The 72,089-nt window shown below is 37.9% G+C and overlaps 1 pseudogene; it reads right to left on the bottom strand.

Annotated features, from left to right (window-relative positions):
• Positions 1 to 30,609: 30,609 nt before the first annotated feature.
• Positions 30,610 to 31,595, bottom strand: LOC101611449 (annotated as a pseudogene).
• Between the last annotated feature and the right edge of the window lie 40,494 nt (positions 31,596 to 72,089).

The following is a 72,089-nucleotide window of genomic DNA, read 5'->3' as shown; positions in this document are numbered from 1 at the left end:
AAACTCCAGACACATGGGCCCCCTTGTGAGCATAGGCAACCTTGCACATATTCCTTACTTTTCATCTGGCTTATGTGGGATCTGGAGATTCAAACATGACTCCTTAGGTTTGTTAGGCAAGCACTTGAACCATCTCTATAGCCCTCTTTTTAATTTTAAATAGTAATAAGGTTTCTATTTGAAATCTGTTGATTGAATTTTTGATTTTGTGAAGCATAAAACTATACAGCATGTAAGTAATTATTTTATTTCTTTATTAGTCATGTACATACTCAGTGTGTAAACAGCCATGTTGGTAACAACGGTAGCCTCTTCCTTGTAGTCTCTCCTCCAAAGGGACTTTACCCACTTGGGATTGCTGGTCATGCATTGTAGGGGTGTCCATCTGTTATGGGGAAGAGGCAATGTCTTTGTGCATTATGTCCCAACTTGTGGCTCTAATAATTTTTATGCCCCCTTTTCCATGAATTTTCCTGAGCCATGTTGGGTTCATTTTAGGTCTACTTCACTATGAGGTCTTGGGAGCCTCTGTGTCTCTAGATATCTGGTTCTATAGGAATTGAGTGTTCTTGTTGACTATTTCTTTCACTTTTGTTCTGGTACCAGATTCACCAAGAAAGCAGCACTCTTGCTCATTTCTCCAATTACTCTGTGGGTTCAGCTGGGGCCTTGGTGAGGTGTGATGGGCTGAATCTCTCCTTAGGTTCTCAAATAATTAAATAAAAATTAAAACAAAAAAAATTTAAAGTATCAAATGAAAACAAATGATGGTGAGGATGTGGAGAAATAGGAACCCTCATCACTGGTGGTGGGAATGTAAGATGGTACAACCACTATGGAAAGCAATATAGAGAATGCAATATAGAGAAAAAGAGAAGCAAATTCTGCAATGGAGAGAGAAGTCAGCACCAGATAAATGGGATAACCATTATTATTATTTTAGAGGGAATTTAATAGGTTTAAGTCCTCTTGTGGACCAAGATTGGTGGGAGCTTGATATTGGAGAGTCAGCTCAAGTTTTTGATACAGTTCTGACTTGTTTCCCAGTTTCATCTGTGGGTTCTGTTTCACTCAGCAGATCCATTACCCAGTTCAATAGCAGTTGGTTACCCACCATGGCTTTTTTCCATTACTGCATTTGGGTGAGCATAATATCAAGTTGTTTGCTGCTGAGTAGCTTAGACCACAAGTTGCTTGGACAGATAGTGGTCATTTTCCCCAGTTGCTCATGTAGCACCTTCTGGCACTAGACAAGCTAACTGTCTGGGGACTGACTCTCTTCCCGATTGCAGCCAGGTCTCTCCATGTTCTGTACCAAGAGTATATTGTGTATTTGGCAACAGGGTCTTACCCTTAACCTTTTGTGGGTCATCAAGTGCTCTGACAGAAATCTGTATTCTTTTGAGAAAATTTGTATATCTCTCTGATCAACAGCTCATTGTGGAAATTAACTGCATCCAGTACTGGGAGTTATAGGCCAGTGCCAAGGGAAAAGAAGGAAGAAAATATAGGTAATATAAAATAGAAAGAAAGAAGAGAGAGAGAGAGAGAGAAATATGAAAAGATTAAGGTTAGTCTTCATCATACACTCTCCAGGGCCCTTTGACTTTGATTCAGGTGATCTCTCTGAGGACCTGCTGAAGATTTAACCATTTAGTCTGTCTTTTACGATATAGGAATTTATGGTACCACTTTCATCTTGGTCCAGTTTTGTGCCCCCCTCACCCTCTCCTCCCACCTCACCCACCCTAGTGTCTTATCCTCAAGATGCTTAATAGGTATGTCAGCATCTAAGGCAGATTCAGGTTACGAACCACAGATGAGTCACACCATGCAATGATTGTCTTTCTGATTGGGTGAGTTCACTAAGAATGATCTGTCCCAAGTTTAACCATTTTTTCTTCAAATTTCATTGTGTCATTTTTCCTTACTGCTATTTAGAATTTCATCTTGTAGATATATGACATCTTGGTTTTCCATTCATCTAATGATGGAAATATGGGTTGATTCCTGTTCTTAGCGATTATGAATTGGGCAGCTATTGACATGGTTCAGCAAATCTCTGAACTGAGGCATGGAGCTTTCAGGGTAGATTCCCAGTAAGGTAATAAATGGGTCAGTTGGTAACTTTATAGTCAACCTTTTTAGGAGTCTCTATATTGCTTTCCATAGTGGTTATACCATCTTACATTACCACCAACAGTAAATGAGAGTTCCTATTTCTCTGTATCCTCACCAGCATTTATTTTCATTTGATTTAAAAAAAAAAATTTTTTTTAAAAAGATATGTATTTATTTGAAAGTGACAGAGAAAGATATATATATATATATATATATATATATATATATATATATATATATATATATATATATATATATATAGAGAGAGAGAGAGAGAGAGAGAGAGAGAGAGAGAATGGATGTGCCAGGGCCTCCAGATGAGTGCATACCCTTGTGCATCTGGCTAAATGTGGATACTGGGGAATCCAGCCTCTGTCCAGGGTTCTTAGGCTTCACAGGCAAGCACTTAACTGCTAAGCCATCTCTCTCCAGCCCTTCATTTGATTTTTTGATGTTTGCTATCCTTATTGGGGTACGGTGTAATCTCATAGTTGTTTTTATTTGTATTTCCCTGATGACTCCTAATGTTGAACATTTTCTAAAGTGCATGTTTGCCATTTACATTTCTTCCTCTTGAGAATTCCCTGTTCAGTTATCTTCCCCATTTGGTGAGTGAGTTGTTTGATTTTTTTATTTTTTAGGGTTTTGAGTTCTTTGCATATTCTAGAAATTAGGCCTCTGTCAGTTGTATAGCCAGCAAAAATTTTCTCCCATTTTGTGGGAAATCTATTGCCTCTGCTTATCATATTTTTGTCTTTGAAAAAAACTTTTCAGTTTGATGAGATCACAATGGTTGAGTGATTGTTTAATTTCCTGAGCTACTGGGGTTTTGTTCAGGAAGTCTTTTCCCACTCCTGTATCATGAAAAGTTCCTCCTATTTTTTCTTCCAGTGGTAGCAAATTTTCTGGTCTTATATTGAGGTCTTTGTTCTATTTGGCCTTGATTTTTGCACATGGTAATATGTATGGATCATTTCATTTTCCTGCATATTGTTATCCAATTTTCCAGCACCATTTGTTGAAGATGCTGTCTTTTTTCCAGTTTACATTATTATTGACTTTCTCAAATATCAAGTAGCTATAGTTACTTGACCCAAAGTGCAGGTCCTCTATTTTGTTCCATTGGTCCTGATTTTATGCCAGTACCACGTTGTTTTTGTTAGTATGGCTTTGTAATACAGCTCTAGGTCAGGTATTATGATGCCTCCAGAAGTGTTTCTTTTGCTGAAGAAGTGCTTGGGTATCCTTGGCTTTCCACCATTCCATATGAATTTTGAGATCATTTTTTCTAACTTTGCCAAGAAAAATGTTGGGATTTTTATTGGTATTGCATTAAAACTGCACATTGCTTTTGTTAAGATTGCCATTTTCACAATGTTAATTCTGTCTATCCAGGATCATGGGAGGTCTTTCCATTTTCTCAAGAACTCCTTAATTTCTTGCTTGAGTGTTTTTATGTTTTTACTGTATAGGTCTTTCACATCCTTGGTTAATGTTATTCCAAGACATTTTATTTATTGATTTGTTGTTAATATTGAAAATGGGACAAAACCACTAATTTCTTTCTCTATATCTTTGTCTTTTTGCAAATAGAAAGGCAAGTAATTTTTGTGTATTGATTTTGTATCCTGCTTCATTGTTGAAGGAGTTAAATACCTTTAAGAGTTTTGAGATGGAGGTTCTCAGGTCACTTCTGTATAGAATCATGTAATCTGCAAACAGGGCTAACTTAACTTATTCTTTCCAATTTGTATCCTTTTTATTTCTTTCTCCTTTCTTATTGTTTGAGCTAGGTATGTAACCAAGTCTTATTCCAGTTTTCTGAATATAATTAGAGCAACAAAAATTAGGTTTTAATAAAGCCTGGATATGTCTTAATGGTTAAGATGTTTGCCTACAAAGCCAAAGGACCATGTTCAGTTCTCCAGGACCCACATAAGCCAGTTGTGCAATGTGGCACATGCATCTGGAATTTGTTTGCAGCATCTGGAGGCCCTGGAATGCCCATTCTCTCTCTCTTTCTCGCTCCCTCTTTCTCTATATATCAAATAAATCAATAAAACTAATAAAAATATAGATATTATAAGTTTATTGGTAATTTCTTAGTTGCTCAAAAACAGAAATTGATCCTGTTTCTCACCTGTTTCTCAGCCATTGATTCATTCAATAAACCTCATGTGTTGGAAAGTGTATCTAGCTGCTAAAGAAAAACAAGCAAATATGAAAAGATCAAATGACTCCTCAAACCTCTTTTGATAGCTCATGGTAAGTAACTGGTCTAGTATCCTAACTGTTGAGAACACTCGCTATCAAATATACACTGTGTCAAGTTTGTATCCCCACTTAGGGCTTCATTATTTCAGTTTAGCTGCTGTATTAACTGCTATTGACAACACGTATGCTCTTTTCCCAATACAGTAAATCACCCTGCAGATGAAGCTTGTGTGTGTTCATTTAACAAACATTCCCAAAGGCAGCAACTCAAGGTGATAGGAAAAGGAATACCTTCAAGGCCAAGTGATGTCCCACTAAGGTATTCCATCATTTAAATGGCTGGCTTGGCACCATTAAATTCAGTCAAGATGATACTTTTCAATTAGAAAGTGTGTTTACATGTTGGTGAAAGAAAAACTTAGAATTTAATTAGAATTAATGATAGCATGATAATTGGTAAATTTAATGATGCCAATTGGTCATTTAGGTGACTATGCCATTAGTTATATAGGCTGATAAAAATCTTTATTTAAAAGGAGCATATTGCATCATTAATTATGGAATGGAGCTTATCATATCATGTAAATTGTTGCAATGTATATTGAAGAAACACAGAGATCCATTATTCCAAAGTCAGCAATGAAAGAAATGGAGATTAAACTGTGCTATCACATATGTAAATGATATTAAAATTAAAACAAATATGATGCACAGCTAGAATAACTGCATCAACACTTTGTGTGTGTCTGGTCATGTGTTTGCATGTATATGTGTGTGTGTGTGTGTGTGCACATGTTTGTGCAATTGTGTATGCACATGTGTATATGAATAGGGTACAGGACAATCTGACATGCTGTCCTTCTAGAAGCTGTCCATCTTGTTTTGAGACAGGGACTCTCAGCCCAAAAGTTCTCCCACTAGGTTAGACTGAATAGCAAGCACTATTTTTGATGTAGCCATCTCCCCAGGCCTAATTTCTTTACTGTTAATTAATGTTAATAAGCTCAACCACAGTTATTTATAGAATAGCCTAAATCATCATATGCATATAATATTATAAATTTTAGGGTACACTTTCACTCCATTGTGTTATTTATTCGCTGTAAAACTTTGGAAATTATGCTCAAAAGATTTTTCTCAAATTACTTATGCATCATGTGTCATACTCAAACTTAATATGGTGCCAACTAAAGATTAAAACTACATACATTAAGATTTTCTAACTTTACCTATGATTTAATTTCAATAACAATACTGCCCCATAATATTATGTAAGTGCTTCCAGCAGTGAAAGTAGAAACAGAATTTGTATGAATAGATGTAGTAACCATTAGTAATAATATTTCAACCATGGCACTACCTTTAACAGGTATTACAAAGTTATACATACAATTAAACTGTAATGAAAATTCTTTATTTTTCTTTTTTTTTTTTTAATTAACATTTTCCACGATTATAAAATATATCCCATGGTAATTCCCTCCCTCCCCACACCCACACTTTCCCCTTTGAAATTCCGTTCTCCATCATATTACCTCCCCATTACAATCATTGTAATTACATATATACAATGTCAACCTATTAAGTATCCTCCTCCCTTCCTTTCTCCACCCTTTATGTCTCCTTTTCAACTTACTGGCCTCTGCTACTAAGTATTTTCATTCTCACGCAAAAGCCCAGTCATCTGTAGCTAAGATCCACATATGAGAGAGAACATGTGGCGCTTGGCTTTCTGGGCCTGGGTTACCTGACTTAGTATAATACTTTCCAGGTCCATCCATTTTTCTGCAAATTTCATAACTTCATTTTTCTTTACCGCTGAGTAGAACTCCATTGTATAAATGTACCACATCTTCATTATCCACTTATCTGTTGAGGGACATCTAGGCTGGTTCCATTTCCCAGCTATTATAAATTGAGCAGCAATAAACATGGTTGAGCATGTACTTCTAAGGAAATGAGATGAGTCCTTTGGATATATGCCTAGGAGCGCTATAGCTGGGTCATATGGTAGATCAATTTCTAGCTGCTTTAGGAACCTCCACACTGTTTTCCACAATGGCTGGACCAGATTGCATTCCCACCAGCAGTGCAGAAGGGTTCCTTTTTTTCCACATCCCTGCCAACATTTATAATCATTTGTTTTCATGATGGTGGCCAATCTGACAGGAGTGAGATGGAATCTCAATGTAGTTTTAATCTGCATTTCCCTGATGACTAGTGTCGTAGAACATTTTTTTTAGATGCTTATATGCCATTCGTATTTCTTCCTTTGAGAACTCTCTATTTAGCTCCTTAGCCCATTTTTTGATTGGCTTGTTTGATTCCTTATTATTTAACTTTTTGAGTTCTTTGTATATCCTAGATATTAATCCTCTATCAGATATATAGCTGGCGAAGATTTTTTCCCATTCTGTAGGTTGCCTCTTTGCTTTTTTCACTGTGTCCTTTGCGGTGCAAAATCTTTGTAATTTCATTAGGTCCCAGTGGTTAATCTGTGGTTTTATTGCCTGAGCAATTGGGGTTGTATTCAGAAAGTCTTTGCCAAGACCAATATGTTGAAGGGTTTCCCCTACTTTTTCCTCTAGCAGTTTCAAAGTTTCCAGTCTGATGTTAAGGTCTTTAATCCATTTGGACTTAATTCTTGTGCATGGCGAGAGAGAAGAATCTATTTTCATCCTTCTGCAGATATTTATCCAGTTTTCAAAACACCATTTGCTGAAGAGGCTGTCTCTTCTCCACTGAGTATTTTTGGCATTTTTATCGAATATCAGGTGGCTATAGCTACTTGGGCTTACATCTGGGTCCTCTATTCTGTTCCACTGATCTACATGTCTGTTTTTGTGCCAGTACCATGCTGTTTTTGTTACTATGGCTCTGTAGTATAGGTTAAAATCAGGTATGGTGATACCACCAGCCTCTTTTTTGTTGCTCAGTATTATTTTAGATATTCGAGGTTTTTTGTGATTCCAAATGAATTTTTGGATTGTTTTTTCTATTTCCATGAAGAAAGCCTTTGGAATTTTGATAGGGATTGCATTAAATGTGTAGATTGCTTTAGGTAAGATTGACATTTTCACGACATTGATTCTTCCAAGCCAGGAACAAGGGATGTTTCTCCACTTTCTAGTGTCTTCTGCAATTTCTCGCTTGAGTGTTTTAAAGTTCTCATTGTATAAGTTCTTTACTTCCTTGGTTAGGTTTATTCCAAGGTATTTTATTTTTTTTTTTGATGCAATTGTGAATGGGAGTGATTCTCTGATTTCATCCTCTGTGTGTTTGTTGTTAGCATATATGAAGGCTACTGATTTCTGTGTATTTATTTTGTATCCTGCTACATTGCTGTAGGTTTTGATTAGCTCTAACAGCTTGCTAGTAGAGTCTTTAGGGTCCTTTATGTATAGAATCATGTCATCTGCAAATAATGATAACTTGATTTCTTCCTTTCCAATTTGTATCCCTTTTATGTGTGTCTCTTGCCTTATTGCTATGGCTAAGACTTCCAAAACTATATTAAATAGTAGTGGGGACAGTGGACACCCTTGTCTTGTTCCTGATTTTAGTGGAAAAGCTTCCAGTTTTTCCCCATTTAGTAATAAGTTGGCTGTAGGCTTGTCATAAATAGCCTTTATTATATTGAGATATGTTCCTTCTATTCCAAGTCTCTGTAGGACTTTTATCATGAAGGGATGTTGGATTTTGTCAAATTCTTTCTCTGCATCTAATGAGATGATCATGTGATTTTTGTCCTTCAACCCGTTTATGTAATGTATTACATTTATAGATTCGCGTATGTTGAACCATCCCTGCATCTCTGGGATAAAGCCTACTTGGTCAGGGTGAATGATCTTTTTGATATACTCTTATATTCTGTTTGCCAATATTTTGTTGAGAATTTTTGCATCTATGTTCATGAGGGAGATTGGTCTGTAATTTTCTTTTTTTGTACTATCTTTGCCTGGTTTTGGTATCAGGGTGATGCTGGCCTCATAGAAAGAGTTTGGTAGAATTCCTTCTTTTTCTATTTCCTGGAAAAGCTTAAGAAGCAATGGTGTTAGCTCTTCCCTAAAAGTCTGGTAAAATTCAGCAGTGAATCCATCCGGGCCTGGGCTTTTTTTAGTTGGGAGATTATTGATAACTGTTCGGATCTGCATGTTTGTTATAGGTGTATTTGAGTGATTAATCTCATTTTGATTTAATTTAGGTAGGTCATATAGATCAAGGAAATCATCCATTTCTTTCAGATTTTCATACTTTGTGGAGTATATGCTTTTATAGTATGTCCCTATAATTTTTTGAATTTCTCTGGAATCTGTTGTGATGTTACCTTGTTCATCTCTGATTTTATTAATTTGTGTCTCTTCTCTCTTTCTTTTGGTCAGATTTGCTAAGGGTTTATCAATCTTGTTTATCCTTTCAAAGAACCAACTCTTTGTCTCATTAATTGTTTGGAATGTTCTTTTTGTTTCTATTTCATTAATTTCTGCCCTAATCTTTATTATTTCTTCCCGTCTACTAATTTTTGGTTTGCCTTGTTCTTCTTTTTCCAAGGCTTTAAGGTGAAGCATTAGGTCGTTTACTTGCGACCTTTCTAATTTCTTAATATAGGCACTTAAGGCTATAAATTTACCTCTTAGAACTGCCTTCATTGTGTCCCAGAGATTTTGGTATGTTGTGTTCTCATTATCATTTGACTCTATAAATTTTTTGATTTCCTTTTTGATTTCTTCATTGACCCACTCATCATTTAGTAGTGTATTGTTTAGTTTCCATGATTTTGTGTATGCTCTATAGCCTTTCTTGCTACTGATTTGTAGTTTAATTCCATTGTGGTCAGATAGAATGCAAGGAATTATTTCAATTTTCCTGAATTTGTTAAGATTTGCTTTGTGTCCTAATATATGGTCTATTTTAGAGAATGTTCCATGTGCTGCTGAAAAGAATGTATATTCTGCAGCCTTTGGATGAAATGTCCTGTATATATCTGTTAGGTCCATTCCTTCTATGACCTCATTTAGTCCAGATGCCTCTCTGTTTATTCTTTCCCTGGATGACCTGTCAATTGATGAGAGTGGGGTGTTAAAGTCACCCACCACCACTGTGTTTGGTGTTATCTGTGACCTTAGTTCTAATAGTGTTTGTTTGACGAATTTGGGAGCCCCCATGTTAGGTGCATATATGTTTAGGATTGTAGTGTCCTCCTGTTGGAGTGTGCCCTTAATCAATATAAAGTGACCTTCCTTATCTTTCTTGACTTACGTCGGACTAAAGTCTACCCTGTCTGATATTAGGATAGCAACCCCTGCTTGTTTTCTAGGCCCATTTGCTTGAAACACCATCTTCCAACCTTTCACCCTAAGATAATGTCTATCCTTTGTAGAAAGGTGAGTTTCTTGGAGACAACAAATTGTAGGATCCTGCTTTTTAACCCAGTCTGCAAATCTATGTCTTTTCGTTGGGGCATTGAGACCGTTGATATTAAGAGATATTATTGAAAAGTGTGTATTTATGTTTGCCATTTGTGTGTGTGTGTGTGTGTGTGTTACTGGTTCTACCTGTGCTCTCTTCTGTTAACTGGTATTTGAGTATAGCTGGTTTTTTCTAGGTTCCTTATATGTGTGCTTTTCCTTTTGTTCAGCATGGAGGATTCTATCAAGTATTTTCTGTAAAGCTGGTTTTGTCTTCAAATACTCCTTTAACCTGCTTTTGTCATGGAATGTCTTTATTTCTCCATCTATTTGAATGGATAACTTTGCAGGATAAAGTAACCTTGGTTGACAGTTGTTATCTTTCAGAACTTGGAATATATCACTCCAAGCCCTTCTGGCTTTAAAAGTTTGTGTTGAATAATCTGCTGTAATCCTGATGGGCTTGCTTTTGTAGGTAACTTGATTTTTCTCTCTAACTGCTTTCAATATTTTTTCTCTGGTTTGTGTGTTTGGAAGTTTGCTTATAATGTGGCGAGGAGAGGTTCTTTCTGGGTTTTGTCTGGCTGGGGTTCTAAAGGCTTCCTGTATCTGTATTGGCACCTCTTTCCCAATTTGGGGGAAATTTTCCTCTATGATTTTGTTGAAGATGCCTACTATGCCTCTGGAGTGGAGTTCTTCTCCTTCTACTATGCCCTGAATTCTTATATTGGATCTTTTCATAGTGCCCCGAATATCTTGAAATTCCCACTCATACTTTTCTATAAGTTTGTCTTTCTCTTTGTTGGACTGCATTAGGTCTGCCACCTGGTCTTCTAGCTTAGATATTCTGTCCTCTCCCTCATCCATCCTACTGGTGAGATTTTCTACAGAGTTTTTTATTTCATTCACTGTGTTCTTCATTGCTAGTAATTCTGACTGGTTTTTCTTTATTATTTCTATTTCCCTATTTATGTCTTGTATTGCCTTCTTTATTTCATTAAATTGGTGTCCTGCCTCTTCTTTGATTCCTTTGATTTCCTCTTTGATTTCCTCTTTGATTTCTTCTTTGATTATTTTCATGTGTTCTTTGACCTCTTTGAACATATTTATAATTATTCTTTTGAACTCTTTCTCAGGTATTTCCTCTAACTCTTTCTCACTGGAGGACATTTCTGATGCATTAATACTTTTAGGTGGATTTATATCGTCTTGCTTTTTAGTGTTTCTTGTGTTATAATGTATATATTTTTGCATCTTGGATTAAGTTAATGCTTGGATTTTCTAGCTAGCTGTGTATTCTTAGCTGTATCAATTGATTTGATGTAATATATTTTCAGGGTAGGACCTTAAGGTATTAGGTGTGGCTCTTAAGACTCTCAGAGTATCTACAAAGATGTTCTTAGGGGTTGAGTTTCCCTGCTATAGGAGTATTCAAGCAGGCTGAGTGGAATAAAATACAGGTAGATTCTAAAATTTAACTAAACACTGTACACATTCAATCAAAACCAGCCCCGAGTATGTATGCAAGAGTAGTTATTATAATGGCCAGATCCTCTATCAACAAAGAGGTTTAGATTTCTGGTCTGTTGAGGTATCCAAGTCAGCTTGTGACCAAGTGAGACCCTTCCCTGGTGCAATCCCAGTTACCTTGGGTGATTTTGGTCTCAGTCAAGTTGCTGCCTGGGTCGTCGGGCTGCTGTTCTGATTTCTGGAGCTGGGCACTTGCTTTTCCTACGGGGCAAACCGAGCCGCTGCTGCTGCCTCTGCTGATGTCGTCGCTGCCACCACCGGAGCCACCACCACTGCTGAAACTGCTGCTGCCGTGTCCACTGCCGCTGCTCCCCCCGAAGCCGCTGCTGCGGGATCTGCCACCGCTGCCGCTCCTGGGTCCGCTGCTGCTGGGGCCGCTGGTACCGGTGCTGGAGCCGCTGAAGTTGCTGCCGAACTCTGCTCCTGCTTGGGTCCCGCCGTCAGCCCAAGTTGGTGTGGCCGGTCCCGGGCCGCTGCTGTGTTCGCTGGAGCTGGGTTCAGGCATTGGGGTAGGAGAGGGGAGGGAGCCGCGGCTGCTCTGGTTGTCTCGCTGCTCCACGTGTGCTTCTACCTCGCGGTCTTCTCCTCCGCTGGTCGCTGCCGCTCTCCCCTCACGTTTCCCGAGTTGCGTGGTGCGAGGGGGAAATCCCACACCTGGCTTCTCCTGCGGCTCGAGCCGAGAGTCTGGTGGTTTTCTTCTGCGCCGTGGTTGCGGCGAATGGCCGAGCTGCCGGAGCCACCCTTCCCGCCTGTGCAGGCTCTGGATGCTCTATACCTCTTCCACTTCTCCGCTGCCGCCTCAATTTTCTATACACCTCACTTTTTAGTAAAAGTGTGTATTCTGCTGAGTTTTGGTTTTTTCCCCCCTAGGCTGCTTTGGCGTGGTACCTACGCCGCCATCTTAACCGGAAGTCTCATGAAAATTCTTTTATTGCATTAAATTCTTTAATTCAAATGTGTGTTTTATGGTAATGGCCAATTCAATTCCCTTGAAATATGTTTTTCCTTAATTTTTATTTATTTACAAGGGTGTGTACAAGTGTATGAGTGTTCCAGAGCCTCTTGCCTCTGAAGATGCATACCAGAGACTTGCACCACTGTTTGTGGATGGCCGGGGATGTGAACAAGGGCTAGTGGCTTTGAAATTAGCTTTAATTGCTGAGATATCTCCTCACTCCCCCAAATACATATTTCTTTATATCTATTTTAATCAGCAATTTCCAGTTGATATTTTTGTTCAGTTTTATAAAAATACCTCTGTTTTGCAAGATACTGAATGACTTACATAAATGATCATGTTGAACCAAAGGCAGTATATTAAAATTATATTATAAGAAAACAAACAAACTTGATACATCATGTTTGCCTCACTATATGAATTTCCCTCTGTAGTAAAATTATCAAAAAACCTAGGCCAACAAAAGGAGGAATGAGTGAGCATGGTAAGTATATTAATTCCTTTTGAAATTATCAGTAGTTAGATAGAAAGGTATCAGAGTACTAAACTATAAAGTTTGGTTTATATACTAGCAAGCTACTAGCACTTAGGTGTAGATGTGTTTTGAAGTGTACAGCTGTTTGCTTCTATATTCGAAGAATGAGGAAAGTACATAAGGAGTCAAATGCAACTTACATTTACCAAAAGAAACTAAATTCCTCTTAAATGTGCATCATCTATCCTTTGCTTTAAGTGCATGTTTCATTCATTTTGGTTTTTCTCTTAAATTCTTCTTGCACATGAAATATCCTCCAGAGGATAATGGACTTATTTCTTTATTATGTCTTACTTAGCTATTCTAGGCAAATGAATTGGAGTTTCTATTTGCCAGTGTCAAATACCAAAGGGGATATCAATAGCCTCAATCTGACGTCTATTTCTACTCAACAAATGGTGGCTTAGGAAGGACTTAAATGATGTGTTATTTGTAATCCTAGCAAGTCTATCTCTTATCTCCAATGGGTGATAAGTTTATGTGGAGAAGATGCCTACCGCATGAGAGAGCAAACATCTGTGAATCTCACCTTCTTCTCTAAGCTGATCACAATGCCTTAGTTAATGAAATACTTCAAGAAACTGTCAACATAGGCAAAAATGTTTGCCTCACAGAGGATGTGGTATGAGATCAGTGCTCCATAACTGGTAGCTACTGTTGGAGCTACTGAGAAAAGATCATAGGGTGCTCTACTTTTTATCCCTTCACAGGATTTATCAGGATATGTACATACTTTGGTATTTATAATATATTGCTAAGTTGATTAAGTTACATGTTCTAATATTTATAGTTCATATTGTTTATATGATTTACAAGTTTAACATGCAATTAGAGATTCAAAATATTAATAGCCTTCTTAATGTTGTTAGACCATGGAGAAATTTGTGAACCAGGAAAGTTCGTCCTGTAATTTTGAAAGGTTAAAGATTGTGAAAAAGGGTGGCTACCATTGTAAGGGTTATAATTGGGTTACACATTCCTCCTCAGCAGAATGTAAATAGGTCACACGTCAGAAAACACTAGTTTACTTTTAAAATAGGTATTAGAAACAAAGAAAAAATGAATACCCAAATATATGCATTCTCTGCAGATACAATTATTCTTGCAAGCATAAGTTTATCAATTTCTTGTTTGTCCTAATATTGTTTCAAAATAACTTTTCTAATATTCTTATTTTGTTTTGTTTTGTTGTTTTGTTTTGCTTTGTTTTCTGAAGTAAGGTTTCACCCTAGCTCAGGTTCTCCTGGAATTAACTATGTAGTCTCAGAGCGGCCTTGAACTCACGGTGATTCTCCTACCTCTGCCTCCTGAGTGCTGGGATTAAAGGCATATGGCTTTCCTACCATGCCCGGCTTTCAAATATTCTTATAGAGCATTCTTTCATACTTGCCATGTGTTTAAATTTTTCAGTCATTTACATATACAGTCATTTAGATACTATTTATTTTTCTTTATTTGGGGGTGGGGTTCTGATGTAGGGTCTCACTCTAGCCCAGGCTGACCTGGAATTCACTATGTAGTCTCAGGGTGGCCTTGAACTCTTGGCAATCATCCTAACTCTGTCTCCTGAGTGCTGTGATTAAAGGCGTGTTTCAACAGGCCCAGCTTTAGATACCATTTCTTATAAAATTAGGAAGGGTTCCTTTTCTGAATTTTTTTCTCTTATTTAAAAGACAGCTGGTAGAAAACGATGAAGGAAGTGTCTATCAGCGTTTGTATATAATGCATACTCATATGTAAATAAGCATGTGCTGCAAATTTAATTTTTTTTAAATTTCTATGAATTTTGTACCTACAAATAAATTTATGAATGAAATTGCACATATTTATTCATTCAGTTATTTTTTACTGAGCCTCTACTTACCAGTAGGCAATGTTTTAGTCCTAGGAAAGTAGTAATGAGCAAGCAGATAAGCTTTTTCTTAGAATTGTATTGCTAAAGAAAATCCCAAAAATAAATATGATGCATAAGTGAAAGATATAATATTTTAGCTGATATAAGAAAGATCAATATAATATAAAATATAACATAATGTAAGGTAGAATATGAAATTAAGAGAAAAATACCTAAAATTGTTGTATTAAGGAGTGATAATTTTATTTATTCTTAACATATGTACAGAGCTATCCTTCTTTTATTTACTTGTAGATTTTCCTTATTCCCAGTAATATTCAAAAGCCCATGAACATGTGATATGAAAGCCTTCTCTGGAGTGTGCATAGACATGTGCTTATCATCTTCTTTCTGTGTTCCTTGCTTAGTGACTTATTCTTTTATTTTTCTTCATCTATGTTCCTTACATAGATTCTCCACAATTTTTTGACTAATGGCATGATTTTAATAAAATTGTAGTGGGCTTTGCAGAGGGGGTTGAAGATGTGAAGTTACTTATATAAAACTAGGAAAACAGTAAGAGCCCACATGCACATCTTCAGGAATCATACTGACTTCTTGACAGATATTTTCAATAAGAAATAATTAGACTTTTCTACATGAATTAACACATTATAATGTTATAATGAGCTCTGATCATTTGCTGGAATCAAATAATTTGGACCTCAGTGAAGTCACTAATGTTGGCATTTGTGCTTTGTTTTAGTTATCACTAAAATTGTTCTTTGGCAACAACTCAGGCATATTAATGTTTCCCAATTAGGAGTGAGGTAAGCAAGAGAGGTATATTCCCTTACAGCCACCAAAAGTTGTTCTTATAACCCACAAAGTATGGCTAGGGTTGTGATCATCACTTTTTCTTTTCTTCTCTCCTGCTGTTAAATTTGTTCTGTTCCATTTTCTATGCAATTGGCTTGGAAATTCTAGGTGACATCTTCTTATAATTGGGGTCTTTAGGTACATGAATCACATCCTTAGTACAACCCTGTCCTGCAGATAAGTGCTTACCTAAGAATAGCTGAAGATGTGTAGTACAACTTGAGAATCATTTATAGTTATTAAAAATGTAGCATGTTTTGAAAGTCTTTCATAACTGTAAAGTTATTTTGACTTATCAGAATACAATGACCCAGTGGAAAATATTATTTTTGACAATTTTTAGAAAAGGTTAGAACTTCCTTTTCTTAGATGAATCTATTTTTATTCTCTAGTTAATAGCTTGTAATTTTGAAACAAACTATTTTAATTTGAATCTTATGAAATACAAAAAATATTTATAGAATGATGATTAATTTGCAAAAATGTTAATAAAAAGCAGCAAGGATAGGAGAAAATCACCCAGAGTTGTAAAATTATAAAAGAATACAAGTTTCTTTGATTTTATAACTGTAAAGTGTGGAACATTTTAATATATATACATATATATATATATATATATATATATATATATAGAGAGAGAGAGAGAGAGAGAGAGAGAGAGAGAGAGAGATCTATATATCTATATCTATATCTATCTATATAATTTGTGTGTTGCAGATTTTTTGTATAAGTGGAGATATTGATTATGAGGTTCATACCCACAACTTCTTCCCCTGTAACTTCTCCATGTTCAAGTGTTGCCAGGCACTGTAAGATAATTTGTGAACATAAGACAATTGTCTTTTAAGCTTAACCATAGGGGTTTGGTGCCATGGCATTTTATAAGAAAATGGTGGGGCCGGAGAGATAGCTTACTGGTTAAGGCATTTCCCTATGAAATGTAAAGACCCAGGTTCAATTTCCCAGTTCTCTTGTAAGCCAGATGAACAAGGTGGTGCATGCATATGGAGTTCATTTGCAGTTGCTTGAGGCCCTGGCATGCCCATTCTTGCTCTTTCTATCTCTTTCTTCCCCTCTCTCACCCTCTATATCAAATAAATAAATGAATAAATAAATAAAATATTAAAAAGAAAATAGTGTTGAATATAGTAGATGTTAAAAGGAGGGAAACATTCTTGGAGATCCAGAGATAATCTTCTGAGTGAAAAGTTATTTAATTTCATCACAAAGGATGTCCTGGGTGCAGGAAAATGTGCAAGTATGAAATAGCTTATATAAGCTGCAAAATAATACTCCTGGCTTTACATTATTACATTGCAAAAGGACAGAGAAAAGAATATCTCAAGCTGCATAAGAAAGTAGGACTTCATATAAGGTCTTAAATTCAAGTGGTACCAAATTCTGAAAAGTTATATAGTTGAAAATATATCCTGAAAAATAATTATGTGATTCTATTTTTTCATATAGATGACTATTCTGTAGAATAGCACTTGCACATTCCATGACACATGTGGGATGAGATGAGCGAAAAAGACACAAGAACTACCGTCAGGGATATAATTTTATCGGTTGATTGTCTTGATGAGATGATGAACAGAGAGTTAGTTGAAGTAGTGGGAAGATGAGAGTGAAGCACATGGAACATGAAAAGCCAAATCATGTAGTTGAGCTTGAGATGCCTGTGGGATTTACCAAACCTATATATGCCATGGGAAAGAAATTTCAAACTCTGGCGATATTTGGAAGTAACAGTATTGATACTCATCAGTAAACATATATTACTGTAAACTTTGAAGGAGTGGCATCAAACATCACATATATAAAGACAGAAAATTACTGAAACAAGCAGGGACAATAAAGGGAAATATCTATTGTTTGAATTGCAAGCTGATATGAAAAAGCCTATTAATAAGGCTAAGAAGAAATTGATCATTAATCCTGAAATCTGCATAACTTTATTCATTATCTATTATTTTGAGTAGAAATTCAGGAACTGGCTGATCATTAGTTAGATTTTTGTTTTTATGACTTCCCAACTGTATCTACTCCAGTAAGTATATTGTGGAGACATCCTGTTAAAGTACAAAAATCTGAAGAGAAAGATTGTGGATCTTAGTTCTAAATATCTTCTGTGACTTGTGTATGCATATATCTTTCAAAAACACTTGACTTGGGTCTAGAGAAATGGTTCAGTGGGTAAGAGTGTTTTCTGTGTGAGTGCAATTTTTAAGAGTTTTAATTTAAATACATGTTTCCTAACTTTTTGTATTCTTTTTAATTTTTTAAATTATGTTTTTGCAAGGAAAGGAGAGAGGAACGGAGGAGAAGAGAGGAAAAAAGTGGGAAAGGGGGAGAATATGGGAGTACTAGAGTCTCCTACCTTGCAAACAAAGTCCAGCCACATGTGCCACTTTGTGCATCTGGCTTTACATAGGTACTGAGGAATTGAACATGGGCGATCAGGCTTTGTAAGCAGGTACCTTTACCCACTAAGCCATCTCCCCAGCCTGACTTCTGTATTTGTTAAATAGAAAAGATGATGTGCTAACCACTGTGATGTTTTTTCAGGTAACATGATAAAAAAATTAAAACTACATTCCTCCCAAAATATACTATCTAGAAAAGGCAAAAGGGCTCTAATTCTATCATAGACACTGAAAGAATGTAAGGTGTCTTTGTTATGGATGAAGGGTTAATCAGGAAAGAAGTAAAATCTTAAAACAAGCTCAAGAAAGCCTTGGCAAAATCACTGAAGGAATTTAGAAGTACAGAGTACAGAAACATCTTGCATGGTGAGAAAATAACCTCTGTCTATATATTCTGGCTTGAGTCAAACTGCAAATCCTGCACACAGGTCATCATTTAACCTTGAACACTGGAGATATCTGTAGTTGAGGGATTCACTAAGGTCTTATGGCTAGAAACTATTCCTGACAATACTCTGGGGAAGTACACAGAAGTCTTTAGTTACTTGGCATATCCTTTTATCTATGCCACTCAACTAATTGTGCCAGTGTTGATACTTTACTCCATAAACTGTAATCTGGCCACTGTTCATACAGAAAAAGGCTAAAGGGAAGAAGTAATGCCGTAATTGATCTAAAATAAGCATTTACTATTTATGGCTCCCTTCATCATTTATCTATTCTAGATTTAATACTTTTATCTACTCTCCACTTGTATTAGTGACTTATTTTATGCAATTACCCAGTAAGTACCAAAAGCACTTTGGGCCATGACATAGTACACCATTCTCAGTGAAAATTGGGCAAAGAAAGTATAAACAGTACCTGAATAATTACACTAAATGCCATGAATCTTCTTCCTTACTTCTTGCTATATTTTCAGCTTCTACTGATAATAATCATGGTGAATTACCCCTATAAATATTAGGGTTTATTCCTATTCCTATTGGAATTCTATTACATTACAGTACAGTGGGATTCTTGCTGTGTGGCCTTGAAAATGTATTTTGCTTTCCATGTATCAGGTATCTGACCTAACTTAATGCCATCCTGGGAATAAATGCAAGTGAATCTAAGGAGGCCTGTCTTCTTTACATTCATGGGTCATGTAGACATATTTTTTCCTATTATAAACCTAAAACAAAATAGGTTCTTAAGTTCAATCCACATACTGAATTCTGATGGCACACGACATTCTGTTGTTGAAGCACATTACCACCAGCTGGGCTCCAGCGGACTCTTCAGTCAGTGCTTCAATGCTACGTTAGTCTGACAGGTTGAGCATCATGGTATATGAGGATCCCAGACTTAGACTTGCTTCGCATATGTCATCACCTCTTAAGAGGAGACATTATGTAAACTCTAGTGTCATGCACTCAGTCTATAATTCTCAAATAGTAGTATTAGTTAAAATATTAAAGACAGGAAAGACAAGACCATTCCTAGGATTGTATCTGTGAGGAGTCACTGGTAGATACTGGATATAAGGAAAGAACTGTAGGCAACTTGACAACACACTTCTACCACAATGTGAAAATATGCAAGTTATTATCAAATACAGCAGAGAAGCAGGAGAGACAAAGATACCCTAGAATGGAGGAAACTGGCCAGAAACCTACCAAGGGACCAGAGGCCCTGGTCCACATGCCTGCTCACCTGGCTGGTGCAATGCTGCAGGAGAAGAAACCAGGTGGAGGTATTTTCCATTCATATCAGCCTACTTGCTAAGTCAAGAAACCTGAAGAAGACAGCAGGGACCAGCTGAGCAGCTGCTGAAAGAGAACACAAAGGTGTCCAGCTGAGCAACTCTGGCACAATTCCAGGCCACTTGCACAGCCTCCCATCCCCAGCAGTCAGTGCAGTGAACCCCTGGGAAATTCATTCACTCCAGGCCACATGGCATCCAGCACAGATGGTCAGAACACTAGACACACAGCACAACAGAGAATGATAGAGGTGGGCACTCAGCATTGGTGAGAATGGAAGCCATCCGAAAAGGTAACAAGGCCTACTTACACAAAGGCAGGTAGACAGGCCTGCAATGAAAGTGCTAATCTCTGTTTCCATGTCAGGGAAGGTTATATGTTAGATATTCTTGATTGGCTTTACCATTCTCAAATAAGCTGTATTTTGGTGTTGACTCTTGTTCCCTTTGATGTTCCCTGATTCACTGGGTCTTTGTCTCTCTCTTCTGTCATAACTGGAGGAATGTCTGACTTAGCCCCACACTGACCTGGAACACATTGCAGACTAGAAATTTTAACCTCCCAGCTGATAGGATTAAAGGTGTGGTGGAGCAACACACACACTTAGAGTCTTTGGAATTATTAGATTATCTGATTATTTTAATCCCCACAATTGCAAAAGTATTTTGTGCATAAGCATTCAGTTTGGATTGAATGCATATAGCTCAGTTTAATTTTAGAATATGCCAGTAAATTGCTCCACCCAGTATACTAGAATACTAGAAAAGCAGGTAAACTCAACACCTACGATCACTTCTGCTGTTTTATTGGAGTATAAGAGCTACACTTGGCAACAAAACTTCTATTCTGAAGATATATAAAGTTGGATTCACATGGTCAAGAAAAGTGCACATCATCTGAAAACTCAAACATCAAATTAACTTAAGATGCAAAAATCTCTACATTACAATACAGGAAACACAAAATCAAGAAAATACAATCTCACCAAAAACTAAAAATATATCATAAGTGACTCCCAGTGAGTCTCTTAGATGAAATACCTGACAATGATTTTAAAATAAAACAAACAAAAAATTATTTCTCTACTCAAAGAAATCAAAGGAGTTTAAGAAGAAAACAAACTCCTGAAGGAAAACACAGAAGACCAACTTAATTAAATAAGGAGGTCAGTATAAGACATGAGTAAGGAAATAGAAATAATGATGAAAGACCAGTCAGTGAAAATACAAACGAAAAACAGAATAAGTCAAGTAGAAAACTGTAGAAAGTCTCAGCAGCACAATGAATCAAGGAGAGGACAGAATATCTAAACTAGAAGACCAGGTGGCAGCTCTAATACAGTCCAATGAGGAGAACAATAAACTAATAGGAAATCATGAATGTAAATGTGGGAAACTATGAAGAAATCAAACATAAGAATTCAGGGCATAGTAGAAGGAGAAGAATTTTCACACCAAGTCCATAGCAGGTATTTTCAACAAAATTATAGAAGAAAACTTTCCCCACATATGGAAAGAGATACCGATAGAGAAACAGGAAGCCTTCAGAACACCAAACAGAGAAAATCAGGAAATAAGTTCTCACTGTCATGTTAAGATTAAACTACAAAACACACAAACCAAAGAAAATATACTCAAAACACTTAGGGAGAAGAATCAAGTTACATATAAATGCAAGTACATTAGGATAACAACAGATTACTCAACACAACTTTAAAAGTCAGAAGGGCTTGGAATAATTTATTCCAAGTTCTGAAGGATAACAGCTGTCAACCAAGATTACTTTATCCTGTAAATCTAGCCATCCAAAAAGATAGAGAAATAGGGACTTTCCACAACACAAACAGGCTAAAGAAATATATGAACACTAAACTAGCTCTACAGAAAATACTGGACAGAATCCTCCATGCAGAAGAGAAAGAAAAGCACACATAAGGAATTAGGAAAAAATAAACCATATACAAATAGTAGTTAATACAAGAGAGTAAAGCAGAAACTTGGAAACTACAAAGAAGAATGGCAAGAATAAATACATGTTTTCAATAATAATCTTACTATCTATGGCCTTGATGTCCCAATCAAAAGACACAGGTTTTCATACTGGGTTAAAATGCAGGGCCCTTCTTATTTGTTGCCTCCTAAAATCCCAATTTTCTGTAAAATATGGACAATATCTTGAGGTGAAAGGTTGGAAATCAGTGTTTCAAGCAAATGGGACTAGAAAATAAGAAAGTGCCACTATCCTAATATCTGATAGGGTAGACTACAAACCAACATTATTAGGAAATGTAAAGGAAGTCACTTTATATTGATTAAAGGAACACTCCAACAGGAGGACATTACAATCCTAAACATATATGCACCTAACATGGGGGCTCCCAATTTCATCAAAAGAAAAAAAAAAGCTATTAAAATTAAATTCATAGATAACACCAAATACAGTTGTACTGGGTGACTACAACAACCCAGTCTCATCAATTGAACTGTCATCCTGGCAAAAAAAAAATAGAGAAACAAGTGGATTAAGTGAGATCATACAACAAATGGATTTAACAAATATCTATAGAACATTGCACCCCAATGCTGCAGAATACACATTCTTTTTAGCAGCACGTGGAACATTCTCTAAAATAGACCATATATTAGGATGCAAAGCAAGCTTAACAAATACAGGAAAATTGAAATAATTTCTTGCCTTCTATCTGAGCATAATAGGATTGAACTATAAATCAACAGTAAGAAAATCTATAGAACATGCACAAAATCATGGAAACTAATAAGTATATTACTGAATGTTGAATGAGTCAATGAACAAATCAAGAAGGAAATCAAAAAATCATATAATCAAATAATAATGAGAACACAACATACCAACACATTTGGGTCACATTGAAGGCAGTCCACAGAAGGAAATTTATAGCTTTAAGCACCTATATTAAGAAATTTTAAAGGTTAAAAGTAAACAACTTAATGCTTCACATTAAGGCCTTGGAAAAAGAAGAATAAGGCAAACCAAAATCAGTAGGCAGGAAGAAATAATAAAGACTAGGGCAGAAATTCATGAAATAGAAACCAAGGAAATTCAAAGAAACAATGAAACAAAGAGTTGATTCTCTGAAAGGATAAGCAAGATTGATAAATTCTTAGTAAATCTGACTAAAAGGAGAGGAGACACAAATTAATAAAATTAGAAATGAAAAAGGCACCATTACAACAGATACCAAATAAATTCAGAAAATCGTAAGGACATACTTTAAGAACATACTCCACTAAGTTTTAAAATCTGAAAGAAATAGATGACTTCCTTGATGTATATGACCTAGAAAAAAAAAATAAAGATGAGATTAACCATTTAAATAGACATATAAGTACAGAGACCCAAGTAGTTATGAAAAAAAATCTCCCAACTACAAAAGATACAGGCCCAGACGGATTCATTGGTGAATTTTTCCAGACATTCATGGAAGAACTAAAACCAATGCTTCTCAAACTTTTCCAAAGGAAAGAAAAGGAAGGAATTCTACCAAACTCCTTCTATGAAGCCAACATCACTGTGATTCCAAAAACAGACAGACAGGACAAAAAAACTATAGATGAATCTTCATCATGAACATAGATGCAAAAATTCTCAATGAGATATTGGCAAACAGAATATAAGAATGTATCAAAAAGGTCCTTCACCCTAACCAAGGAGACTTTATACCAGAGATGCAGAAAAGGTTCAACATATACAAATTGAAACATGTGATACATTATATAAATAAACTGAATGGCAAAAGTCACATGATTATCTGAATAGACACAGAAAAGGCATTTGACAAAATCCAACATCCTTTCATGGAGAAAAACTAGAATGTTTTCCACTAAAATTGTGAACAACACAAAGGTGTTCACTGCTCCATATTTACTTAATATAGTAGTACTGGAAGTCTTAGCTATAGCAATAAGGCAAGAGACACATAAAAGCGATATAATTCTGAGAAAGGAATATATCAACCTATCATTATTTGCAGATGGTATGAGTCTGTATATAAAGAACCCTAAGGACTCTACCATCAAACTCTTATAGCTAACAAATGCTTTTAGCAAGGTAAAAGTATACAAAATAAGCACACAAAAATCAATAACCTTCATATATAATATCAACAATCATACTGAGGATGAAATCAGTGCATCACTCCCATTCATAATTGCCTAAAAATAAATAACTAAATATAAATGAAAAAAATAAAGTACCTTGGAATACATCTAACCAAGGAAGTGAAGACCTCTACAATGAAAACTTTAAAATACTCAAACAAGAGATTGCAGAAGACACTAGGAAATGGAAAGACATCTCATGTTCTTGGATTGGAAGAATCAATATTGTTAAAATGTCAATCTTTCCAAAAGCAATCTACACATTTAATGTACTCCCTATCAAAATTCTAAGGGCATTCTTCACAGAAATAGAGAAAACAATCCTCTCATTTGGAATCACAACAAACCTCAAATAGCCAAAGCAATTTTGAGCAACAAGAATAAGGCTGGCAGTATCACTGTACCTGATTTTAACCCATATTACAGAACTATAGTAACAAAATCTGCATAGTACTGGCACAAAAAAGACATATTGGAACAAAATATAAGACCTAGATGTAAATCTGGGCAGTGATAGCCACCTGACCTTCGACAAAAATGCCCAAAATACTCATTGAAGAAAAGACAGCCTATTCAACAAATGGTGCTAGGAAAATTGGATCTCTATATGGAGAAGGATGAAAATAGATCCTTATCTCTCTCCATGCAAAATAATTAAGTCCAAGTGGATCAAAGTCCTTAATATCTGACTTGAAACTCTGAAACTGCTTCAGGAAAAAGTAGGGAAAATCCTTCAAAATATTGGCATTGGCAACAGCTTTCTGAATATAACACCAGTTCCTCAGGAAATAAAACCACTAATCAACCACTGGGACCTCATGAAATTACAAAGCTTTTGTACAGCAAAGGACACTGTGAACAGAACAAAGAGACAACATACAGAATGGGAGAAAACCTTTGTCATCTATACATATGACAGAGGATTAATATCCAGGATATGCAAAGAACTCAAAAAACTAATTAGAAATCAAACAACCCAATTTAAAAATAGACTATGGAACTAAGTAGAGAGTTCTTAAAAGAAGAAATACAGATGGCATATAAACATGTAAAAAATGTTCTACATCCTTAGCCATCAAGGAAATGCAAAGTAAATCTACTGTGAAATTCCATCTCACTCTTGTCACAATGGCAACTATCAAAAAACCAAATGAAGGCCAGGCATGGTGGTGCACACCTTTAATCCCCACACTCGGGAGGCAGAGGCAGGAGAATCGCTGTGAGTTCGAGGCCACCCTGAGACTACAGAGTGAACTCCAGGCCAGCCTGGACTAGAGTGAAACCCTACCTTGGAAAATAGAAAAAACAAACAAACAAAAAATCTAATGACAATAAACACTGGCAAGGATGCAGAAAAAAGAGGAACACTACTACATTGTTGGTCATAATATAATCTATTTCAGCCATTGTGGAAATTTCTGTGGGGGATCCGGAGATAGCTAAAAAAGATTTATCATATACCCAGCTGTACCACTCATAGGCATATATCCTAAGGACTCATCACACTATGTTAGTGATACTTGCACACACATGTTCATTGTTGCTCTACTCACAATATGTAGGAAATGGAACCAGCCTAGATGTCCCTCAATTGATGAGTAAATAATGAAGATGTGGCACATTAACATAATGGAGTTCTATTCAGCAGTAAAGAAAAAATGAAATTATGAAATTTGCAGGGAAATGGATGTACCTGGAAAGGATTATACCTAATGAAGTAACCAAAGCCCAGAAAGCCATGACACATGTTTTCTGTCAGATGGGGTTCCTAGGTACTAATGTTGGAAATTGTATGTAAGTTGGTAAAAACTTGGTAGCAGAGTCCAGTAAGCTAGAAAGGAGCTGTAAGTGAAGGAGGCAGGAGAGTCTTAAGGGGATAGCATCCTAGTTATGTAAGGAGAACAGATTACTGGGGGGTGGAAAGGCCTAAGTGAGGTCAAAGGATTGAGTAAAGGAAATATGAAGGAGGGTTAATAAAAATCTAAGAGGGTAAGAATAAGTCATATGGAAACCTACTTTTTTGGACAATGGCACATCCAGAAGCCATAGATTGTTTCTAAAAATTGTCAGTGCTAGGGACTGGATACCTTCCAGTGAGCTGTTGGCCAGAGAGGTTTCTGATGCCCTCAAAACATTACAGGCCATTGCCAAGGCTCTTGGTTTCCCACTAGAAATAGCTGGTAAGACCCTATTGCTGAAGACTCCATATGAATGGGCTGCAAGGTCATTGAGAAATGTTGCTGGAGCTGAGCTGAAAACCTCTTTCCTATAGGCCAGCTGATGGAAAGCTGGGAAAAGATATGCTGCATGTAGCTCCATTGGAAAGAGAGAGATAACCAGTGAAGGTAAACACTAGTGGACACTGAAAGCCTTAAGTTGAGAGAGGTAGGCCAAATGAGTTAATGGATACAATAGTTTTCATATCTATTTTTTGGGAAACCAACTTCTTGCTAATTGGATTGGAAGCTCACTCCATGAAAGAGAATACATGTCTAATACTAATAATCTGTAACAGGGAAAGTCATGAGTATAATACCTGCTGGTGCCTGGCTAACTGCACATATTATGCTCGCCATACTGGCTGGTAAGTACTTTCCTTAATGTTCATAAACATATATTAATGCTACTCTCACTTTTGGCTATAGAAACTTCTCTTTAGATGGTGGTGACCTCTGGGATGACTCAGAACTCACCATAGTGTTGAGCAGTGACAGAGGACCCTTCAGCACTGAAACATCTCTATCATACCTTCTAAAGCTCAAAGTCCATTACAGAAGAGGTAGCAGGAAGAATGTAAGACCCAAAGGAAGGGTAGAATTCCTTACAATGCACTCTTCCAGACACAAAATGGCCTGGATATCCATGACCTCAGAGTGCCTGACACTACCTACACAAGACCATCATAACAGGAGGAAAAGATGATGGCATCAAAATAAAAGACTAATTTAGAAGATGAAGAGTGGAGTTGTGAAGGGGAGGAGATTATAATGATTTATTGTCTATAAGTATGAAAGTTGTCAATAATAAAAACAAATTAGTAGGATTTCATATGGAAACCTACTTCATTTTTAACTAATTAAAAAATAAGAAATGATAACCACAAACTTACAACTGCCTTGCAAATTTCATTCCTAATAGTTTTCTTGCCTAGTTAAAAATTTCCAAAACTCTTCCTTCAATATCAAAGCTCAGATACTTGGACCATTGTATGCAGATTAAGTAGGTTAGAGGTCTGTCACCTACAGTTATAGAAGAGATTCCAGTTCAAGTTAACAGAGCATAAACTAGATTTAAAGTGCTGTATTAAGAAAAAATTACACTTCATTGGGACTGTTACAATAAATATTCTATTTAGAATATATGACATTCATCAGAATGAAAAAACATATTTAGGATAATCATTGTGCAATTGTTCAATTTTGCTTTTTTCATTCTAAGACTATTGTCTTGTTTAGACAACAGCAGCTAGCTGGTACCACCTAACTTATGTGTCCGCACTTGACCAGAGGCTTCGCTCATTTAAGATTGAACATTTTCCCAGTTCTACTTGTAAGTCATCTCATTTATCTTAGGGCTTAAGAACTGCATAGGCTCATTTTAAACTTTTCTTTCTTTCTCTTTGTTTTTGTTTATCAAGATATAGTTTCACTCTAGCCCAGGATCACCTGTAACTTTCTCTGTAGCTCTAGACTGGCCTTAAATTCATGCTGATATTATTATTACCTCACCCTCTTAAGCTCTGGAATTAAAGGTATGTGATATTATGCCTGGCTTGTTTTAAACATTTAAGTACCTAAAATAAATTATAGAGTTTCCTAAGAGTAGAGGTATTTTAGTTAAGGATCAAAACAATGTGGACAGGTGAAAAGCAAAATTAATAATACAAATGCAATCCACAACAAGAAAAATAATTTTCTCAATGAAGAGTCTAGTCACTCTGCAGGCACATATTGTTTCCAAGTCCCAGTGAAAGGAACAGAGTAATTTACCATTTTTGTTTTCTACTATGCCTTTATGTTATCTTACTCCAAAACAGAAGAATATTTTCAGAATGTAATATTGAGTAACAGTACTGAAGTTGATTGTTGCAGTTTATTAAACTGTGTATTAGTTGGTTGCACCTTAATAATTTATACAGATTGTTGGTCCAATAACATAAAAATAGAGGACGGTATCTGAAAATTTATCTCATCTAATGTTCACAGATAAATGGCTTAACCATTCTTCCCACTGTTTCTGCAGGTAAGTCCTTGTTTATAGTGAAATTTGATGGATGTTAAAGTGTCACTTTAGGGGACACTGAAGGCCACTTACTACACAGTATGCTGTGACATAAGGACTCTTTTGTTCACCAATTATGGCACACTTCCAAAATATTCCCAACAATCTGGTTTTATTTCTGTCCAGGAGGCTGGGTGCCAATGATTGGTATAAGCAAATGCACATATAAACCACAAGATTATGGTCAACAGACTCTGAAAATAGCAGACATAGTAAGGCAGGCCAGCAGTGCCCCAGCAACATCACCCTTCCCGCCGCCAGGAGCAGCACTGCCCCTATTTTTACTTTCTCTCTGTCTGAAGATTTCCTCATTCTCTTTCTCTTTTACCATTATAGAATCACAAGAGAGAGATTCTAGTTACCTGGTTATATGAGGGGGAAATAATAACAAATTTTCAAAAACTGAATTTAAAAATGTGAGTTTCTTTGGAAATCACTGAGAAAAACAGAACCTAGGTAACTGACTGTGGAAGGAGAAGGAACATGATGGGGGATGAGATATAGAACAGGAAATGCAAACCTGCCAATGACTAAGAATGGCAGTGTTAAACTGGGTGTCGTGTTGCATGCCTTTAATCCCAGCACTCAGGAGGCAGAGGTAGGAGGATCACCATGAGTTTGAGGCCACCCTGAGACCACATAGTGAATTCCAGGTTAGCCTGGGCCAGAGTGAGACCCTACCTCAAAAATAAATAAATAAATAAATAAATAAATAAATAAATAAATAAACAAATAAGAAGAATGGCAGTGCTAGGATTTGGAACACTAAATGATACCTTTTATGGATTATTGATACTTAATGACGACTGTATGAGAAGTAGAGTATAGTGGGAGATGAGGTTGGAAAAATAATTAGTCAACATCTTTTAAACTTATGAATAATGGTAAGGGACCAGGCATGGTGACATATGACTTTAATTTGAGCACTCAGGAGGCTGAGGTATTAGGACCGCTTTGAATTTGAATTTGAGGCCAAAGTTAGTTCCAGTTCAGTGTAGGCTATGATTAAGACCCTACCTCAAAAACAAACTACCACTACTACTGCTGATAACAACAACAACAACAACAATAATATATGCTATGCAACATAGAATTTTTGTTAAGGATGTTATGGCTTATAAGGATTTTATTTTATGTATGATTTTTAAAATTTATTTTAATTTTCTTTTTTTATTTAAAAAATTATTTATTTATTTTTTGGCTTTTCAGGGTAGGTCTTGCTCTAGACCAGGCTGACCTGGAATTAGTCTCAGGTGGCCTCAAACTCACAGCAATCCTCTACTTCTGCCTCCTAAGTGCTGGGACTAAAGATGAGTGCCACCATACCAGGCTTAAAAAAACTATGTGTGTGTGTGTGTGTGTGTGTGTGTGTGTGTGTGTGTGTGTGTGTGTGTCTGGGATTAGCTGGGCATGGTGGCACATACCTTTAATCCCAGCACTCGGGAGGCAGAGGTAAGAGGCTCTCTGTGAGTTTGAGGCCTGAGACTATACAGTGAATTCCAGGTCAGCCTGGGCTAGAGTGAGACCCTACCTTACAAAAACAAACAAAAAAGGCTGGATATTTCCCAGTGTGGTGGTACACACCTTGAATCCCAGAACTCAGGAGGCAGAGGCAGGGGATCAATGTGAGCTCAAGGTCATCTTGGAACTACAGAATTCCCAGTCAGCCTGGGGAGATGGTTCAGTGGTTAAAAAGCATTTCCTTATAAATCCTGACAGCCAGGGTTCAGTTCCCAAGCCACTATACAAAGACACATGGAAAAGCTGGGCATGGTCACACACGCCTGTAGCCTCAGCCCTGAGTTGGGCAGACAGTATCATTGAGGTTCACTGGTCAGCCAGGCTAACCAAAAGACAGCAAGGACACCTCATGTTCTCTGCATTACTCACACGTGTGTGTCTGTGCACATGTATATGCACATACACATGCATACACCGCATACACAATTCACATACACATACTACCTATACTACATAACACAAAGCCAGGCATGGTGGCGCGCGCCTTTAATCTCAGCAGTCGGGAGGCAAAAGTAGGGGGATTGCCATGAGTTCAAGGCCACCCTGAGACTCCATAGTGAATTCCAGGTCAGCCTGGGCTATAGTGAGACCCTACCTTGAAAAACAAAACACAAAAAAAATAAAAAAATAAAAAATAAAAAATAAGACTCCTCCAGTTTAGTTCTCTACTTCTCCCCTCGTCCTTCCCTCCCTTAACAGTCCTTTCATCACCCTCATCAGGCTGTGTGCCAATCAGTCTTGAAGTTCAGCAATCAAAGGCCAGTATGAAAAAAGTGAGGGTCTCTGCTCCCTTGCCCTCCAGTGACAGCGACAATAAAGGGAACACAGACTGCCCAGGTCAGTTGTAGGTAGGCAGATGAGAGGAGGCACGTGATACACACCCAGGTCTTTCCTGAGAAACAGCAGCATGGGCACGTGGGCATGCACATCTTATCCTCGGGACTGCAAAGTCAACATAAGCGATGGTACATTTGAGCCAAGCAGACAGTTCAGAAAGTGGACCATTGCATTCCTCTCTCTACCTGAGGAGAAACAAGAAGACAGTGCTGGGGGAAGTCAAGACCCCACACCTCTCCAAAGATTCCCTCTGGTCCAAGGTCCCTTGACCTTCCCAGTCAGCTCTGTTTTCTGTTGGTAGGGGAGGGGCCAGAAGGTAAGAGGAGCCAGAATTGGCATGAACACAGGCTGTACCCCAACTTCTTGGAGAGAGCCCAGTCACTGCCTGGAGGATGGGGTTCTGTATTCTTCGGAAGACGGCTGGGAAGTTTTTTCCTCTATTGGGTAGAATTTTCTTTCCTTCCTCAGTTGAGGTGCCTAGATGTCCCACAATTGGGTCTTCACTCAGCTCCTCCAGAGGCACATGCTCAAACAGTGGATGCCCTTCAAAGTGGATGCACATCCATTGAGGTAGCTCCAGCAATCAGTTACAGTATATACCAGGCCCCCAACTCTCAACACGTAGGCATATTATGCCAGCAGTGTGGACTGATGATTCTCCATTTGTGTTTTGTTCGCTTGAAATGTGGGTCAGGGAAGAGGAAGAACATCTTTGTCAGCTGGCCCTTGCGGAAGAAGTTAGGAAGGGGTTTCATGGCATTACCATGGAGACAGGCAATACTCTGAAAGACACCTCCAGGAGCTGCACGTAGAGCCCGAATCCAGTCTTGTACATAGTCGGACACCTTCAACCCGGATCTCCAGACCCAGAATCAGAGTGTTAGGGAAGACAGTTCCACTAACAAGCCACCTCTGCAAACTCCACTTGAGCCTCAGCTTGCTGCTTCTTCTTGTCCTTCGGGTCATCATGGCTCTGATTTTGAGCGAGTGGAGCAAAGTACTCTGGGTGTAGCTCAGACCAGTCCATCTCCTCTGGCTTCACAGGGACAGCGTGTGGTCCGCCATGGGGTTGGAGCGGGCGCGCTGGCGGCAGTAGCGTTTCTGAGGCTGCGGGGTCTCTGCTCCCGCCTTGATGCTGGCTTGATGGCTTCCTATTTTAATTTTCATTAGCATATACATAACAATAGGTTTTATTTTATCATTTTCATATATGTATACACTATACTTAAAAAGTATATGATTTATTTAAGAGAGACAGAGCAAAAGAGACAGAGACAGAGAGAGGGAAGGGAGGGAGGAAAGAATAGGTGTACCAGGGCTTCCCACCACTGCAAATAAAGTCCAGATTGCATGGACCCTTTTGTGCACCTGGCTTTACATGGGAACTGGGGAATCAAACCCAGGCCATCAGGCTTTGCAAGCTAGTGTGTTTAACCACTGAGCAATCTCTCTCCAGCTCTGTATAATGTGGTTCTATCATCTCACCCTGTCACCATCTCTTTTTCACTCTTTCCCTTTTATGGATCCCTTTCCTCTTTCTACCAAGTCATTCTTTTACTTTAAGGTATGCTTTGTTTTGTGTTTTCATATACATTGAGTTTCATTAGAGTTGTTTATAGGATGATGAGTGAGCGCTACTTATAGAATCACGGGTTTCTCACGATTGAAGAAAATGTCTCTCCCACCTTCAGCCACCCCTGCAGCATTATCTGCTAATTTGTGCTCAGAAAGGGAGGGGTGGGGCTTCATGTGCCCTTCTCACCCTCATGACAGGATGTTGTCAGGATCAATCTTGCGTTGGTCTTTAGCTGGTGATCACAGCTGCTGTAAAATACCAACTGTGATGGGAATGTCATGCTCCAAAGATAGCCTTCAACCTCCTTTTACTCCTTTCACTGGCTTTTTCTACCCCATTTTCTGTGGTGTTTCTTGAACTTTGGTGGTAGTGACATTAAAATCCCATTTATGTCTGAATATCCAACAGTCAATTGTTCTTAGCATGTTGGGGAATTCTGAGTTTCTACAATTAATGCCAACCACGATAAAAAGGAGCTTCTTTGGCCAGAGGTATTAGCATGAATAGACAGGTATAAAGATGATTCTTTAGATGACAATTTGCAGAAAACAACAGGTCTATTTAGCAGAGCAATAGCTATAGATTCCCCACCAGGGGCTATTGATATGGATTAGGAGCACGGAATTTTTTTTTTTTTTTCTTGTATAGGTAGTCATCTAGGGGCTGGCCCAAAGAAACATAGATGCCATTGTGCCCTGGCAGGATAGAACTCTCTTCTGATTCAGTCTCATCCAAGAGGGCTGTCAGCAGCAGGGGAAGCTTCCTGATTCTTCATTTTTTGTACTAGCTTAGTGCCAGTTTCCTGGTATATCAACCAACCAGGGTCCTTCCTACACATCTGAGTCTGATAATAAGGCTCATTCTATTTGGATACTTACTTCATGTAAATGGACCTGAGCCAGGGTGTGAGATTCCCTCCCCCCAGAGAATTTTCCCTATGTGAGAGACAAGTTCTTTCCAGGTTTGTCCCTGTCCCTTCCCAGACATGCTGTCTGGCAGAGAGGAATTCCTTTGGCTTAGGAGCTTTCCTGCTTTTTCTTTTTTCCTGTATCTTAGTCTTTTTATTGTCCATAATTTTTAATTCTTTGCTTCAGAATCAGAAGGCTGGGGAGTTATAATCCTTCCCAAAGCACCAGTCCCACAACACTATGATTTCCCCAGCCATGGGCTTTTCGCCAGGTTTCCAGTGACAGGTATGTGAAATGAGCCTCAAATCTGATCCAAGATCTACTGGTTTCTCCTGCTCCTGAGCTGCCACTACTGCACAACTGGGTACATCTTGCTAGGGCAGTTGATATTACAGCATGTGGTATCCACAGATGAATAAGACATTTTTGGTGACAATTATTCTGAAGAGCACCCTGTGCCATTCTGGCAGCTAGCCAAAAAGGAAGAGGCTTCTGTTGCAGTCAGGTTTGCATTTCTGGCAGAAATCATCTGACCAAGAGCAGCTTTTGGGAAAGAAAAAGGGGTTTATTTTGGCTTATAGAACTAATGGGGAAGCTCCATCATGGCAGGGGAAAATGATGGCATGAACAGAGGGTGGACAACACCCCCTGGCCAGCATGAGGTGGACCACAGCAACAGGAGACTGTGCCAAACACTGGTAAGGGGAAACTGGCTCTAACACACATAACCCTCCCCCCCCACCACCACCACACACGCACACACAGTACACTTCCTCCAGGAGGCTTTAATTCCCAAATTTCCATTATCCGGGAACATAGCATTCAAGACACCTAAGTTTATGGGGGACACCTGAATCAAACCACCACATTCTGCCCCTGGCCCCCATAAACTGATATCCATATGTGATTTAAAATTTAATGCATTCAGTATGACTTTCAGAGTCCCCATAGTTTTTCTCAATCCTAACGCTGTTCAAACATCTCCATAGTCCAAGGCCTTCTAACAGAGCCATAATACCAAAAAAAAAAAAAAAAAAACCACGAGATGGCACAGAATAAATATTCACTCTGCAAAAGAAGGCACTGGGCACAGCAGAGAAATACTCAACCAATACAAGGTTTGAAACAACAAGGGAAAACATCAATCTCTGTAGCTAAAAGACCAACAACTCTAGCCAGGGACAAATCTCCAAGTCCGATAATTCTAACCAGCAACAATTTTCGGAGTTCTAATTCTGCCCTCCAGCTAGGCTACTCACAGTCCTGGAAAACTTCATCTGGGGCCAGCAGCTCTCCTTGGCAGCCATCTTGTGGTCCTGGCATTTCCACTGGGTCTCCACCACAATCCACAGTTCATCCTCATGGCTCCATGGGGGTCTCCATACAGGCATCCAGCGAACCTTCTTCACGTTGCTCATGGCCCTTTCCAAAACACAAGACCATGTTTCAAACTCAATGACCCTCTCTTTCCTGAATTTCTTATACTCCACAATACCAGGTAAGGTGCTAATTTGTTAATCAAAGGGGAATAATGCAGACTTTGAAGAACAGGACACTCCTTGATGCCCTTTCAAAAGAGTCTACATTCTTCCTGCTGCCCCAGTGCAGGTCAACTGCATCAATCTCAAAGGCTAAAATCTCTCATACAATTGCAGCTGAACAGGCAGCAGTTTCTGCCTAAGGACTTCTTTTTCTGCCAGATCCCTCTGCTCATACTAGTCCATTTCTACACAAAGTAACCCTGCGCAAGTCTTAGGACACAGGCATAACAGCAAGCCTCTCACACAAACTGCTAGCCCAGTCTAGGCAAAGTTCTTTCTCACCCTCACAAGCCAAACCTCATAGTCTTTAGTTCTTACTACATTCACATCTTTCAACTCTGACAAGAATAGTCCTCTAAGCTATACTTACTGCATTGCAAGGTGCCTCTTAGGCCAAGGTTTCAAATCCTTCCACAGTCATCTTGAAAATCAACTCCAAAAGGACAAAGCCACACATTCGGGTGTCTAGCAGCCAATGACCCCACTCTCAGTACCAACCTAACTGTTGCAGTCAGATTCACACTGCTGGCAGAAATTGCCCAACCAATAGCAGCTTTGGAGGAAAAAGGTGTTTTTTTTTGGCTTATAGACTAAAGGGGAAACTCCATCATGGCAGGGGCAAATGATGGCATGAGCAGAAGGTGGACATTATGCCCTGGCCAGCATGAGGTGTACCACAGCAACAGGAGAGTGTGCCAAACATTGGCAAGGGGAAACTGGCTATAATACCTATAAGTCCGTCCCTAACAATAAACTGCCTCTGGGAGACATTATTTCCCAAATCTCCATCATATGGTAACCTAGCATTCAGAACACCTGAGTTTATGGCGGACACCTGAATCAAATAAGCACATCTTCCATGTCACTTCCAGCATGATTCTCTTATGTCCTACAACAATAACAACAACAGCAACAAAAATTTGGTATCTTCAGCAAGAGGGTCTTGCCATTTAGTTCTGGGAGGACACCAACAACTGTAGCAAATGTCTGTCTTGTTCTGGGAGCCCCAGTAGCCTTCTTTTCCAACCAGTCACATGGAGGTATTACAATGTTGGCATTTCATTCTATAACATATGGCTTCTGGGAGCAGTTTTATTCACCCATGTGAGGCAACTGTGTTTAAACTCTTCCTTTTAATTGTACTTTTAGTGACTTTACCAAGTATCATATTTATAATGTGGCTTATTGATATAGCCTTGGTTTTGGTTGAGTCAGTTCCTCCATCTTCTCCATGACCCCTCCCCTATTACCAAAACCAAGATCACCCCTCCCACAGTCATATTACCTATGCATCGGTTACTTTCTCATTGTTTGCACAAAATACATGACCAGAAACAACTTAGGGAAAGAAAGGGTTTACTTAGGTTTATGATTCCAGTAGCATGCAACAGGGGAAGGTAAGGTGGCAGGAGCAGGAAGTCAACTCATCACATTGCAGCCACAAATCAAAAAACACTGGAAGTGGGACCAGGCTATAAAACTTCAATTACTGCCAGAAATATTCCAAGTGCTAAATGTTCCACAACCTTACAAAACAGTGCCACCAGCTGGGGACCAAGTGTTTAAATATATGAGTTTATGGGAGGTATTTTTCATTCAAACCATAGCATTGACTTCCTTCTCAATCTCCCTGATCACCCACCAGTTAATCTCCCCCTCACCAGGATTTCCTTTCTATTTACATATTACCTGTGCTCTAGTACCCTTCTCCCTTAAGTCATGTAAGTTTTTAAGCTCACATAGTACTTTTGTTTCATAAATATAATTGAAGCCACAATTTCAAAATAATATTAAAATATTGACTTCGTAGCCTCCTCCTATAGTAATAAGCCTATCTGCATTTCTGAAAAGAATGATTTAGCATCCCAATGTTGAATTACCTTACTTTTACAGTTTCTATAATAGAAAAACACCTTAACAAGTTTTATGAGATCAGAGTACAAGTGAAAAACCTCTATTATAACCAAAAATATAATGGAACCAGTCCATCCCTTTTCAAAATCAGATTTGATGATATAGACCAACTAAAATTCATTATGAAATACATAGGATGAGTAATTTTAAAAAATATATATTGTTTATTTCAGAGAGATGGAAGAGGGAAGAGAGGAGAGAGAGAGAGAGAGAGAGAGAGAGAATGGGCACACCAAGGTCTCCTGTCACTGCAAATGTACTCCAGATGCATGCACCACTTTGTGCAACTGGCTTTATGTGAATACTGTGGAATTGAACCTGGGTCATTAGGCTTTGCAAGCAAGTGCTGAGCCATCTTTCCAGTATACATTTAAATTCTGATTTTATCCTGACAACAAATAACCAGTATGTAAGATAGAAGACATTCTAGAATTCTGGACCTACCAGTCGATTATATCATAGAAGTAATGATGCAAATTGACCAAAGGTAAAGATTGAGTTATTGATCATATTAATAATTTAAAATTGTAAGGCCGGGGTGGTGGTGCACGCTTTTAATCCCAGCATTTGGGAGGCAGAGGAAGGAGGATTGCTGTGAGTTCAAGAACACCCTGTGAGTACATAGTGAATTCCAGGTCAGCCTGGGCTAGAGTGAGAACCTGCCTTGAAAAAAAAAAAAAATTAACAGACAGAAAGCAGCTCTTTTCATGATTTTATTAGCATCTATCATTTATACCCATGTAGTTTTATTATGACATGTCTAAACATACATATAATGTATCTAGATCCCATTCACCCTCATGCCTTCCATTGCCCCCAACTCCCATGGAGCATCTTCCTCATCCCAACTAAATCCCTTTCTCTATTCATGTACTCTTTTGTTTGTTTCATTAGGGTTGTTTACAAAAGCATGGGTGAGGGCTGGAGAGATGGCTTAGCGGTTAAGCGCTTGCCTGTGAAGCCTAAGGACCCCGGTTCGAGGCTCGGTTCCCCAGGTCCCACGTTAGCCAGATGCACAAGGGGGCGCACGCGTCTGGAGTTCGTTTCCAGTGGCTGGAGGCCCTGGCGCGCCCATTCTCTCTCTCTCCCTCTATCTATCTTTCTCTCTGTCTGTCTCTCAAATAAATAAATAAAAAATGAACAACAAAAAAAATTAAAAAATAAAAGCATGGGTGAAGAGTTGTTTAAGGGTAATGAGTACTTTACTGAAGAAAATCTTTCTCCCAACTATAATAACTGCATGTAATTCATCAAGAATGGACAGGCCCTCATGAGTTCTTTGCCATATAACAGAATGTTGAAAAGGTCCAATTTGATACAGTTCTGAACAGATAATCACATCTATTGTGAGCACAAGGGTGTAATGGTCATGGCATGCCCAGAAGTCAGCATTCCACCTTTCATTTAACTTTTCTCTAGGTCTTACAATTTGTTACCCCTTTTCCTTGATGTTCCCTGAGGCTTTGAAAGAGTGATATAGCCACCTTATTTATGGCTGTCACTTATTCACAACACATTGGCCAGTTTTAATGTGTAATGACAGAAGTAAAAATACTAGAGGAAAAATTCTTATTTCACATCACATAATCTGTATGGTATTTCCTAAAAGTAAGGGATATGTTTTAAGATAGACTAAGCTGCAATGTGTGTTTGCATTAAACATATTTAACATCTCTATTGTAGCATTCAAATATGTACATGAGATCATTTTTGAAATGCATAAAAACTTTAATATGGTTAAAGAATACTTTGTAGCTCAGAAGGGAGGGCCACAGTTCATAGGGAAGAAAAATGTATAAACAGGCAGACTATGAAATATGAAATTAAATGCTTTAAGGTTAAGGCTATACCAATAGAAATAAACAATTGAACATATAATTTCACACCAAGTGGAACAAAAAGTAAAAAGTCTGCTTGGCATCTATGTCAACTTTAGGTGTTTTGCATGAATTTAACTAGAAGTATGCACTGATCTCACAAAACAATAGCAAAAATGAAAAACAGAATATATAAAGACAGTCAGAAGCCTAAGTAAAAATTTTCTCAACCATGTATTGACCATCTATAATAGGAAAAAATATCATTATAGGTGCTTATGTGTCTGAGACCATTCTGAGGTGTGATATCTTTTCCTATTCCATGAGAATTAAGTTTTCACATCCAATTAAAAACGTTTTGCTGTAGTCAATGTTTTTCTCTAATTTTTTCAGAGCTTAGGAGATTCTTCTCCCTTCTTCATTTAGTATTTAAGGTCTATTGTTCTTTTCAGGCTGAATAAGCAACTGTGTAAATCTATATTCTCTGATCTGCAAGCAAGAACCAAAATTCCCTGAAGACTATTGAGCATGATCCTCCAGCTGTTTTATCATTGCCATCTTATTTGTGGTGGTCAGTGAGAACACAGCTTGTTCAGAAATGTGTGTGATTTTCAAAATTGCTAAAAATAAATCCATTAGAAGACTATTTCTCATTAATTGGTCAATAAGGATAATTAAGTAGTGTAAGAGCCTATATCAGTAACTATACAAATATCCTGTAGAGTGCCTAGAACTTAGTTATATGTACTCACTGATAATTTCTGTGAAAGATAGTGTCTTTATTTGTATGTCCAATTTTGATTTATGTTTCATAAATTAACATATATTTAATAGAAATATTTTACAATGTTATGTTGCATACCAATGCTATGCATGTATTTGTGTAGATTTATGTATAAATATACATATTTACATTCATGTATACATATATGTTTAAACAACATATGTTTAAGAACTAAAGATCTTGACCAGCACGAAGGACTTTTGTGATAAGTGCCATATTTTATATCTATGCACCTAAGATGGATTTCACTAGTCTTACATGACTACTGTGCACCAGATAGGTAGATGGTATAATAAGCAAACTAAATTTTAATTCAATGTAAAATTAACTACTTTATCTTTAAATTTGACTAGTAAACACATATAAATAATATCTATCATATTGAACAGATATATCACTTAGAAATATTATTATACACTTTGACCATATGGAGATAAAGCAATGAGGTATAATATTAAAGGACATCATGAAAGATATAACATTAGACCCAGAAAGATCAAGTAAGTTGAGATGCTGCTGTGTCTCAGCTTATAATGTGAAACATCGAGTAGGTGTTTCACAAAGAAAGAAAAACAATTATTTTGAAGGGGAGCAGGAGTTCAGAGTCAAGTCAATCTTGTGTGTGTGTGTGTGTGTGTGTGTGTGTGTATGTGTGTGTGTGTGTGTTGGTGTGTGTGTGTGTCTTCAAGGGAGAAACAAGTTTAGTCACCTTGGTCATCCCCAATTACAAAGACAGATTGCACCGTTCACTGTGATTTGTGCTTATGTTCCTTCCTTCAACATCTATGTGCAAGAAAACAATCATCAGAGAGAGGTGCCAGCAGCACACTTTAATGTGCATCCTACAAAATAACAAAGTTGTTCCTCAATAGATCCCAGAAAGTTCTTGTGAATATTTTGAAGTATGATCATCCACCCTTTCTATATGCTGCTTGAAGGAATTATCCCTCTAAGTTGAATGTGGTTATCTATTGTTACTATGAGATAAAGAAAATCATTAATTCTGATTTCTGCTCTCACTACACAGCTACCCAGACAGTTATCAGTTTTAATACAATGGCACTGCCTTACTTAATGAAAATGTACTGAAGTTCCTCCATTTTTACTCTTTCTTTGTTTTCATGTGCTCTTGTGGCCTAGTTGAACCTCTGAGTCCTGTTCATCACCCTCTTTCCAATGGGCTTGTAAGTTGGACCCTTCTCATTTCACCTCTGGAATAAGTTGTAACCCCTGACTACTTTGTGTCAAATGTACTTCCCATTCTGTTTTATTTCACCACAGCACTAAGATTTCTGTGACAACTGGATGTATGACACACGAAACTGAATAATCTTAGCTTTAAAATAATTTTATCACTCCTTTAAATACATAATTTGTACTCAATGTTACCTTTTACATTTCTATATACATGCCCAAAGTGTTTTTTTTCTTCAAATAATTGGAATTTAAACTAGAAATACACAAAGGATGCAATGAGATACCTCTTACCTATTAAGGTTTGGCCCTTTGAAAATATTAGATGTGAAAACTAAAGCAAAACCAACATTCACTTACACTTCTCCTTTCAAGTGGGAGTGCTCTGTGCCTGACTTACTAATGGAATACATTAAAGTTTCAGTGTCTGGTTCTGGGTTCAACCCTTCAACGCCTGGCGGCTTCCAATTCATGTCTCTTGGACCGTAGCCACCATCTTGAGAGTTGGCCAGCCCTGCTCCTTGGAGAGCAGAAGGCTGGCAGGCTTCCCAGCCAGCAGCCAGCAGCCAGCACCACCTTGTTTCTTAGGGAATCCTCCCAGTACTCAAACCTGATTACAGCATGAGGCATGTATCCTGCCTTGAGATGGATGCAGAACAGGGATTAAACTTCTGAGTTTGGGGGAGGGTGAATATATTTCATATTGGGAATGATGTAAACGATTTTAGGCCAGAAAGTAACTAACAAAGTTTGCATCTTAAATGCCCTCCACACGTCTTTGTGTTAAAGGTTCTGTCTTTGTTTTGGCCGCGTAGAAGAGATCGTGAAAACGTTTTTCAGATATTTTTGGAAAATGGGGTGTGTTCTCGCGGAAATTGTGAAACGCTAGTGCTTGCACTCTCTCTTGTTTCCAGACATGAGAAAAACAAGCTTTCTTCACCAACCTTTCCTCTACATCAGAGGTAGCGCACCAGACTTGATGCTTTCTGCAAGCTACTCTGGCAAGATGTGGGCTACCCTCTGTTTTCTCCATCTTAAAGACACTTCCCCTCAAGACTGGAAACTGAAGTAAACTCTTTCCCCATAAAAGCTGCTTTGGGTTAGGCATTTTGTCAGAGCAATGAGGAATAAGTAGAACAACTATCATACAGTTTTATTCGTTCATTGCGAGTGAATAATCATATCAGCTCTCTTCACTTTGTGGAATCTGTGCTATTTTGCAGATGTGACACATTAAGAAAATGGAAGCTAAAAAATAAATAGATAAAAAGAAACTGGAAGCTTCTATTTCCTGTCCCTTCAAACTGTGTGTGCGTGTGTGCGTGTGTGTGTGTGTGTGTAAGGTGTGCGTGTGTCATAGCATGCATGTGCAAGTTAGAAGAAAACCTCAGGGTGCTAGCCCTCATCATCCACCTTGCTTGAGGCAGGGTATCTTGTTTTTGCTGCTGTGAACACCAGATTAGCAGGCCCCCAAACTTTGGGACCCTGCTGACCCTGTTTCCCATTGGTGTCATGCATTGGAATGCCTTTTGATCTCATAAATATTTTTTAGTGATAGATATTTTTTTCATAAACACACATACACACACATATACTTGATCAGGAGCATCTGTGAAATTGTGTGCCATCATTTTGTAATACATAACTATGGTCATTAGAAAATAATATATAATACTGTATTTATTTAGCCATTTTGTTATGTAGTTTTACTTATTTATGTGGGACACAGATGGGGGGGGCAGACAGAAAAAGGGTGAGCATGGGTGCTCTAGAACCTGCTGCCACTGAAAATGCACTTCAGACACATGAGCCACTCGGTGCACTGGGCTTTTCGTGGGCACTGGAGAATTGAACTCAGGCCCTCATATTTTGTATGCAAGTGACTTTAACCACTTAGCCACCTCTCCAGCCCAGGATAGCCATTTCTTTGAGGAGTGAATCTTGCATTTTGAGTCCAGAAGACACAATCTTTTTATTCTTTCCAGCGTGTCATGTTTTTACGAAGTGGTTAAGTAGCATCAGGAAGTTTAGATTTTCCCCTCCATTTCATCTCCTTACCTTCCTCTTCTATGATAAAATTCCCTACAATAGTTAATGACTAGGAATTTTCAAGGTTCTCAAGACAATAATCAAGATGATATTATTATTGTTGTTGTTTCTTAAAATGGTTTTTCTTATGAGATACAAAGCACTATCTGACTATCCAAGATAGGTATCATTAATAGAGTAAACCAAGTCCACTCAAGTGTAGTTTGGTTGGGGACACAGTGAGTTCATTGGAGATTCTGACAGGAAAATGAGTGACCCAGAGATGGCTGCAGCATCACAAAAGCCAACCCCAGCATGGGTGAAGACTCATGAAACCTTGTCTCTGGAGGTCTTGGTCTAACTTTTAGGCAGCTGTGGCCAAGATTCTTGTCTCCAGAAATATTTTCTTGCTTATATAACCTCGAAGAGCAGGACTCATAAATTTAATTTTCTCACCTTCCTGAGTCTTATGTTTCGTTAGTTTATGAGCTGCCTCCTTCTCTTGAGGAGATATTGTTTCATTTAAAGGGAATAGTTACAAAGTAACTGGTATCTTACAATGTAGCCTAGGCAGGCCTAGTGACCTTCCTGTCTCAGTTTCTCAAATTGCCAATATTGCAGATATGCATCAGTGTCCAGCTTCTGAACATTTTAAGTAATATTTATGAGCAGCCCAACAGGGGAGCTGAATTGGTATTTTAACAGTAAACTGAATAGACAATGGAGTTTTTATTTCTTTTACTCTTTTTTTTTTCCTTTCTCATTCATTATTCCTTCTTTCCTTTCTTTCTTCCTCCTTCCTTTTCTCCCTTCTTCCCTCCCTCCCTCCTTTCCTTCCTTCTTCCTCGCTTCCCCATCATCCCTCTTGCCTGTCTCTTTAATGCAGGGGAAATGAGCCTAGGGCCTCACATTTCTGTGCAAGTATTCTGCCACTACGTGACAATGCCATCCTTACAACGGAATATTTCTTTTGTATGTGTAGGGGGTGTGTGTAAGTGAGAAGACAGAGGACAATCTGAGTTTTCATTCTCAGACATGCTATCCACCTCGTTTTTTGAGTCAGGCTCTCTCTTTTGCCTGAAACACACTGATTAGGGTAGCTTGGCTGGCCTAATATCATGAGGGATCAGCCCTTCTGGAATTAAAGGCACATGCTACCATCCTGCACAATTACATGTGTACAAGGGATAAATCAGATCCTCGTGCTTACAAGGCAAATGAACTATCTGTTAGCACAAAATATTTTGTTTTTTAAAAAAACTGCTTAATAAAATGGCTAGATTTATTTAATTATTCACAAATTTTCTATAATCTGATTGAAGGAATAAGAAATTTGTCATAAGAATACATTTTTGGTAGCAGTTCTTCAAGAAAAAAGTTGTCTAATGCTTCATTACAAAAATACAATTGGGTCAGCTCATATAATCTTGATTATGGATATACAGAGGTAAGATTTCTGTGATCAAAATAGAACACTTAGTACAAATCCATAAAATCATAATGAAACATAATCCTGGTAACAAAATTTTAAAAGGCACGATGACCCACCTCTATGTGGCTCGTCATGCAATTTGAAGTTTTCTGACACTACTTTCCAAAGGTATTAATTTTCTAGTACCTGTGAATACACTTATTAAAAACTATAATTTTCTTATTTGAAATTTTCTGTCACCTATGAGTCCTTCCCCTGCCCCCAACATAAAATTCCTCATCTCAATGGGAAACACCTCATTATCTCGCAGGCCCTTGACAGAACCACAGCAGCCATACGCGTGTTCTTCCAGCTTCCACCCTCCACAGTGTGTGGATATGTTCCCAAGCACTGTGGTCTCAGAAGAATATGGTGCTGCTGTGTGTTTATAGAACACATTTCATGTAGACAGGCACAAAAAGAACAGTTTGCATAATCATCTGCCAAAAAGAATCCATCTGTTAGGAGAGTGGGAGCTTATTTCAAACGAGTTCACATTAAAAACAAAATCTCAATTCCCATTCCATGCACTTCATTTCCTTGAGCCTAATTACCAGTGTGCATATAAATGGAAGAAAATACTTCTTCCTACTACCACTTGAAAATTCTGGTTCCAGCAAAAAACAAAAGTATCTGCTCTTCCTTGTCACTCCTGTGGGATTTACCATACAGCCGAAAGCGCCAGGACTGGGGATTCCAGGCAAAACCTGACTGTTGCCAATAGGAAGTTCTCATTCACGGCTGGTGACGAAGGTGGAGTATGTTGTGAATACCTGAAATACTGCCTCAGTTTCTCAGTGTTATTTAATCCTGGCTGGATTCCAAAGATGAAACACTTCTCAAGTTTCCCAAATAAGTTATTATTCATTTTCATAACTTTTCTGATAACATTCATACATTTATGCTCAGTTAACCATGAAGTAAACATCAGTTCAGAGAGATAAAGAAACAATAGTAAGACCCATTTCGGAGAGCACAATAAAATTCAAATATTCAACTAAAATGCAAGAAGAGGATCCAATTATTTGTATGAAATTTTTCTTCACTGAAAACTTTATTATCATACAATATTGTACAGGATTTTAAAGATTTCCCTTGCTCAATTTTAATGTGAACTAATTATAGTTAGCTTTTAAAAATTAAGTATTGAGCCAGGTGTGGTGGCACACACCTTTAATCCCAGCACTTGGGAGGCAGAGGTAGGAGGATCGCTGTGAGTTCAAAACCACCCTGAGACTACAGAGGGAATTCCAGGTCAGCTTAAGCTACAGTGAAACCCTACCTTGAAACACCACCAAAAAAAAGTAAGTATTGATTTAAAAAAAAAAGTACGTCTACACATCTGGAAATTAATATTTTCCTGAAATAAAATATTTTTAAAACGTTTAAGTCCTGGAGAATAAATGTATCTTCACTAATAAATTAAAATCACAAAAATCTGGAGGCTGGAGAGATTGCTCAGTGGTTAAGGCACTTGCCTGCAAAACCTAAGACCCAAGTGAGATTAAAGCCAGATGCACAAAGTAGTGCATGCATATGGAGTTCATTTGCAGTGGCTATAGGTCCTGGCATGCCCATCATTCATTCTCTCTCTCTCTTCTCTCCTTCTCTCTCTCTCTGTCCTTGCAAATAAATAACAGACATAAAAAAATCATTATTCACAGGGATTATAAAATGTCCAACCTATTCATTGGTTTATAGATGTTCATTGAATATCTATATGTATATTTGAGACTGCTTTATGCCTGGCAGTCTCTAAAATGCCAGTTACTATAATAAATTCAGTGGAGGATATATTTTTTCATGGGCTAATATTGAAGAAAATAGATATTTTTATAATACTACATGGAAAGTGTTAGAACATAGTCACTTTAAGAGACCATGCTGCCTCAGGTTCAAGAGCTAGGCAGGCATGACCAGGTGCCACTGATGCTCTGGGTCTAAAGCTGAGTGGGAAAGCAAGACTAGCATCCTGTTGCCAGGGAAACTGCAGGTCACCTGGGTCATGGCCTTGAGTACTATCTAGTTCTCCTGAATCCTAACATATAGGCTGACTCTTATGACATGAAACTTCCCCTGTCCCTAAAAAATAATAAATAAATAAATAAAAACCAACAGTTCTCTTTGTTTCATGAAGACTGAAGCCTTAGTTCTAGAATCCTGTTATATTCTTCCATGATATACTAACTTCTAATAAATCATTTCCCCATAAAGGAGGTCTCAGTGTTTCTTGCTGTCAAACCAGACCTTTCAATTCAAGTTTTCTTTTATTATTATTGCATGAAGTATTAGTTTATTGTATTGAAAACCTTAGCAGTTTTCAGGGATTTCATATACTTACTATAAAACATTGCATGTTCTTCAATGTATACAATTCTACATCCATATAATTAACTTCATTATCAAAACTATATATTCAGCAATGTCTTAAACATCTTTCTAGATTTGCAGATTTAGAATGGTAATTAAAGAGTAGGATTAGGAAGATTTAAATTTCTAATACTGTCTCCCATATCTGGTTCTGAATTTTTAAGTTTCCATTTATTTTTATTTATTTATTTGAGATAGAAAGAAAAAGGGAGGGAGGGGAGGAGGGAGGGAGGGAGGGAGAGAGAAATGGAGAGAGAATGGGTATGCCAGGGTCTGGAGTCACTGCAAATGAAATCCAGACACATGTACCATCTTGTGCATCTGGCTTTTCATGGGTCCTGGGGGATTGAGCTCGGGTCCTTAGATTTTGCATGCAAGCACCCTAACCATTGAGTAATATCTCCAGTCCCTCTCTTTTATTTTGCTTGTGTATGTATAGTATGGGTGGTGTGAAGTGTCATGTACTATATGCACATGTGTGTGTAGATGCACAAACCCCTTTCATGTGCACGTGGAGAACATATAATGCCAGGTAATCCTCCTCCATAGCTTATCCACTTGACTGCTTGAAATAGTCTTACTGATTCTGGAGTTTGCTATTTTCTGGAGACCTAGTGATTCTCTCATCTTTCTTCTCCACACAAGACTGGGACTACAATCATGTGTGGTCGTGCCCAACTGTTTATATGAGTGCTGGCAATTCCAATTAGGTGATCTCAGGCTCCCTTAGGCCTTCATGCAAGCACTCCTCTCTGCTGAGCCATGTCTCCACCACCTTGTTCTGAATTTTTGCCTCTAATTCTAAGCTCAATTCTAGATCTTCACGCTAACCTCATGCTTCTCTGCACTCTTCTTACATTTGTAATAGCTGAGCAGAGGTTGTGGACTGGGACAGCAACTATTCTCCTTTACTCACAATTTGCCTAGCATGGTTAGTTGTCTATCTCCAGTATCTAATAGTCTTTTAAATTTTTAGTTATTTATTAGAGAGAGAGACAGAATGGATATGTCAGTGCCTCTCTCCACTGCAAATGAACTCTAGAAGTATGTGCCACATTGTGCATCTGGCTTATGTGGGATCTGAAGAATCAAACCTGGGTCCTTCAGCTTTGCAAGGAAATGCCTTAACTGCTAAGTCATCCCTCCAGCCCTCTAGCAGCCTTTTGAGCCTTGCTATGAGACTTGATAACAATTTGAGTACTTCCACACTACAGAGATAGTGTGAATATTGGAATCCACTGACCTGGTTACTTCTGTGCATATAATCTCACTGCATTTATTGAGTCATTTTATCTCTGTAAAAAGATTTCTCCTCTTCAATAAATTTTATATATTTTTTCTTAGAATTGACTCAAATGTTCCTTATTTTCAATATGGTATAAAATATATACTTCTCTACTTTTGCTTAACATAAGAAATTTTATAGGAAGCTCATAATATATTGTGAAAACCAAAATTTATTTTAATGATTGATGACCAAATCAAGGAATTACATTTTTTTTTAACTAGAGGGATGTGAGATTAGCTATTGATACTTTATTTTACATAGTCAAGACATAGATTCAATGAACTGTTAAATAAGCTATCTGTGCTTTGTGACAGAATTCGCAGGATTTTGAAAGTTATCCAGTCCAATACTTTCATGTAATGAATAGGAATGTATTCAGAATTTATGTTTCTCAATTTATTTTGAATTTGTTTGTGGTAGTTAATTCTGTCAACTTAATGGAATTTAGAATCACTATGGAAACAAACCTTTGGGCATCTCTGTGAGGGAGTTTTTTGTAATGGGTTAATTGAGGTGGGAAGACTCACCATAAATGTGGGTAGCACTATTCTATCAGCTGATATCATGGACTAAACAAAAAAGAAAATGGAGCTGAGCAGCAGTATTTATCTCTCTCTGCTTCTTGACTTGGAATACAATGTGACCTGCTAGCTGTCTCATGCATAAGCGACCATGCTTCACAACCATAATGGACTTCATTCCCTGGAAGTGTAAGAAGAAACAAACCCCAATTTACCTAAGCTAGTAGTGGAAGGGTATTTTGCCACAGCAATAAGAAAGGTACATAAGACAAGAAGTTAGCAATAAGACATAAGGCTAGAGCTGTGATAAAACTTACCATGTGCTTGTTAGGCCTTTTAAAATGGATTATAGGAGGAATTTGGAAAAGAATCAAATTTAGGGCTAGAAAAGCCCTAGAATTCTTGAAACAAAGCTCAAGGAGTCATTCTGGTCAGAGTATTGAAGATCAGAATGCTGAGAGAACTGTGGGCAATGGAGACCTGGCTCATAGACTTCTGAGATGAACAAGGACTCTATTGAAAGGTGGCTAGAAGCAGTTTGTATCATATTCTGTCATAGAATTTGACAGCATTCTGTCAGTGTCCTGAGAATTTGAGTGAGGCTGAATTCTAAAGAAATAGAATGGAATTCTATTCAGCAGCATGGAAAAGAAGAACTTATAAAATAGGAAAATATAAAAACATACAAAGAATTGCATTAAATGGAATGACCCAAATTCAAAACGACCAAAAGCGCATGTTCTCTCTGATATGTGGATCCTAACTTACAATATATCTATGTATGCACATGATGGGGAACAAACATGAGTAAAACCTATAAAGGTAGAGTGGAAACTAATAGTGAGAGGGAGGGAGGAGAGGGAAGGTCTTAAGAGGATGGTATTGTATACATGCAAGAAGAAGAACAGATTACTGGGAGGTGAAAGGCCTAAGTGGGGTCAGGGGAAGAGATCATATAAGAAAGATGGAGGTGGGGGTGAGGGTCCATCAAAATTCAAGATATTCTGAATAAGACATATGAAAATTTACTTTTTAAAATAATGGCACATCCAGAAGCCATAGATTGTTACTAGAAAAATTTTAGTGTCTTGGATGGAATACCTCCCAGTGAGTCATTGGCCAGGGAAGTCTATGTTTCCTCCAAAACATTATAGGGTATTGTCAAGGCCCTTGGTTCCCCATGAGAAAGAGATGGTAAGACCCTATTGCTGAAGACTTCACATGCCTGAACAGCAAAGTCACTGAGAAATCAAGGTGGTGCTGAGCAGAAAGCCTTCTCCCTGTAGCCCAGCCAACTGAAAGCTGGAAAAAGCTACACTGTATGAAGTCTTATGGAAGACAGCAGTCATCAGCAGTGAAAGCAGCAGACACTTGAGACCTCCAATTTGGCCAGACAGGCCAAATGTCTAAACAAGTGCATTAGTGGCATGTCTGCTCTAGGGGAAACCAACTGCTCTATAATTGGACTGAAGGCCCATTCTATGGGAGGGAATACATGCCTGGTGCTGAAAACCTAATCAAAAGCCTATGGCAGAAGAGGTCATGAGCCTTAGGGGTATAAAGCCTGCTCTTGTCTGGATAACTGCATATATTACTCTCACCAAATTGTCCTGAAATCACTACACTTAATGTTCATACTCATATATTCATGTTACTCTCACTTCTGGTTAGAGAAGCTTCTTTTTTCAGATGGCAATGACCACTGAGATGCCCCAAAAGGCAACATAGTGCTGAGAAGAAGGGATGGAGGAGTGTCCAGCAGTGAAACATCTCACACCCTCCAAGGCTCAGGGTCCATTGGTGAACAGGTGGCAGAAAGAATGTAAGAGCCAAAGGAAGGGTACCACTCCATACATACAACTGTCCAGATAGAGTTTGGCCTCAATATCTAAGACCACACAATGCCTAGAAATACCTATACAAGACGCTCATAATAGGAAAAAAAAGATGATGACATCAAATTAAAAGAGAGACTAATGGCAGAGGGAGGGGATATGATGGACAGCAGAGCTATGAAGGAGAAAGTGGGGGAGGGGAGGGGAGGGAAATACCATGGTTAATTGTAAATATATAGATATAGATATAGATATAGATATAGATATAGATATAGATATAGATATAGATATAGATATAGATATAGATATAGATATAGAATCTTTGTTGTAAATATATATAATAAAAAAAGAAATTCATATTTTAACAAATCAAAAAAAGAAATGAGTAGGAAGAGAGGAGAAGAATGGTGAAAGGACACATTTTACATGTAAATAGAAGGGATAGTTTCTTGTGGGAGAGGGGATTGAGCAAGAAAGGAGTGAGAGAGCCTAGGGAATGAAAATCAATCAAAACAAATTGAAAATGTCAGAATGATGCTACATAAATATCTGTATTCATAACTAAAAAAATAAAATAAAATAATATTTGAAAAGTTAAAGACTAATGTGTTTGGCAGAGAAAATTTCAAGGAAGGAAAGCATCCATGCTCTTACACAAGGGCACAGAAAAGTCACTGTGTGAGGACATGAAGAGGAGGCCTAAGTTGAATAGTCCAGCCCAGGAAAGTAAAGATACCAGGACTGTGGCATGTTTTCTTTGAATTTATATATTATATTATATATTATATTATATTTATAATTTACAAACAATGCATTTGTTACTTCGCCCACTGCTATGACAAGATACACTAATAAAACTCACTTAGAGAAAGGTCTGTTTCAGCAACCTTATCCATCCTTTCATAATTACATAACTTTAATAACTTGTCTTTTGACATGATATGTAAGTAGATGTAGATTTTTTTGTCAGTGAGTCAGAGATTTGTAGACAAAGTATTCTAATATTTCACATTGGATAAAATAAGGCCATGCTTTTAGTTCCACTTGACGAAAATGTCCTCCATGAAGAAGTCAGGAAATTGAGTGCATTTCCTTCAGTGTCCTTCTGTAGCAACCTTTCTATCCTTAAACAATTGTGGGGAGCCGCGCTGGCTTCATCAGGCTTTGCTGAGTCAGCTTGTTTACTGCTTTTTTATCATAATCGTTTGCACATGAGTATATGATGTTATCCTAACATGGCTGCTCACCTATCCCGATTGGGTGATGCAAAGTCGTCTGATGAGACTTAAGCCAATCAGACAACATTTCACATCCACATGACCATAAGTATATAAGCTTGGCGCTCCATAGGGTCGGGGTCCTTCTCTCTTTCAGTTTGGAGCTCCCAATAAAGTGTGCTTGAGAAGAATCCTGTTGTTGTCGTTCTTCCTGCTGGCGGGAGGGGCACAACAAGTGGTGCCGAAACCCGGGACTTGTCAGCAAATGGCCAATTGAGAGGACCCCTGAGGATACTTCCAAGGGAGGATTCAGAACTCAACACATGGAGCGGTGGTACCGGTAAGTTCCCCTGGATGTGCTATATGCTAAGTTTTGGCTTGTAACTGATCTGTAAGTCTGATATACATAAGTTTGTTGATCTTCTCAAACGTATATAAGGTTGCAGAATGGGACACCACCACTCCACCTTTTTGGAGCCGCTAGGTAGGGAGGACAAACGCTGTGAAGAGGTGATCAGGGAAGGTCAACGCATATTAGCACATCATCAAGATAGCATGTCAGAGTCTGAAGAAAATAAAGGGAAAACAAAAAAAGGTTAAAATAAAAAGAGAACCTAGGTTTCAGACAGAACAGAATAAAAGTGAAACGCAAATTCAGGTCCAAAGCTATATCCAGATTTGATGGAACTTGTAAATTTATATATAGAAAGTTCTAGTGAATCTGAGGGAGAAGAATTAACTCCAGAGGAAGAACAGGATTTTGAGGAAGTAGAGGCCGAGTGTGGTCGGGAATGTTCTAGACCCAGAAAAGATGGTGTCTTTGCTCCTCTGCCAGCTTATGCATCTACAAGCAAGAGGTGTAAACAACAAGATGGTCTACTTCCACCCGGGGCGTGTGCTTCATCTGGATGTAGTTTGATAAAACCAGATACTTGGAGAAAGCTGGCTAGTGCTTATCCAGTTTTTGAGACTCATGATACATATGTTAGATACCATGAACCTATAGGGTATAAGGAGCTCAAGGATCTTGCAGAAACCGCTAGAACTTATGGGATAAATGCTTCTTTTACTATGGCGTTGTTAGAACATCTTGCCAATAGAGCTTTGACCCCAGCAGATTGGTTTGGAGTCTCTAAGACTTGTCTAAGCCTAGGACAATATTTAGACTGGAAATCTTTATACATTGATGCTGCCCAAATCAAGCCAGAACTAATGCAGCAAATGGTCAGCCTGTATGGAATTTTGATATGCTTATGGGACAAGGACAATGGCTTAATAATCAGATTGCCTTTCCTCTTGAAGTTTATACACAAATAAATAACATCGCTCTTAGAGCCTGGAGGGCATTGCCAAGTAAAGGGGAAGTATCAGGCAACCTTACTAAAATTATTCAGGGAGCTACTGAACCATTTTCAGACTTTGTAGCTCACATGATGGAAGCAGCTGGTCGTATTTTTGGTGATGCTGACCAAGCCATGCCACTTGTGGAACAACTAATTTATGAGCAATGCACTAAAGACTGTAGGAGGGCAATTACGCCCTGGAAGGGAAAAGGACTTCAGGCTTGGATAAAAGCCTGCAGAGAAGTTGGCGGTCCACTATCTAATGCAGGGCTTGCTGCAGCAGTCTTGGCTACCACTAGGGGGCACAGAGGAACTTCTTCATGCTTTAAATGTGGGAAGACTGGACATTTTAGAAAACAATGCCCTCAAAATAATTCTAGAGTGCAGGGTCAGGTGCGCTTGCCTGGCTTATGTCCTAAGTGTACAAAAGGAAAACATTGGGCGAATGAGTGTCACTCTGTCATACCAGGTAGAGGACTAGGTAAAAAATTACAGGGGCAGGTAGATCCTCTTGTGGCCTCAGGTAATTCAGGCACGCGAGGGTTGGGTTTTTCCTAGTGGCCACTGAGGATGCAATTCCCATTCCTTGGAAAACGGCTGAACCAGTTTGGGTACCTCAGTGGCCCCTGTCCTTAGAAAAACTCCTAGCAGCAAAAGAACTAATACAAGAGCAATTGTCATTAGGTCACTTAGAAGCCTCTCACTCTCTTTGGAATACTCCTATTTTTGTCATTAAAAAGAAGTCTGGAAAATGGCGGCTACTTCATGATCTCCAAGCTGTAAATGCACAAATGCAAATTATGGGTCTGATTCAGCGAGGTCTCGCTTTGTTATCTAGCTTGCCAAATGGCTGGACTCTTATTATTATTGACATAAAAGACTGTTTCTTCTCCATTCCTTTGGCTTTGGAAGATTGTAAACGATTCGCCTTTACTCTACCAGCTATCAATCATGAGGAACCTGATCAACGGTTTCAATGGAGAGTTCTCCCACAAGGGATGGCCAATAGTCCTACTATCTGCCAACATTATGTAAGCCTAGCAATAGCACCTACTAGAAAGAGATTCCCAAAATTGAGGATTTGCCACTATATAGACGATATCCTTTTAGTGGCTCCCGTAGAGAATATTTTGTCAAAAGCTTTTCTATCTCTCAAGAAGGATCTTGAAGTCTATGGTTTACATATAGCTAGTGAAAAGGTACAGAAAGGACAGGTAGGTAATTTCCTCGGATCAACAATTACTAAACATATTATTAGACCTCAAAAATTACAAATTAGAATAGATGCATTGAGGACATTGAATGATTTTCAAAAGTTGTTAGGGGATATAAATTGGATCAGACCATATCTAAAGATTCCTACCCATGAGCTGAGACCCCTATTTCAAATATTGGAAGGTGATTCACATATTTCTTCATTTAGATCTTTAACTCCAGCTGCACGAGTAGCTATTTTTAAAGTAGAGCAAGCGATACAGTCTGCACAGTTATGCAGAATAGTCCCAGGACAACCTATTTTATTGTGCATTCTTGCTACGCCAGAAACTTCTACAGGAGTCTTATGGCAACAAGGTCCCTTGCTTTGGATACATTCTCATTCTTCTCCTAAAAAATGCATAGAGCATTATCCTACTATGGTAGCCACCCTTGCTCTTCAAGGTATAAAGTCATCTTTGATGCACTTTGGTGTGGCACCTGATTCTTTGATTACCCCTTATAACTCTGAACAGGTATAGAAGTAGCAGGCCTCATTAAAGATTCTAGTCCTGTTGCTGTATATTTATCTAAATTGCAAATCCCATCTTTTGGCAAGTTGCAATATGTACATGTGTCTATCGATACCTGTTCAGGAATTATTTATGCTTCTCCTTTTGTTGGTGAACGTACTCAGCATGTTATTACTCATTGTTTAGAGGCCTGGGCAGCTTGGGGTAAGCCCCGGGCATTGAAGACAGACAATGGACCTGCTTATACTGCAAAAGGTTTTTGCCAGTTTTGTGATGCTGTGGGCGACGCTCATACCACTGGCTTTCCTTATAACCCGCAAGGGCAAGGCATTGTTGAACAAGCCCATCGTTCTATTAAAGAATGCTTACAAAAACAAAAAGGGGGAATAGGCCAAGGCCACACCCCAAAGAATAAATTATCTCTAGTACTTTTTACTTTGAATTTTCTGACGATTGATGCTGCGGGTCTAACGGCAGCTGATCGCCATATGACCCAATCCCCTCCTTGTTATGAAGATGCAAAATGGAAGGATGTACTTGAAAATGTCTGGAAAGGCCTGGATCCAGTTATAGCCAGATCCAGGGGAGCTGTTTGTGTTTTTCCACAGGGCCAAGCTGATCCTATCTGGGTGCCAGAGCGGTTGACTCAAATTGTACGTCATGAGAAGACAAGGAATGACAACCTTCTTACTACTACTGATGATCCTGAGCCTGCTCCTGCCGATGATGATAAAGGGAATTAAGATGCAATTTTGGGATGTGGCCAGAACATGGCCTGTCCCTATGCCAGTTCAGTCCTATCTATCTTCTGCATTTTCTTTCTTTAAGGAAAGGGTGGGAGTGGCTATGTTCGGAGCAGCCCTTCTGTGTGGTATGGTGTTCTGTCTCTGGCTTATCTGTTGAATCAGACGACAACATCAGCAGGATAACGTAAAGATTGTTCAGGCACTTATGGCTTTGGATCAAGGAGCATCTCCACAAGTGTGGCTGGCGAGCCTGCGAGATGGTTAGTTCCACCCTGCCTACTGTAAGGCCTTTGCACACCAAGTAACCTTGTTGTCATTGCACCTTGGAAGGCTTACATCCCATGGTTAGTTCCACCCTGCCTACTGTAAGGCCTTTGCACACCAAGTGACCTTGTTGTCATTGCACCTTGGAAGGCTTACATCCCATGGTTAGTTCCACCCTGCCTACTGTAAGGCCTTTGCACACCAAGTGACCTTGTTGTCGTTGCACCTTGGAAGGCTTACATCCCTGCATGAGCAGCCTTTGCACCCCGAAGGGATTTTTCCCATTGCACTCGGGAAGGTGCTTAAGCAGGCTTTTGGTCTTGGGCTCTACCCTCGATCGGACTGGCCATCATGAGGGCTGGTCCTGGATCGGGTATCCTGAGGTTCAAAACAATTTTTATAAGGGGGAACTGTGGGGAGCCGCGCTGGCTTCATCAGGCTTTGCTGCGTCAGCTTGTTTACTGCTTTTGTATCCTAATGGTTTGCACATGAGCATATGATGCTATCCTAACATGGCTGCTCACCTATCCCAATTGGGTGATGCAAAGTCATCTAATGAGACTTAAGCCAATCAGACAACGTTTCACATCCACATGACCACAAGTATATAAGCTTGGCGCTCCGTAGGGTTGGGGTCCTTCTCTCTTTCAGTTTGGAGCTCCCAATAAAGTGTGCTTGAGAAGAATCCTGTTGTTGTCATTCTTCCTGCTGGCAGAAGGGGCGCAACAAACAATAGACTGGATTGAGTGATATTCACACCCAATCTCACAAAAGTTTTCTTCTCTGGAATATGTATTATACTTCCAGCCTTCTAAATTGTATAGTTCATTATAAACATTTACCTTGCCTTTAAGAGAATTATTAAATCGTGATCAGATTCTTTTTCTATTAAATGCTTTAATTTCCTTTGTATTTTACTTCATAAGAAATAAATTGAAATATAATTAACCTACTGGATACGTCTTAATTACAGATAAAATTCATTCAGTAGTGATGAAAAGTACAAATGTGATAGAGATTTTAAAAGCTAAATCTTTGTAGTCTTTACTTTTAAGCTTTCATAGCCCAACCCATGCCAAATGGACAAGTCCAAGTTGTCTCTGGCTAGATTTTTTTATTGCTCAAAATAACACACAAAAGCAGATAAAACCCCATAAAATGTGGAGACAGGGTTCTATTATAGTTTTAATTTTGTTTGAAAGGTAGAAATACTGAACCCATTGGCTATATTAAGTAAGGCTGTGAAGCAGAACTGAGTCAAGTTGAGAAACGTTCTTCATATAATAGTGTGACATGGGGAAACACACACCCTCTACTTAGATGCATGGAAACTGTAAATGTTATACAAAAAAATTTCAAAGTGATATATGTGATGATCAAATTGGTAATCAAGTAAAATTTGGACTCTCTTTTTTCACAGTGTTCATCTAGAAGGCACCATGCTTTAATGACATATATGTATCCAAAATTCTTTTTTAAAAAAATGTCTTAGAAAGTATAGATCATTTTTAAGAAAATTTTAGCCATAGAATTTGCTATTTCCTTTGAGAAATAAAGTAAAGCATATAAAATATCTATTGCACATTTAACAAAATTTCATGTTCCCACGTGCCCTCCAAAGCTCAGGAAACATTGTGAAAGATAGGGAGAAAGAATGTAAGAGCCAAAGGGAGTGGAGAAATTGAGACACTGTCCTCTAGGCAAGAAGTGGCTTTTACTTCATGACCTCACAGTGGCTGCTGCTTAAAAAAATCTGCATAATACTGAGCTCAACAATATTCTGATATGGATAGTGGAAGAGGACTAAAACAGAAAAAAAAAAAAGTCATTAAAATAGTAGGACTAGTTGGAACAAAGAAGGGGTTCCTTGGAAGTAGAATGGAGAAAAATTGACAAAAGCAGTAGGTAATAGGAAGGATTATGATCAAACTGCATTACCTTTCCATATGAAAATTGTCAATAAAAAGTTTAATTGGGGCTGGAGAGATGGCTTAGCCATAAGCACTTGCCTGTGAATCCTAAGGACCCCGGTTCGAGGCTTGATTCTCCAGGACCCACGTTAGCCAGATGCACAAGGGGCACACGTGTCTGGAGTTGGTTTGCAGTGGCTGGAAGCCCTGGCACACCCATTCTCTCTCTCTCTGTCTCTCTCTCCCTCTCTCTCTCTCCCTCTCTCTCTCTCTCTCTCTCTCTCTCTCTCTCTCTCTCTCTCTCTCTCTCTCTCTCTCTCGCCTGTAAGCCAGCATAAACCCTGTCCTCCACAAGCTGCTCCTGGTTGGATGTTTTCTGTCAGCAAGGCAAACTTGACTGCAACAATAAAATTGGTACCAAAGGAGTGTGGTCTTTTCTGCTAGAAACTTGTATGGCTTTACACCTTTTGGAGCTCATTTTGAAGAAGAATGTGCACGTATTTGAAATCTTGGCCTAAGAGACTCCTTGCAGTGCTGTAAGTACAGCTTGATGGACCATTCAGGTCAGAGTTGAAAGACCTCCATGCAGAAAGAACTATGGTCTGTGAGGTTGGGCTTATGAGGGTAAGAAAGAACTTTACGGATTGATCTAGAAGCAATATGTGTGAGAGGCATGCTGTGCTCTGCCTTCCGGTGTCTTGAGAACTTGTGGAGGGTTGCATTGAACAGAAATGGACATATCAACAGAGGTATATGGCACAGAAAGAAATGAAATCTTTGGGCCAAAACTGCTGCTTTTTCAGCTGCAATTGTTTGAGAGATTACACTACTGGGAGTGACTTGCAAGTGCTGAAGAAGGACTGCAGCCTGGCAGGATTAATGTAAGGAGCAGCTCCTTCTGCAGTAGAGATGGCCTCTGGCATCGCTCCCGCCTCATCTTCTTTTATTTCCTCCAGGCCTGGCTTAGTGGCTGGCAAAGGGTAGGAGACCAGAGAGACTGGGTACTGCAGCATTGAAGGGTCCTGTGGTGGTGGCATGAGGGGCTCTGAAGGGCTGAAATGTGGAATATGCATGTAGGTTTGTATGTGTGTGTATGTCATATGTGGTATATGCAAGTGTGTGTATGTGATGTGTGATGTATTCGTGTGTGTGTGTGTATGCATGTGTGTGATGTCTGATATGTGGTATATACGTGTGTATGTGTGTGTGTGTGTGTGGTGTGTGGTGTATGCATGTTTGTTCTGATGAACACACCCTGTGCACATGTGTGCAGAGGCAAGAGGAGCATGTTGGTCCCCTTCTCTTATTGTTCATTCATGTATTACCTTGAGATGGGTTCTCCCTCAACTTGGGACCATTGTCTGTCAGTAAACTCAAGCAATTCTCTTGTTTCCACCTCTGCATGGATTGGGATTACACATTATGTTGGCCAAGCCAAGCTATTTTATGTAGGTTCTGGGGGGTTGAATTCGACCTCTAGCCCAAGAGGCCTTCATGCTTAAGCCATGTATTAGTCAGGGTTCTCCAGAGGAGCAGAACTAGTAGAATAAATTGATGTTAAAAGGTAAGTTTAGGACAGCAGAGATGGCTTAGCAGTTAAGGTGCTTGCCTACATATCCAAAGGTCACACATTCAATTCCCCAGGACCCATGTAAGCTAGATGCCCAAGGTGGCGCATACTTTAGACTTTGTATGCAGCAGTTGGAGGCCCTGGTATGCCCATTCTCTCTCTCTCCTAGCCTCTTTCTCTAGCTCTTTCAAATAAATAAATAAAAATTAAAAGGGGAGTTTATTAGATTAGTTTATGGCAGTCCAACTATAGCTGCCTTTTAGGCTTGAGAGTCTCAAAATCCTGTAGCAGCTCAGTTCATTTGGCTGGATACCTGCACAGTAGCAATCCAGTACTCAAGGCCTGCAGGATTCCTAGAATGTTGCTGGTCTTTAGTGCACATTGGAAGGTTGATAAAACTTGGTTCCAATGCTGACGAAGAATAGTCCAACAGGATAGATGTTCATAGAATGAAATAGCTGGGGAATATGGGCAACCAGGAGAAAGCACTCCCTAGAAAGTAGAACAAACAGCCAGGGGAAAACTGGAATGCATCCTCTTAGCACTTTCCTGTATATAGTCCCCCAGAGGAAGGCCCACCCCTTCTAGAGAAGGACTGATTCTGGAAGAATTACTTCCTCCTTCAGGTAATCCTTCCTAGAAGCAATATCAGAGACCAGCCCAAGAAAATGTGTATGAATTTAACTGATCAAGTTGACAACAGAATTTAACTATCACAAGCAACAAGCATTCTTAACCAGTGAGTCATTTCCCCAGCCCTCTGTTCTTGTTTTACATTGTTAATTTCCACCAAAATCTGTCACAGAGTTACTTTTGTGTAGGTTGTTTTTTTTGGTTGTTGTTGGTCTCCTTGCCACATTTCTTCCTATTTATTTGTAGACACTTGATAGACACATTGTGAGCCTTGTCTTGAATCCCTCAATCATCCACAAAGGGATCAGTGAGTTAAAGTGCATACCAATTATCCAGAGAGGCAAAAAGGAAGGATCTTATTTAATAATCATGGGTTATGCCAAATAGTTGCCTTTCTAAGAAGTTCCTATGATGCTATTATTCCTGGCCAGACTTTGGGAGATGAGACTTGAAAGTGTCTTTAAAGCATCAGCCCTGCTTCCTCAAGCTCTTGTTTCCTTTGTCCTAATATCTCAATATTTCCCATAGTTTGGATACATCATGTCTTGCTGAACTATTTGCTCATAGGTTAACATCCATCTTATTCCATTTTTGCCACAACACAGCTGCAGTAAAAATCCTTATAGCTGTATGTATGAGGCTTGTATTCCTATAGTTTATATTCATAGCAGAAATATGGAATGTACAGATTTTATTTTTCTACTCTGAGGAGTTTTGCCATAGATGATTCAAAGTCCTATGAAACTTATATTTCTATTTGCAATATTATACAGTGAAGGAGAAATTTCCTGCTTCTGGGAATTATATAGTTAGGAAATTTAGAAACTGTATGGCTGGCTTGGAGACGTCAGAGGCACTCGTTGGGTCATGATACGTGGAGACATTTTTTCTACCCATAACTGTGGGCTAACTCCACAATGCATGACCCATATACCTCAACAAGGAGGGGCCAGGGGGAGGGGGTAGGACACGGATGAGCCTAACAATGGTACCAACTTGAGTGTATTCACTGAGTACAAAACTAATCAATAGAAAGAAAAGAAAAGAAAGAAACTACATGTTGACTGGGGACAGGTTGAGGCTGCAGGAGTTTATCTAAAAACACTGTGGTCAATCAAAGCAGCTGACCACTGCTCTGTGGTCACCCTGCCCAGTGTCCTGTTCCCTCCTCAACACAAAAGATATCCTATAAAAAGGAAAAAGAAAAAGAAAATAAAGAAAGAAAAAAATTGATCTCCTAGTTACTACTAAACTTACAGTGCCAAGCAATCCATTTAGGGCAATTTCAATTAGATAGAGTCAGTCCCAACATACCTAAACCCCCCAAATCCAGGCCTCATTTGAGCTTCCTACTTTTGAAAACTCCCATCCATGCCAATGGATGCTTTTTTTGCTTGTTTGATTTTTCTTCATTTACTGTCTGAATCCTGGTCAATAAAGCCTATTAACATGCATTTCTCTACCAGTCTGTGATTTCCCTGCAGCCTGACACAGTAATGCTTTGCCGCTTCCTGGGTGAGGACTGGCTCTGGTATAGCTCCGCCAGGTAGAGCTGCGGCTGCCCCTCCTGTCTTGTTCTACAATTGCTTGTGATCATGAAAGGAAAGCATAACGACCATTCAGCTGACCTTATGAAAGCCCAGTAAGTCATTGCATTATTCAGCCTTTTCTAATGCTTTTAGGATTAAATGGTTTTCCTTATATAGCTAGATAGAACAATACTAGATATAGTTCATTAGATCTATTTCTTTATTAAATCTCATGAATTTAATTTTTATTAGTTTTCCACTTCTATATTTTATTCAAGACAGCTACATAAAATTTTTTTTTTCCATCTGGAACCCTCTGTTTTCCATTAGGATAAATTATCTTATATTAGATCAATTTTTCCCTTCATATAAAAGTAGAAAATCTGTAAAAAGTTAGAAATACGTAAATGTGACAGAATTTATAAGCAATCACATTTAACAACAGACCCCTCTTCCCATCCCAGAGAGCAAAATTTTGAGAACCAGAATTTTATAGAACCAAGATCCCAAAGGGCAGCAGACATAGCTTTCTTTGCCATACTGGCATTTTTCCTTTTTGGTGTTTACTGATTAACAATAGTAAAAGGTTTAGTAACTAGACATTGTGTTTCAAGAGTTAGGGTAGTTTCATGAGGCAAATAATTGTGATCCAAGGCTATAAGTACACCGAAAATGAAAAAGGAAACTCCTATAGGAAAGAGAACTGAAAAAAAAAAATAAATAAAGCACTTTGCTTGTCTGTGCCCCTACCTCCCTCCTTGACTTCTAGCCATTTCTTCTAGTGATTGGCTAAAGGGTACAAAATCAAGGTAACACATATTTGTGATATAAATGACATTTCAGCAATCTGTAACCAACTGATTGCATTTATTTCAACTCCTATTTCTGTAAGTAAAATTTTGTTGGAATATGTCCAGTGTCCTATAGAATGTCCTGTGGCTTAGCAGCAAACCAAGCAGTTACAACGCACACAGTATGGATTGCTAACATTAAGGTATTTACTCTTTGGAAGTTCACAGAAAATTGATTGAACTTTGATCTCAGCTAAATATTTTGCTTGTATAAACATGTTTCTTAATGATAATTATAGGGAAAGAGGCATGAACTAGAGTTATTATAATAAAAGTCAACAGAAAATTGACTAACCTTTGCTAAGACTGAATTATTCTATTCCTATTCAGATCAAGAGCAATTTGTTCTACTTATAACTGTACATGGAAGTACAGTGAATAGATGTCCACATGGTCCTACACAGGAAGATAGGCTCATGCAGTGACAAAAAAATTAATCAGGCACAATACTTGAATTAATTCATTTCCAGGGACTGTCTTCAGATTGAATAAAAAGGACAGGACTTGAAGCAAAAATTATACTTAAATAAATTAAGCACAAAGCTGATTGGGATATTAGAGTTTTTCCAAAAGTTTTAAATTAATATAATTAATATAGTCAGAAGGAAAAGGATCACTCTTATCTCAGTAGAAACTGTTTTGGAGAAAGATTTTCTAGCATATACCTATAATTCAAGCCATTGGGAAAAAGACAGGAAGGTCATAAGTTCTAGTCTGGCCTGAACCACATAAGGACCTCCAATTCATCCTAGGCTATGTAGCAGGTCCATGTCTCTCAAACTAATCCAGAAATTGTATTTTATGCCTGTTTTGTGTATATTTTTTCTCTATTTTCTGGGGTTCATTAGCAACATACAAAATCTTGCTTTCCATTAAGGCTCAGTCCAAATACTGGAAAGATAGGGCACTGATCAGGAGAAAGGTACAAAATAGTGTGTTCCTGGACTAAAACAGAGATAAACAGGCTAGCTCTCACATACAGTCTAGTGTCCACACTTTTCCAAGCTATTTCTTCCCAGACTATCTGGGAAGAGAGACAGCCTCTGTCATTGCAAGGATCTGGCCCAGGGTGCTTATAGGTCTTGGTCTCTTCAGAATACCTCAGATTTCTTCAGATATTCATTTTAAAATTACTTCCACTTGTCTGAAAACCATATAAAATGCAGGTGGACCAGGCATGGTAGTACAAACCTTTAATCCCAGAAATCAGGAGGTAGAGGTAGGAGGATCACCATGAGTTCCTGGCCACCATGAGACTACATAGAGCATTCCAGATTAGCCTGGGCTAGAGCGAGCACCCCCAGGAAAACCAAAACAACACAACAAATAAAGCAGTTGAGAGAAGTATTATCTCTAGCCTTGAGGATCCCATTTAAGTTTCATCTGGCAACTTTGTAGCATGAGATAAAGGGCAGAGTGGTTGCTAAGATAATAACAGGGCCATAAACTACCTTTATTTCCCTTTTTTTATGAAGTTAGTTATTTATTGCATGACTTCTTCACAAATGTTTATTATTTTGAGAACAATTTTAAAAACAAGCCTAAGTATAAAGTAAATTTTGGACAACTGAAATAAAAGCCTAAAATAGAGTCATTCTTACAGACAGAAAAACCAAGCAGATTATTAGGGAAAATGACACTTTATATTGTTTATACCTCAAATTATTATAGACATAACACAATTTTACTAACAGTATCTTCTTTTATACATACTTCATGAAGTCTTCTTTATTATCTGTGGCAAAATATGTGCTTATACATTTTTATTTTAATAGAAAATTATAAAAATAGAATCACTTCTTTTGCTTAAAAGATTTGTGGCTAGATTTCCCATTTTTTTAAATCTTACATAAGAAATTTTTAAAAACTGATTTTCTGAATCAACTGCCTTGGTGAGATAGGTATAGTTAACACTATGTGGCTGATTATGCAGATAAGATAGTTTCATTGAAAAATCTCAATTTTCAAATGGCTATTTAATAAATAGAAATAAATAAAATATTATATTTCATTTAGAGTCTGGAATTCCTTAAGCTTCATGTATATTGGCTTACTAAGATGCAATGTCTTTGCTTATTTTCTAGAATTCAAATGACACCCCACTGACAGCACAAAAAGCTGAGCCAAATTAACCTGAATGATGAGGAAAAGTGAAGTTGGCGTTCTAACCCAGGGGACCTTGCCAAGGAGCATAGCTTATTTCCCTATTTCCAAATATGTTAATACAATGTTCAAATGGCAATATGACTCTCTTATTGTACTCTAGGTAAAAAGATGAATTCAGGAAAATCCAAATGAATTTAAGTATAAAAATCCACATTTATGTAATTAACATTATAAGTGGGCTTTGTATTACCATAACCAAAACTTGCTGTTCTTTCAGTTTAGCACTATAAAATGCAATGCCTGATGGAATGTACTTATTTATGGCATGCCTTTATTGGACGGGATTGTTAATAGCAACTCAGTATTGGTTATTGTTCATCATTATGTCATAATCATGGAACTTCCTACTACTTTGTAATTCTATTACCACCAGTTTCAAAGTTAGAAGGACTTCTGAGCCACACCTCAACAACTAAATTCTACAACTGAGAAAATGAAAGAAAAGAGATTAAACTTACCTTTAGTCAAAATAGTATAGAAGTAGATGCTACAGGTTTCTAGATTTCTACCAAAGGAAAAGCATTCTAATCTTGACCCTCGTTACCATCAACTAATATGTGAAAGACATACTTGGAATTTCTCATGTCTGTTCTATAAATTTCACATGTACATAAAATATATAAATTTTAATGCCTTTGGAGAAAAGTTTTATACAATTCAACAAAATATCTGAAGGAGAAAGATGGGACAATATCATTGAAAATGGGGTTTATTTTGAGAAACTGTAAGCTTACTGGTTGACAATAATAAACTTTGTTTCTGACATGTTAAATATTAGTTGCCAGCAAGTCATCATTTGCTCACGTAAGTGGAGAAGGAAAATGAATACACCCCATTGGACTAAGTGCAATGAATTCAACCTGCCACCAGAACTTACAAATACATCACTTGATTTTCCTAAATAGTATCAAAAAATTAGAAATCTGATAATATACATCAAAACTAGTAACAGTATTTTGACATTGGGAGATAAAATGCATTACTTCTCTCAGATGAGGAGGAGTTGCCTTTCATTAGGGAAAAAAAAAAGAAAGAATATATTATGAAATGTTAACTGAAGAAGATATTATAAATGAATTAAGAATACCAAGCTATGTGATTTGAATTACATTGTAAGTGATTCAACTTAGTATGTGAGCTTGACATGTACAATGATAACGCAGTTGGCAATTATGAAAGACAGTGAAAGCTGTGAAGCACAATGTCCTCAATTATGAGAACACAGCCAGCAGTCTTTTGCTGTCAAGTGACAGTGGAAAGAGCTATGAAAAGAAGTGTGCAAACAATGTAGGAAGGAAACATTTTTTGTCTTTCTAACCTGTGATAAGCTAATTTTTCCATTTATGAAGAATGTTAAGACCTGGTGACATTAATGACTTAATTATTAGATTCTTAAAGGTAGTTTCACTCAAATGTTATGTCTCTTGATTTTAAAATGTTAATTGATATGAATCAAAGGTAAGAGGACAACTGCATTTGTCTTTCCTACTCTTCCACCTTGCTTGAAGCACAGCTTTTCAGCGTTCACCACTCCATTCACAAGCTGGGCTGCTGTGTGATTTTCCAGTGGATATGTCTTTCTCTTCCTCTCATTTCACAGTAGGTGCACTGGGATTGTGTCCACTTGTGGTACTGTGTCTGCCTTTACATGAGCTCTGGGGATCCAACCTCAGGCACTTACACTTACCCTACATGCACTTTATACACTGGGCTTTCTCCACCTGACATTCTGCATTTAATATTAACTTCCTTTTTGTCCCCAAAACCAATCATTCCAAGAGGTCAGAGAATTGCATGAATTAGCTTTACAGTACATCTTCTATAAAGGTCATACCTAGAACTCATACTCTTTTGAATATGATATTTTAAGAGTATTACATTTTGAACATCCTGTATTTACCCAAAAAGCTTGGCTAAAATGCCACATATCCACCAGAGGTGATATGTTACTTTTAGTTGGTCACTCATTTATTTGTTTCCTTTCTTACATGAGAAAACTGGCACATTTTTTAAATTAATTAATTTATTTATTTGAGAGCGACAGACACAGAGAGAAAGACAGATAGAGGGAGAGAGAGGGAATGGGCCCGCCAGGGCTTCCAGCCTCTGCAAAACTAACTCCAGACGCATGCGCCCCCTTGTGCATCTGGCTAACGTGGGACCTGGGGAACCAAGCCTCGAACCGGGGTCCTTAGGCTTCACAGGCAAGCGCTTAACCGCTAAGCCATCTCTCCAGCCCAAAACTGGCACATTTTTATAGTCATAACAAAATGGTATCTATGTTGCTTGGTGAGAAATACTTTTCCTGAATGAATGTGAATTTATTTGTGGCCTTAATTACTCACCATCTTTTGCATCATGATCTGATGAGATTAAGTATTGAAGTATAGTAATTCAGCGGCTGCATAACCTGAGAGCTGCCATAATGCTAGGAATTTCACCTTTCATTACACCTCTGGTGACGGTTCATTTCGTTTTCTTTTCCATGCCCCATGGAGCTAATCTGAGTACAGAAAACCCCTTGAAGTCACTTGGAACTTTGTGCTCTGATGAGGCCTGAAGGACATGCAAAGTAAGATGCACAGCCATAAGGTGACAGTTCAGTCAGCTTTGCTGTCTTACTTCAAGCACCTTTGTCTGTGTGTATCAGCAGTAAGCAAAATAATTATGTGAATCTATCAATTATGTTTAAGCCAAATTGTTTCTCATGTGGAAAAGCAGATTAAGTAAATTAGTTAAAAATAACTCCAGTGGCTCAACAAGTACTTACTTGAATCATAATATATGAGTCAAAAATAGCTTTAGAATTTTCTTGACAAATTTTAAAATGACACAGTAAGTACTCTACATAGACACAAATGCTAATGTAGAACAGTTCACATTACCCCCACTAAGTATTTCCTAGTGTGAAAATGAAGGAGTGGTAACTGAGTGTGTAATTTGGCTGTACAGAGTGTAGGCCACACTTCTGTCTGGTGTATCTGCACTACTAGTTAAGTTCTGGCTTAGGGATGATGAGGGAAGGGGCTTGACTGAAGGACCCGAAGCTGCCTGATTCTCTTTAGGTTCCTGCTTCCTCTAAATCTGATTTTTAATATTTTTAAAAAAAAGTATTTCTAGTACTTCTTGCAATTGAATCTGTCTTTTTTCTGGCAACACTTATAAAACCAGTTCCATTACAAGCCCTCACGGGGACGACTAGCACCTATTGGCCAGTCCTTCTTTCTCACAGTCCATCTTCATTGGTGCCTTCTCCAAGATGCCACATTTCAATAATTTCAGTTCCTTTTAGATTACTCAGTCCTAAGCCTATTAGCTATATTACTTACTGTCTGTTATCACTCTCTGGGAAATAACTTAGTTAAAATAGTTTTAAGGTATATTTTCTCGTGTTTAGATATCTGGTCTAGCTTTTGTTTTCTGACTTGACTCAGAGTAGAGCACACATTTACTTCCATCCATTTATTTTTGGAGGTTTTTATAAAGACGGCCTTTCACTTTGGATTTAAAGGACACTTCTGAGAACAACCAGCTTCTCCCGGTAAACCAGAGCCTATGATTATTCTAGATCTCAAATTGAATGCAAGCCTGGGTAGAACTGCTGCTATGCTAAAATTTAGGACAAAAGTTCTCCTAATGTTGACATATATTAAAAGGAAAAGAATATCTGCCTTCTGTCCTATTTTTTTAGGTCACTAAACTCTTGTCTGCAAATAGTGGAATAGATACTGAAAGACTGGTGATACAACACAGTGTTTCTAACATGTCCATTTAACAATATTTCTCCTCTGATAAAAACCATTAGATGGTTACTCCATTATATTAGGTTATGTCTAGATAAGACAATGTATTTTTATTAATGCCTCAAAGATTTACTGAGAAACTCCCAAAGTGAGTAATCTTAGAGTGCTTCCTAATTTGCTGATATCATTACATTTAATATTTTAATATTTGTTATTATTTATAATTATATAATATCTATCATATATAATACTTGTAATTAATATTATAATTACTCATTTGCTTATGTGTGTGGCCTATTAATCTAGAATCTATGCAATCAAGACCATGTTGTATCCACCACTACAAAGCACATACAGTGTCTAACATAGGATTATATCAATGAGCATCTTTGTTTGCACTATATTTTTAAAGATTTTAATTTTATTTATTTAAGAGAGAGAGAGAATGGGGAAGACAGAAAGAGAATGGGTATGGGTGTGCCAGGATCTCCAGCCAATGCAAACAAACTCCAGACACATGTGCAATTTTGTGCATCTAGCTTCTTATGGGTACTGGATAATCAAACCCTGATCATTGGGCATTCAGGCTTGATAAGCCAGTAAGCACCTTTAACCACTGAGGCATCTCCCTAGCCCATTCTTTTTCTTCTTTCTTGCTTTCTCTCTCTCTCTCTCTCTCTCTCTTTCTTTTTTTGCAAAGAAAAGGAGGGGATGCAACAGTAGAGCAAACTCTCACAGAGCAGGACAGCTCTGCAGTCTTCCGGATGGTTTTCCCAGGATCTTGAAGAATGATGCAGCAGATGGTTGTTAAGGAATGATGTTTCACTTTATCATCAGGGAGAGCAATTTACTCTTACACAAGTAGCAGACAAGACACTAACAGTAGCCAGTTCCTAGATAGTGCACTAGATAGTGCGAATTCTTCATGAGTTCTGATGAATGCTTCATTGTCAATTGTAACACTGGGTGTTTTCATTGTTGCTGTGACTCCATTCCTATTTAATTAAGAAGAATGCAAACACTAAGGATGGGAAGAAATGCTCTCCTTACAGCTATCCTTATTATTTTAATTATGCCTTCTTCAGTATGCAATAGGTATCTTTCTTTATCACGGCTTCAATATTATTGGGACAGATAGGGCTTCCCTTTTGAATATTGCAACAATTTATTTCTATGTCAGTTACTAAATATGTATGCCAGAATATACTGTATAAAATTTAGGGGATTATTCAAAAGTTTTCAAGACTTACAACAAATTCTGTGCTTGCTGAAAAATGAGGTTTTATTCCATGACCAATGACATATATGAAGTCTGTACTAGAAGATCGGCTTGCCTGGTGACGCTATTACTTCCTTAGTTGTGTAAGCACATTGCATGAAATTATCACTACTACAAAATCATCTAACATAATTTTCTCAAAATACACCCCAGTTGCTAAACAATGATAAATATTGAATTGAAATGGTCTGGCCTAGATATCATTTTTAAAAAGCTTAAAAGACAACTCAACATGAGCATGCAAAAAAATTGGTTCAGGATTATATTCACTCATGGTACCAACATCACTGTTTCATTCAGGTTCACATTGCTGGTAGAAATCACCCAAACAAGAAAGGCTTTGGGGGAAAAAAAAAAAAAAAAAAGGTTTATTTTGGCTTACATGCTTGAAGGAAAGCTCCATGCTGGAAGGGGAAAACAACGACATGAGCAGTGGGTGGACATCACACCCTCACCAATATCAGGTGGACAATAGCAATAGAAAAGTGTGCCAAACACTGGCAAAGGAAAACTGGCTATAACAATCATATGCCTGCTCCTGGCAATGCACTACCTCCAGGAAGCTTTAATTTTCAATTGCTATTAGCTGGGGAACCTAGCATTCAGAATACCTAAGTTTATGGGGACACCTGAATCAAACCACCACAAGGATACACAAAATTAAGTAGGATAGGCTGGAAGATGGCTCAATAATTAAAAATAAATAAATTATTTTTTTAAAAAGTGTATGGCCTGGGTTTGATTACCCAATAGCCACTTAAAGCCAAGCAAAAAGTGGCACATGAATCTGGTGTGCATTTGCAGTGGTAATAAACCCTGGCATGCCCCCCCTCCACACATGGCTTAGCAGTTAAGTGCTTGCCTGTGAAACATAAGGACCCAGGTTCAAGGCTCAATTCCTCAGGACCCATGTAAGCCAGATACACAAGGGTAGCATGCATCTGGAGTTCATTTGCAGTGGCTGGAGGCCCTGGTGCACCCTTTCTCTCTCTTTCCCTCTCTTTCTCTCTCTCTCTCTCTCTCTCTCTCTCTCTCTCTGTCTGTTGCTCTCAAATAAATAAATAAATAAAACAAAAAATAAATAAATTAAACAGGATGTATTTTCCATGACTTTGAAGAAAGGTGGACTAAATAACGCCATAAATCTCACTTACCAATGTCTTCATTTAGTATAATGGGGAAAAGAACATGAAGATATATTTCATGCTAAGTGTAATTGAGAGAAAACTAAATAAAACAAATGGTTCACTCTCATATCAATAATTAATTAAGGCCTTTTGTTCCAAAGCAAATTCTGTCATGGTTATACCTAGAACGGTGATGGAATAACTTTTGTAAAGTTTAGTTACAATATTTTGAAATGTACCATACAAGAAAAGAGGGCAATTGTACAGGGGTTAGGGAGTGGTTGCATATAGAAAGGGGTATGGGAATCAACTAAGATCAAGTGTATGTGAAAATGTCAGAATGAATGATACCTAAATGTCTTTATTCCTATCCATAAAATAAAAGATCTTTCATATCATAATAAAAGAGTGATATTATTTCCAGTCTTAAGTGCTTTGAGTGGTAAAGCTTCTAATAATGTAAAGTAGGGGACACTTTCTAACAGTGCCTATAACATTTTGTAGGACATAGGTATTCTTGAATATTTGGATTAGGATATGAACACAAACTAGTATAAACATATTCCATCTGAGTAAATTCGTTGTTGGTTAAAAAAATTAAGAAGCTTAATAAAATACCATTTAGTGTGTACAAAAATATTATAATCATTCATTTTTAACTACTAGTTTTCAAATTTCAGGATTTTATTTAATTGCAAGTCACCAGAATGGACAAAATGCACTGGAAAATCTTTGTTATAATCTCGTTAATGCTGACAGCTCCCTCCTGAAAGTGCACATACACACGGGCACTTTGCACCGCAACAGTCCCTGGCCATGTCCATACCCACACGCGTGTTGTTCACTACCACCGCCTTTCGGGGTGTTCCAGAACCACTGGTGTGATGAAAAGCTTCAGCAACTTCTGTCAATGCTGAAAATTTATATTTTATTGCAAATCTAGTGTCTATATTTATATGAACTTCACTTTGAAATCTTCAGAATGGATTTTTTTGTTATCTGTTCCTACCTATGTATAACAAGTATATCTAATTTCAGTGAATGGCAACAATTACCACACAATTTTATTTTTAAAAGTAATAGAAGTATTGCTTTTCCCTTTTTATTTTAGCACCCTCATCCTAATTTTTACCAGATATAACTGTTTTTTTCTCTTATTTTGTTGCCCCATTTGAACTCTTCACATCTAGCCTTTCCAGCAACCTTATTATTTGTGTAGCAGCAAAAATAAGCATCTTAAAACTTAAACTGGATCATGTGATCAAAGTGTTTTGAACCCATCAAAGAATACCTTCAGGCTAAAACTAAACATTTTACCATATAGGTTTTTGGGAACCAGTTCTTTGAAATTTTTGTACAAACTATATACATAGAACATGGCAACTGAAGACGGTCCTTCACACCACCTACCTTTGCTCAGTTTCTTTATGTGGAGGCACCATGCAAATGCTGAACCATGCGACTCATCCTGGGATCTAAGGCAAAGGAACCACAAGATCTAGCTTCTTGCCTTACACCTGATACTACAGCTAGTACTATAATCTGTCTGAACTTTATTTTCCTGATTAGTAAAATTAATCATGCTGCTGCCTCCATTGTAAACATTTGATAATGCCATTTTTCAACCTTCTTTCACAAGCTTGCTCACAAGTCTGTTCAGTTATAGTGTTGCCACCTACTAGTTTTACTTTGGTGTAATTACTAAAAATATCCAACTTGGAAAGTAAAATAAAAGAAGACTATAAGTACTTAATAAGATATGATGGTTAAAAGTTATTTTTTGAATTTTTAATACATGCAAACTTAATATTAGATTTAAATATTTTGAACATAATTATATTTGCATTATATGGTCTGTGAAAATATCTTACTCTGTTGTACATTTGTTTATGAGCTTCATGTTACCTGTCCAATTATGCTACCATTTGTTTTGTTTTATAATTAGTCTTCTTCATACTTTACATATTTTCATGGGCACTTCGAACATCCAAAATTAATGCACTACAAAAATCATTAATTAGGAAAACACAAACAGAATTAACATGAGCAGAACAATGTATTTTAGAAGGCAGCTAAGATAATTATTATGGTTACATTAAAAGATTGCATCTGATAGTTTTTGTATTGAATAATGCAAAGAAAAAATATTTTAGAATGCCTGCCATAAATATTAAATATGGTCTGTGTTATTTTTTATGTTAACCCTCCTTCTCTACATTATCTGTTGGAGTAGTTACCTTCTTGTTGCTGGGACAACACCTGACAAAATCCAGATTAGGGGAGAAAATGTTTATTTCAGTTTACATTTC

Source organism: Jaculus jaculus, chromosome 13 (assembly GCF_020740685.1).
Source record: "Jaculus jaculus isolate mJacJac1 chromosome 13, mJacJac1.mat.Y.cur, whole genome shotgun sequence".
NCBI classification, from domain to species: Eukaryota; Metazoa; Chordata; class Mammalia; order Rodentia; family Dipodidae; genus Jaculus; species Jaculus jaculus.
The sequence above is the reverse complement of the archived record's forward strand: the minus strand, read 5'-3'. Positions and strand labels throughout refer to the sequence as shown.